This window comes from Monomorium pharaonis, chromosome 4 (genome assembly GCF_013373865.1).
Source record: "Monomorium pharaonis isolate MP-MQ-018 chromosome 4, ASM1337386v2, whole genome shotgun sequence".
Taxonomy (NCBI): Eukaryota; Metazoa; Arthropoda; class Insecta; order Hymenoptera; family Formicidae; genus Monomorium; species Monomorium pharaonis.
The window spans coordinates 17,012,601-17,084,689 of NC_050470.1; the positions used below are offsets into that span (position 1 = coordinate 17,012,601).

Genomic DNA, 72,089 nt, shown 5'->3' on the forward strand with positions numbered 1-72,089 from the left:
GGTATATCTTCAGCAGCAACAGGAACTTGATAATAAGCCTTGACCAAGTCAATTTTAGAAAATATATTCTTACCATGTAATCCCATTGTTAAATCTTGAATATGTGGGAGAGGGTAACGGTCAGGAACAGTAATAGCATTAAGAGCACGATAATCTCCACAAAGTCTCCAGGAATTATCATTTTTAGGGACCATGTGCAGTGGAGAAGACCAACAGCTACTAGAAGGCCTACAAATACCTTGCTCAATCATAAGGTTAAATTCTTCACGAGCAAATTTAAGCTTCTCAGGAGAAAGTCTTCGTGGAGTAACAGAAATAGGAGGTCCTCTTGTAACAATATGATGTTCAACTTGATGTAACTTGTTGGAAGTCAAAGGTGCAAAATGCGTTAATTCAGGAAATCTTGCAAGGATTTTATGGTAAGGTGAGTCAGGAGAAGTAGTGCAAATCGACAAGTGATTAACATTAGACAGTTTCCCTTTAAATGACAATCCAGTAACACTGTCTAAAAGTTTTTTATTCTTGATGTCGATTAAAATCCCGTAATGACTCAAAAAGTCAGCTCCTAAAATAGGACGTTGAATATCCGCGACACAAAATTTCCATTTAAAATTTCTGCGCAGTCCAAGATTTAAAACTAAGGTTTTAACTCCATAGGTATTAATCCTGGATCCATTAGCAGCAAACAGTTTAAAAGATGAAGAAGATTGAGAAAACTGAGCTAATCTTTTAGGAATCAATGAAATGTCAGCTCCGGTATCGACAAGAAAATTGAGTAATGAAGTTTTATCAGTAACAATGAGGCGACTACAAGGTAAACCGTCACAATCTGCCTCATGACTCAACGGCAAAATCAGTTTTCCGGATTTGCAGTAAAAGCTTTAGACATAGCACAAGGTATTGTACATTTTTGAGCTTTATCACCAAATTTCTTATGATAAAAACAAGTAGGCACTTTATCAGATTTATCAGATTTATCAGATTTGTCAGATTTATCATTCTTGAAATACTTATTCCGAGAATTTGATCTAAATCTCTTGTTATAATTAAATCTAGATCTCGATCTGCTTCTATAGCGTTTAACTTCTAAAGCGGAAATTCTACGCTCCAAATCAGCTAAACTAGAGGAACCAGATTCAGGTGTAGAAGTTACAGCGGCAATTTGTAAGCCCGAATCTCTCTCCAAAATTTTATCAGCTAATTCAGCAAGCTTGATTAAAGGAGCTTCATCAACAACAGCTAAAGTAGCTTGAACTCTAAGAGGTAATCTTTGAAGCCAGATCGAATGGAGAATATTCTCAGAAATAGCATTTCCAGCTAATTGTTTAAGTTCTCGAAGCAATTCCGTCGGCTTTTTATCATTTAATTCAATTCCAGCTAATAATTGACGTAACCTTTTCTCCTCAGAATCAGAAAATCGATTTATAAGTACATTTTTTAAATAAAGATATTTATCTCGCTCTGGAGGATTTTCAACGATCTCAGCAACAGCTACTAAAGCTTGTTCATCAAGGTGACGTATAACCGAATTATATTTAACATCATCAGAACGAATTCTATATATTAAAAATTCACTTTCCAATTGAGCAAACCAAAGTTTCGGTTGTTTATGCCAAAAAGATGGCAATTTCAAAAGACGGAATTCATTCGAGTGAATTTCTTGGGTGTCACCTCGTATAGCTGATGAATGTTGATCAGAAAAGAGAGTCCGGTTAACATCATGTTGATCCTTCGTTTCCAGAAGCAGATGTTCTTGAGGTTGTTCAGTCGATGTCCCAGGAGAAGACACAGGAGAACGTTCAACAGGCATCTCGAAGAAAGATTTCAAATTTCGTGCACGACAATCGTCAGGAGAGCCAAAACGTAAACACGATTCTTTGACAGGCTTGTCTTTTCTATCACGTCGGGGTCACCAGTTATGGGAATGATTTCCCTAATTTATCTTATACTTATGAAATAAATAGACTTTGTAAAGTTATACGTGTTTACTAATATCAAGCTTACAAAAGAATAAATAATTTCTTTTTTTAATAAACAACATTCCTTTTTTTAGTATCTAAGAAACATAAATTGCTTGAAATTAGTTTGATAACAAATAAATAAAGAAACTAGAAAATAACTAAAAATGGGGAATAAATCGCAAGGGCTGCCACACAACTACAAAACGAAGCGACATCCGTCAGCTGACGAGGGAAATCGATATATTGATTTTTCTGAATAAAGCTCGCGTTCACACACACGAGCTCGCACATAACAGTATTATTATCATTATTTCTACTCGTTTCCTGACGTCGTTTTAGGAGTCAATTTTAGATGCTTGTTGGCGGGTTGTTGGATCTAAATCAATTTTCATTTTATTGTGCATTTAGGAATTTGCGAACTATTGTAGCTTGATTATTACTATTTTTGTAAGTTGATGTAATCATCTAGATGTAGTTGCAGTAATTCTATGTTTCTGTTCGTGTTATGCGGGATAACTTTTGTTGCAGATATGAAGATTGATAGCAACCTGAGGTAGAATAATCATTGAACTGTGAGAATAACTTCTCTAGAGGCATAATAACTCTTATGGCGTAAAATTGATATTTTTTTATAGATATTCTGCCATGTCATCAAATGTTTTACAATCATTACTATTAGATGTTTCTTTTTGCATGCTATTATCAGTTATCATATTATTTTTAGTTGAAAGTTGATATAAATTATTAAACGCTGCGGTTTCAGCGATTGAGTTCCAATTCTTTACATAATTTATTTAAAATTTATAATTATATCTGTACTATAATTATATCTATGTTTTTGGGCATAATGAATGATTAGTTTACGGGACATTATGAATGCGTTATAGTGGATGCTGTGGCCGATCTCTCTTCGCGAGAATGAAAAAACGTACGTTCTTTTCAAATGCTTCTTGATTACACATTAACGTCTTTAGTTCTGTCGGGCTCCCTTTTTGTCGCTAAGCACGACCTCTATTTCTCTTTTTTCCTAGCCACGCTTACTAAATGGCGGCCGGGAAATGGCAATTTTAAATGAAACTGCGTTAATTGCGGATCAGGATATGACGATTCGACTAGCCTTGATATTAGTTTGTCACAAATTAATAAACAAACAATACTCTTACAAAATACTTTAGTGGAATGTCCTTAAACTTTGACTGCGGAAAAATTTAATACAGAGTAAACTCAACGGGTATTTCTTCTTTAATATATCCAAAATATTAAAAAAAATTGTTTATCTCTTTAAATAGTAATCTTCTTTCTTTATTTAACAAAATAAATGCAAAATTAATGTGTTTGGCAAATAACTTTTTAATTAAACTTTTTTTTTTAAATTAATGCCGCCAATCGAAAGAGCAAAAAATTTCACATAAAAAATGTTTATAAAGTATTTTTTTTAACCATAATTAAAAGAGTTAGAATTTTTTTAAAGTCTTACTATTTTGTTAGTAACTTAGGCCGGTATTCAGAGTTGGGTCTTATACCTAAGATTATCTTAAGGACTGTCTTAAGATGCCATCAGCCAATCACAAAACCGTATTAGCATCTTAAGACATTACTTGAGATCTTAAAATAAGATTTGACTATTGCTGCTTTTCATTTACATCAAAACTCAGATAATTCTCACTTGTGATGTCATAACTCAGTTAAATGCACGTTTCTTTTGCATTCTCACAAGTGAGATTCAACTGAGTTTTTTCCTATAATCTGAGCAATTTCAAGACCATGTGCTTTACTGAGTCTCGCATCCTTACTTTAGAAGTGAGGTTATATATTGAGATAATTTTGTCATTAAAATAAGCGTGATCACTTGCATGTTTCTTTAAATCACAAGGAAACCTTGCGAACTTGAAAATTCAGATTTTAATGAAACTTGGCATAAATGTAGAGGGGATAAATACATAAATTAAAAAATTTTTAGTTGCGGCCCAAAAACGGTTTAAAAGGGTAAAATTACCCTTCAAAAATTGAGACATTTTTATGTTTTCTCGATATATCATTAAACAAAATATAAAAAAATGTTTTATACAAAAATTTTACAATAAAAGTACTTCTATCTAACTACAGTAATAACATTAAAAAAAAAAAAATGAAAAAAAAAACTTTTTTATTTTTGAAAAATTTTTTTCGAAATTTTATTAATGTAGTTAGATAGAAACATTTTTGCCATAAAACTTTTGTATAATGTCAAAGTAGTGGACATTTGTGCATCCCTTGAATATCCCTTGGATATCTCAGATGATCCACGAACATCCAACGATATTGCGATATCCCAAAATGACATCCCAGGGACATCCCTAGGATAAAGTATGCTGTGTGGAAACACAATGTAAGGATGGCTGGTAGCCCACACAGCACACTTTATTCTGAGGATCCCCAAATTGTCCCAGACAGACGAAGACGATCCCAATGAATAGCACCCGGGATATCCCTGGAATATCTTAGGATTGGTAAAATATTTTAAGATATCATATGATATTGTATTAATATATTTCGATATCCCAAGAGTATATCTTGAAATATTATAAGATATCATAAGATATTCTATTAATATCTTACGATATCCTATATCCAAATAATATCCCATCATATCCTTTAGTTCTACTATGAAGCGTAAAAAGAAAGTGAATGTAATGTATGAATAATATAATGTAATGAAAGAGTGGCAAATTAAATCTCTAACAAGCATAGATTCAAACATTAGACTATAAAGAAGGTACACTTATCGAAACAATGTGGCATATTAACAATGTTAAAAAATTATAAAATATGGCAATAAAAAATTTTTTTATTCTATACGAACAGAGCAAACACAAATTTTTAATAAGTTATTCCACATGCTATTTCGGGCGCATATGTAAAAATGAGTAAAAAATTGTAAAACTATTTTTTGTAAAAATATAAGTTAACTATATATGTTTCATTCTTCTGACAACTATTGTAATGATCTATAACAAATATGTATGCGTAAACAAGAAGTTTTCATCGATCATCACAAAGTTAGGATGCGTACGGTCTTTGAAGTCAAGCAACGTCGGCGATGGTTGACACTTGGATGGGTAACCATTTTTTCGGGTCCAGAGATTAAACATGCTTTAAGGTACAACTGTGGCTTGGCTGAAACATGTATAGCCTTTTTCCTCTTACAAAATTACCGTAGAAATAATTAGAATTGGCGTGTGTTTCTTGTGAATAAAATGCACTTTTTAGGTAAATAAAAGGAGCTCGTCAAGAGCGCAGAAGAAATTTCGCCATCGACATATAGTACAAGACTGATGAACTATATCAGTCTGTAAAAAAGATTGATAAAAATGAAAAGGACAAAATACAAACTTTTATTTAAGAAAAATGATATGTTTAAAAAAATATTTATAAAAAACATAATAGTACATTTAATCAAAAAATATTCACACTCAACGCTATTTTAAGTATAAGATATTTTTGAATAAAGGTACTTTTGCATTTTGTTAAGAATATATTTTTTTGTACGTAATGATCCACGAAACATCCGTCAGACTCCATCGAGGCTCCATGTAGCTCCCATCAACGATCCACACAACATCTTTGACATCCAATGGAGGTCCAATGGATGTACGCAATGCGGAACTATGGATTTTCAATGGTTCTGTATTGGATGTCCAATGGACGTCCACTGGAAGTTTCAAACTTCCATGACAGACGTCCAATGGATGTTCATTGGAGGTTTCTATGTGGAGATCGTTCAAGATATCGTTTGAGATATCTACAGGATGTTAAATCGGTGGACATTTGTACATCTCTTGGATATTCTTTGGATATTTGAAATGGTTCACGTATAGCCAAAGGATATTGCAATATTCCGAAATGATATTCCAGGGACATCTCTAAGATAAAGTGTGCTGTGTGGTAGGGAGGTTTTTGAGAATCCTGTTGTCCCGTATAAAATATGGATTTATTGCAATTCGATACAAACTTTCGCGCGAGCGCTTAATACTTGCTGAAGATTGCGCACGCTTACCGCAGTGTAAAATGCTTCTCACTTCAGATGACGTGTTCTACGGGAGCAATGCACTTGCACACGATTCAAATGGCCACGGTGCATTTGCATACTGTGTATTTGGACACAAAAGAAATTTTATTAAAAATGTACACCAGTTGCACACATAAAATTTGGCTACCGGATATTTGTACATGAAAAAATGCCCACCGTTCACTTGGACACGTAAAAGTTGCACACCATTTATTTGTACACTGCGTATTTTCCCACAGTTCATTTGCTCAACGTTCGTTTGGACATGAAAAGAAGCCCACCAATCATTTGGATACGAAAAAATGCGCACCGCTCACTTGCGCACTATTCACTTGCACACCGTTCACTTGCCCATCACTCATTTGCACACAGAAAGATGCGCACTGATCATTTGCACATGGAAAGATGCACATTGCTCGTTTGCCCACTCGTTTGATCACATTGTATTGAAAATCTGCAAACACATGTGAACTTAACTTTGTTTGCAATGTACATGGGTTAGCGACTTGGACGGGAGTGCGGAAGGGGGCCTTTGTTGCACTTCTCTCTCTCTCTCTCTCTCTCTCTCTCTCTCTCTCTCTCTCTCTCTCTCTCTCTCTCTCTCTCTCTCTCTCTCTCTCTCTCCTCCCTCTCTCCCTCCCTCCCTCCCTCCCTCCCTCCCTCCCTCCCTCCCTCCCTCCCTCCCTCCCTCTTTCCCTCCCTCCCCTCCCTCCCTCCCCTCCCTCCCTCCCTCCCTCCCTCCCTCCCTTTGATAGCGCAATTTTTGTGTTTGTTTTATGTTCACATTATCATTCAGGTACATATAAGTATTACTTTCTAAAGGTTTTATCCATGGCTTCATACGGTCGGTTGACAGTATTGGATTGTACGGTTTTTGCGTTATATTAAATCCTGGAATATCTTGAATGACATACCCAGATAGCACAAGGACATCCATTGTATGTCCAATGGATATCCGCTTCTGGACATTTGGACATCCATTAAGGCCGGTATTCATAGTCAAATCTTATTTCAAGATCGTCTCAAGCAATGTCTTAAGATGCTAATACGGCTCTGTGATTGGTTGATGGCATCTTAAGACAGTACTTAAGATAATCTTAAATATAAGACCCGACTATGAATACCGGCCTAAGAGTCCAAATAAGGTCCGTCGGACATTCGATGGACGTCCATAGGATATACGTTTGGCACAACTTTGTACGTTCATAGAAAGTCCTTTAATGGACGTCCATGGGATATACGTTTGTTACAATTTCGGACATTCATAGAAAGTCCGAAATAAACCAAATTTTGGACCTATTATGATTTGATTATTTCTTTTGGGCCTTTTTCAATTAAAGGGCTTGCTGCAATAGTGGGTTAATCCACATTTTGTAAAAATCATCGACATAAAGTATGGACTGCGCATTTCCTGCAAAAAGCTCTTGAAAAATGTCCGGCAGAAAGACAAAGAGGAGACATGGTCCGGATCAATTTCTTTGTCTAGCGCCCATTATGCTACTGATTAGACAGAGACAGCTTGACCCAGACCAATTGCTGTATCCCTCTTTTGGTCAAAAAAAGAAACGAAAAAAAAAAACGAAAAAGAAAAAGAAACGATAATAAAAAAGAAAAAGAAAAAGAAACGAAAATAAAAAAACAAAACGATAAAAAACGAAGAAGAAACAATAATGTATTATAACAAACATTAAAAAAAATATTAATAATTAATAGTGTTAATAATAAATAAAAAATAATACGTATTATTTCATATTATTTCATATGAAATTTATATTATATCTAAAAGTAGAACAATTAAAATAAACCTTTTGAAAATTAAAAATAATATAATTTATTATTTAATTTATAAATTAATGTTAATTAGAACTATTGTAAATAATATATATATAATTTACAATATTTCTTTTAAATTATATAATAAAAATAAAGATAAATTATATAAAAGTAAGATCCAAGTGCGGACATAAATCAGATATCCAGCATAAGATGTTCTGAATAGAACATCCGTTTTAATTCAAATAATGGTGTAACGGACCGTATCCTACGCGGACTTAACTTGTCGGGATCGGGTGTAGGAAGATCCCTGAGACAATAGACTCGGCTTTTCCGAAATCAAAGAATATATATTTAATAAGATCGTGGATATGTACAAGCTATTTACAATTGTGTAAGTGTGTCGGTGTGTGTATCGTGAGTCGTCGGTGGAATGAGTATTTACAGATGCGGTGTGTGTATGTGTGTCTGTGTAAGTCGCGCGTCGCGGGTCGAAACAGCTGTTCGCTGCCGAGCGTGTAGCTAGCTCGGTGATGGTCGCGGACCGGCGAGCAATGCCCTGGCGCGTGAAGCGGTGTTTCGTGGCGCGGTGAGACGCGCGGTGTGGTGGGCGGTAATCGCCGGAGTCTCGAGCTCGGAGGCGCGCGGTACGCGGCGTGAAGCGCGGGGTGTTGTGTCGTGCGGTGATCTTTCGTTTTCGAGTCTGATGATCTAGGAAAACGCCGATCGATCTCGAGATCTCTCGAGGGAGATGGAGCACTCTCCACCCCCGTTGTGCTCGAGCCGGGTGAGCGGGCGATTTAGGATAATCCGTAGCCGAGAACTCTCGGCGAAGGCGGAGTACGCTCTATCCTCTGCTACGGAGACAAACTAGGAGTTAGAATGCGAGCGGTACCGAGAGCTCTCGGTTAAGGCAGAGAACACTCTACCCTAATTACTGATCGCAGGAAGCTTCTCAGGAGCGTACTCGGGATCGGAATCCAGCGTACGGTCGGAGCGAGAAGTGTCGCAGCCTCCACCGGAGCGGCTTTTTATACCCGCTCGAGTGGAGGATTGGGGATCCTCGTGGATCTTCGGGTTTCCCCGCACTCGCTCCCTTCCTGTGGAGGTTGGGAGCGTGCGGGGAAATACGCGGAGCGGAGACGATGTCTCGTCTCGACGCTTTTTATTTCGGGCGATTAGGACGGGCCGGTGCCCGTTTGTGCGGTCCGGCGGATGTTCGGCCGGACCGCGCGCGGTCGGTGATGCCAGCGGACGGGAGGTTCGTTATATTGGAAATCCTATGAATGTCCATTTTATGTCCATGGACATGTGAACCTGAATTAGACTTAAAATGGACGTTCTTGGAACATCCAGTGCTATTTGTAGTGATTCTTATTAAGTATCATAGCAACTACATATGGTCCTTTGTATCTAGATTTAAAAGTGTTGTCTTCTCCAGGCCTAAGAACAAAGTCTCCAATAAGAACAAAATCACAGGGTTTGTATATTGTCAGTTTCTTATGTCTTACGTCATAATACTGCTTATTATATCCTTTAATTTTATTTGTTGCTTCTAAAGCAATTTCACAGACTTTTTCTCTTTCTGAGTCTATGTTTAACTCGTCATTAACAATTTTACGGAGATACTGAATTAATTTTGAATCGGCATGATTTCTCTAGTCATAGTCTAGTAAAAGTTTTGCCGGAGTTGATTTTAAGGCCGTGTGATACGTATTATTCAGTACATATTGTATTTTGTCAATACAATTATTCCATGGTCTTCTACAACTTTTTTAAGAGAAGATTTTAGAAATCTATTGATTCTTTTTCTAAGCCCATGGAGCTGCAACAGCAATTAAATGATGTTTAATTCATGATTTTTCAAATTCTACACAGGTAAAGGCTGTCCCTTTATCGGACACTACTAAAGAGGAATTTCCTCTGTCATTAAAAGTACAAGACAGTTTTGTTATTGTCTCTTTGGAGCTAATTAACAAGGAAGAAGTTAGTAAATCTTGGAAAAGCATCTACTAAAATAAGAATGTGTTTTAATCCATCCGTAGATTCTTTAAATAGACCGCGATGATCTGCATGAATTATTTCGTAGGCCGTCGTAGAGGAAGGACGGAGACTCCGTAACTTGCAAATTGTCTTCTCTAGTGTTAGATGATGAATTATTTATTAAACAACCTACGCAATTATTGATGTAGTTTCTGACTTTTTTTTAAGCGAGGGAAACCAGTAATGAGCTGAAACACCGTGAACGGTTTTATCGTACTCTCAATGGGCCATATCATCGTGGTAACATCTAATTAAGCTATGAATCATTTGGTCTGGTACTACAAAAGAGTGGGCATGCTTTTTCCGTAGACAAGCCCATTAAACAGTTGGAAATTTTCATTATTGTTTTGTATAAAATCTTCCGCAAGACTTTTAATCCTTGGATCTTGTAGTTGTGCGCATTGTAATTGTTCTTCTATAGGTAATAATTCTATATACGCGACTAACCTACTTCCCAGGTAGCAAAGACAAGTCATTTTGACGTCAAATTTTGGTTATATTGGTACGAATGACGTCCTATGATCAAAATGCGACTGTTAGCAAATATAATAATTTGAATTTTATGCGTTTATTTTTTATTAATTTGTATGAACATAATCCAACATACAAACATATTAGTCTAGTAGAATTAGACTTTTTGGGGGAAAAAATTGGTAACTCAGGTTTGACTGTGCGTAAAGCACAATTAATATGCGTAGATTAAGATAGGTATGTTTGCCACTCGAAAAAAGCTGGGGGTTATTACAAAATTACGGGTTGAAGTAAGGAAAAAGTGGTTTTTTGCTTGCGCCTCGTAAACTAAAAGCGAAATCAAAAAAAGTTTCAAATAAAAGTTGTAGGTATTAAGTAAAGCTACAATAATAAATTTGGTACATTAAGATCGGTCGATTAGTTTGGTTGTAAAATAGAAAAAACCATGAAAAATGGCCATTTCTTAAATTGTTTATAACTTTCTTAAAAATTAACTCAAGCATTTGAAATTTTAGAAAAATATAGCTTTTATGACGATAAAAAAGTGTACTAAATTTCATCAAAAAATATTAACAACTTTTCGAGTACTGTCAATTGTTTATCCAAAACGCGTTCCACTAAAATTTAATTTCTACATTTTTGAGACCATGCACAAACCCGAACCAAAGTTTTTTCTTTTCTTAAAAAGTTGCACTATTATATATCGGTATTGCGAAATGTGTGCAATGCAATTAAGTGCCTCAAATAAACGTGTAAAAAATAAGCCTTATTAACAATTATATAACTTTTAAAATATTAACGCTATCAACATGGGGTGAAATGCATTTGAAAGGTGCGATTTTTCTTTAAATTTCAAAAAAAAAAACTTTGTCCTAGGTTGCTCAGAAGCCGAGATAATTTTTTTTCTTTGAAAAATCACTGTTGCTACAGTTATAAATATTAAGAGCTGAAATTTTAACAGCGTCTTATTAAATAGTTAAAGTATCCTTTCCAAAAAGTTCGAAGCGATTCATGAAGATTAACCACTGTAAACGTGTTAACAAAAGCAGTATCACTCGAGAGCGGCGGCCGGCGGCATGCGCGCGCGCGCTCGTCGGCTGCTAGCGCGTGGCCAGGCGAGCGCGTACAAAATTGATCTGGCGCGTTCAAATTACTTGAATCGGCAATATCTCGGGAACTAAGCGTCCTAGAAAGACGATTTTTTTTTTAAACTGGGCTATCTCGACGAGACAAGACTAATGAGCTAAACCATTTTCTTATATCTCCTAAAATAAACGTTCTAATTAATTTTTTTCTTTTTTTAATTAATTATTTCACGCGTTAAATACGTATAAATAATTTATATATCTATGCGACGTATGCATATGCCCTACGCATATTAATTGTGCTTTACGCACAGTCAAACCTGAGTTACCAATTTTTTCCCAAAACGGCCCTTTTTAAAGCTAATTCTACTAGACTATATATAAACAAACACAAACCCAGGTAGCAAGGTGTCGTCTAATTGACGTCATTTTTTGGTCATTTTACGACGAAGCAGACGTCACTAATTGACGTCTTAATGACATTAAAATGACAGTTTAATGTCACAGACCGTTGACGTCACAATAAAGACGACATTTTAACGTCATTTTTATGACTATTCCAGGTAGTAAAAGTCGCCATTATTTTGACGTTTTAGAAAATATTTCGGGTATATGTTCTACATATGCAGTACTTGCATTGTGAAAATATTGAAATAACATAATTATAATCTAAAAAAAAAATTTACGTTGTTTCTCAACAAGCATCGTTACCCACCACACCATGGTCACATCTGGGATTGCCTAACTTCCGCGGTCACCTATCCAATTCTGAACCGCCGTCGACGTTGCTTGACTTCGAAGATCGTACGCAACCTAGCACTTCGTGATGATCCCTAAACACTTGATGCTCATGAATACATATATATTTGTTATAGATCAGTTCAATAGATGTTAGAAACATGAAACTTGTAGTTAACTAATATTTTTATAAATAAATATAAATTTACAGTTTTTTTCCTGATTTTTACATATGCGAAATAACACGTGGAATAACTTATAAAAATTTTTGCTCTGTTCTTTTAATAAAGCTAAATTATACTCTAGACAGCACGCAATATTTATAAAATATTTATAAAATATCAATTAACTGATGTTATTAATTAGTCAAGCATATGACGTCGGAAATACGTTGTAGGATGGATAAATGACTGACGTAATTAATAGGTCAAAAAATGACGTTACTATTACGTCTTAATTTGGTAACATGACGTCCGCGACCTTAAATGACGAATTATTGACGTCACCTTGCTGCCTGGGAAAAAAACTATTGATTCCAAAGACTATATATATTAATCACTGTCAATCTCTATATTTAGAATTGTCCCAGACAGCACACAATATTTATGATCAATATTCATAAATATTTATAAATATTTTTTAATATTTATTTTTTAAAAATATTATATAAATATTTTATACATATTTTATATATAGTACATGAAGAAAAAAATCTTCATTCAACATATTATTAAAATATAGACTAAATATTTTATACAATATTTATAAATAAAAAATAAAGATTTGTACAAGTAATATCTTGTAAATATTTATAAATAATTCATAAATATTTTTATAATATTTATGATAAACCTTTATGATCTGTCAAATCTAAAACCACAAAAATATTTATAAAATATTTGGACAAATATTTATAAAATATTCAAATAAATATTATAAATATTTTGTAAATATTTCATGAATATTGTGTGCTCTCTGGAATATAATTTAGCTTTATCAAAAAAAAACAGAACAAAAATATATTTTTATAAGTTAGTCCATATGTTATTTCGCATATGTAAAAATCAGTAAAAAAACTGTAATTTATATTTATTTATAAATATTATTTAACTATACGTTTCATGTTTCTGACATCTATTGAACTGATCTATAACAAATATGTATTCATGAGCATCAAGTGTTCATGGATCATTTCGAAGTGCTAGGTTGCGTACGATCTTCGAAGTCAAGCAATGTCGACGGCGGTTCAGAGTTGGGTGACCGCAGAAGTTAGGTAATGCCAGATGTGAAATATTTCGGATACATGTCCTATAAATGCAATACTTGCATTGTGACAACATTGAAACAACATAATCATAATGTAAAAAAAAAATAAATCTACGTTGTTTCTCGACAAGCATCGTTATCCTCACCACACCATGGTACAGTCAGCTGATGCGTCGAACAGCTGATCCAAAGTAAACACGCCGCCAACCGAAGCGCATGGAATTTCTTCCCGCGCCGCTCTCCTCAAGCGCAGCGACCGTCTCCTGGAATCGCGCCGTCATCCAGCGTTTAAAAGCGTCCGCGGCGACGGGATCATGAGCCCTGATGTCCTGATATCTTTCCTCGAGATCACTCCAATCCTTCATCACCTGAAAGCGTTGTAGCACAAAGATTTCGACACCAATGTCCCGCGCCATAATACTTGTCTTCCAAAAGCTCCATTTCTCTCTCAAATACATATTTCATTATATCTCGACTCGACATAAATACAATCATACCTTTGTTTCCTCCTAAATGGGTGAGAATATGTGATATGCTAAATAGGTAAAGATATACGGTGCGATATGCGCTAATGCTATCTTGCTACGTTTCCCTTTCAACTACGATTAATCGAACTTACTTTCGTAACTTTCTCCTTGTGCACCTCCTCAAGTCGCATCTGAGCCTGCTTGTAACTCTGATGCTCGGACCGTGGATCGAAATGCGTCAGATAAGGATCGGGTGTAAGCTTTGCTGGGTGCCGCCAGCAGGCTGGCCACCGCACCACGAACACCGCGTACCGCAACGTCACCATCGGGCCCTAAAGCCACCGCACCGCGCCCAATCCTAGCGCCGCGCTTACCGCGACCGACCACTACCGAGCGTCGCTCGACTGGCACACATACCATGCACACCGCCGCGGCCAACCGAGCATTACACCGCCACCGGCGATATGCACATTACGCCAACATACGATTCTCGCCTCGCAGCACGAGAAGCATTGTACATTTTAGCATAGGGTACTGTATGATATTAATTTAGGGGCGAACACCTGTACTTATCAATAATTCCTATATAGTAAACTAGAATTAAGCTTATATACCTGTCTCGTCAGTCGACCAGCCCGCCGCCCGAACTCTGAATGTCGTAACTATCCGTAGCCTATGATGTTCAAAATTCCAGTATTATTCCAGTTTGCCTCCAGTATTTGGTACAGGTCTAATGTTATATTTTTGTAATTCCTTTTGTAGCTGAGGGAGGATTTTACCTCTTCTAGTTTTTGTCTTGACAGTTTTTTGTGTTATGTAAACACTTTTTTAGGAAGATATGTTAATTTTTACTCCAGCCGTTTAAATACAAAATAAACACGATCAATAGTTTAGTAGACCGTGCTTTTTTACTAGCCGACAAAAGATTCCACAACCAGAATATAGAAATAGTCAAGAAATAGTGAAGAAGATTTTACAAAACAATAGCTTCCTTGCCAAGGTAATTAACAAATTTGTATGCAAAAGATTGAAAACCTTAAAGAATCGTGTGGATGATTTTGATAATATACAAAACGCAAATTTCGATATTAGAAAGTGCATCGCATTACCTTATGTAAAAGGATGTAATAAAATTGTCGGCAACTATCTTGATAAAAGTGGTTTCAATACTTAAGAACTGTATTTTCACTTCTTAAGAAATTTGACAGATTAAATAGGTTTGTTCGCGTTTCTTGAACTTTCTGAACTTTTGTACTAAGTGTACACTAACTCATTTTTGTTGACGGACATGACATATAAATCGCTGTTCGTTTTACCAGTACAATTGCACTTTTGGCAACACTTTTTGTACTTGGTTTTGAGGAAGAGTAAAAAGTGCAATAATGGTCAAAGACTAAAAAAGTGGGAAAGAAGGTAAATATAAAATAATACATAACCTCCTAATTTGAGATTTTTATATAATACGTGTTAATAATAACAATTTTTGTTTTCATATACTTGAAGAAGTACTATCAATTACAAAATGGCAAAAGTCTTGCGTGGTTTTTTTATGTTGAATTTATTAGGAAATATCAATGTTGATATAGATTGATGTGCATTGTGCATGACTGAAGGTATAAAATATTACTTTTTTATTTAAAGAACATCTTTATTTTTGACAAAATTTTTGCTTTATAACATAAATTGAGAGAAAATATTTTAAAAATATTCATATCTTTTAACCTCTTTTATTTAGATGGAAGACAATTCAAAATTTCAAAAAATGAAATTGATTTTTCTCGTGATACATTAGATCTTATTCTTGATGATGAAATCCAAGTGTGTATCAACCTTCCTAAAAGAAAAGTATATAATGAAAACATTACAAAATGATCAAAATGATCAAAATGACCAAAATGATCCAATAAATGAGCAAAATAATGAAAGTAATCAAAATGATGAAAATGAAACTAATGCAACTTTACTTTTTTTGTGGAATGATGCATCAACAAAATTGTTGTTGGATATATATAAATCCAAGAAAAATCTTGTAAGTAAAAGAAAAATAAAAACGTATAAACTATTATGGAAACGAATTGCAGAAACCATGGAGCATAATGGTAACTCTGTAACTTCATTACAAATTGAAAATAAAATAAAATCATTAGAACGTTCGTACAAAAATATGATTAGCAATAACAAAATGACAGGCAGAGCAAGAAAAACTTGTAAATATGAAGCGTAAGTATTTGTAAATATTTTTGATTATATATGTATATGTTTACAAGGTTTGACTCAACATTATTAATAATAATTTGTTTTAATTTATTACAGTGAGTTAACAGATTTATTAGGAGAGAAACATAGTATACAACCACTTGCTTTATCGGGAAGAAACGGATTAATACCTAAAGAACAGAATTCCAATAAAAAAAATAATGATGTGTAAGTGTAATATAAATTATATATGAACAAACGACACATATATCTAATTTATTTATGATATTAATTTATTTTTTATAGAGTTCACAATGTAATTGACGTTTCTGAAAAATTTGAAGATGATCCTGATCCATCAAACAACAAAGTATCTGTTGAAAATATACAAAACTTGAGAAAAGATGAACAACAAAATTATACTAATAAGATACGGCAAAATACAACTACTGCATATCTGAGTAAATGTCAAGCCGCTCTAGATACGTATATTTTTGAAAGAAATAATGATGAAAAAATGAAAATATGCAAATGCAAATTCTGGAAGAATTTAAAAATATTAGAAAAATTCAAGAATATTTTGTAAACTCTTCAAAAAAACAGTGGGCTTTAGTAAATGTTAAAAGAGATGAAAGAAATAGAATTCTTAAAGAAATTGCAAAAAGTATGGAACAAATTGCATTTTCCTTTAATACGAAACATTAAATTACAAGTTCAATGTAAACTTTAAATATATGTGTTTAATCTGAAAATATATGTTTAGTTTTGTTGTTTTCGAATAATAAAATGTCTGAAAATTCTTTCTACGTGATACTTATAATATTTAATACTTTCAAATTCTTTTTACGTCATACTTATCATTTTTTAATTTTTCCTACATTATATTTATTTCTTAATACTGTAATTTTTATTATTAAAAATACTTAATATTGTTCTTAATAGTAAAGTATTTAATATTTTTTATTAAAAATGTTTAAGTTTGTTACTTACAGAAAAGTTAAATTTTTATTTAAAAGTTTGTTACGTTCGATGAAAATTTTTCAATGATTTCATCTCACGTTCGCGCACCGCGCTCTCGCGTGCTCCGCCGGAGCACCCGTCTCACCGAGCGCTCCCCTCCCCACGAAATCAGACGCGCGGAGTATCAGCGCGTACACCCTACGCTTATACTCTTTATTAATTTTATTGTTATCACGTGCGTAATTATTACCTCAATTGTTAAAGCTCAAACCCATCGAATCATGCCGCGTATAGTTAAAAATTTCATTAAAAGAGCAACATTCTTTCGTCGCCTTTCTATTACTATTAACGACAGGGTGCAACCGCCACCCCTCAACTCTCTTGTTAATTGATAATACTGCAATCCGTCGCAGTCATGCTATAGGTCTTTCACATTATTAGTAACCTGGAATAATGTGAATAGTTGAAAACCATGCGGTTCACGCGTGACACCCTTGCGCTACCGAAGAGTCGGTCCAGCCGCGGAGCGCGTGTACCAAGTGGGATAGCAATAGCTCGAGCATTATTCCAATCGGGAAGTATGAGTAAGATAGAATAAGTAAAGTAATTACAAAGGTATGCGGTTTAATTGCTCCGCTCACAGAGGTGATAGGGGGAAGGCGAAGGAAGCATTCGAACGCTAATCACCCTGGCTACCTCTTGACCGAAGTTTATATTGATCCGAATAAAAATTAGAAACTATGAAAATTCAAAAGTAATGGTTATTTGTCGCGGAATTTTCCATGGATTTGAGCTTCCCTACACCCGCGTACCCCTAGGACCCCCTAGTTTTCGGATATATAAGGAGCGCGAGAGCCTCAGGAAGCAGCATTTTCGCTCCCATAACGAGTCGCGCTGCCAGTAGACGTTACTCTGAAGAAAGTACTATCCACGCGATAATTATTAGCCTTCGTGCTCTTACTACTACAAGGTATACGACATCGAGACTATTAAATTCTTGATAGAATTTAAACAAGAAACCGAGCAGTGCGTAAGTAATATCTCTCGTACATACAAGCGCCGTAAAATCATTGTCAAGTGTAGACTCACGCAACTTTGTTTAAAATAAAGTTTTTGTTTTCTCTCTCTTAAAAAGAAAAATCTGTTCAATATAACTGTTTTTTTTTTTCTATATACCTAGTGGCTAAAAAAATCTATTAGTCCGCGAAAAATTATTAAGTGGGGCAAAATACGGGGCGAAACCATCCTCGGTGCTCCCAAAAATATTCTGAAGCGATATAGCGACTTCCCTGAATCCTCATCCTGGAAGCTGGGCGCTACGATTCAGGCGCCTGCTTCCTCCCTGAACTTCAAGCCAGGGGCGCCTACCGGGGCGCTTAAGCTAGAAGGTGTCCAGGGGACAACGGGCGCCTATTAAGGCGCTTCTCATCCCCTACGTCGTCCCTCCATCTAAACTGTGCACCATAGGGCAGCCCATAGGGCGCTCTCCGTCACAAACGCCCCATCTTTCCTTTGGCGTGGGATTTGTTGCGCCCTCCCTGGGCGCTCCCCCCTCACGCAGTCTACGCCTTGTCGCAATTAGTACGCTCTTCCTCCCAATAATATCCGAGAAAGTACCCACAAAAGAAAAGAGGTACTCTCCTTTTTTTTTATTATCACTTTTGGCCTAAAAATCAATTCCTAAAAAGCACCACTAAAAACCGCGTCATTCACGTGACAGGCAGTAACAACGCGAATAATAATAAGAATAACTATCATTGATCTCTCTCTCTTTCTCTCTCTCTCTGTGTTGACGTACTCTCGGTCCGCGTCCGTGTGGAACGGAACAAGACGGGTAAGAACAGAACCCGAGTCAATCTCTCACATACCTTCCGTGGGATGGTACGGGCTGCCCGCTAGGGCGCTTATCCCCTGCACTCCCCTCCTTATTCCGTAAGGCAATGGGCTCGCCTATTTGGGCGCTTTACCCCCACGGACTTATACAATCACAAACTTAATAGATTGACTCGATTTCTCATCTAACCCAGCAAAATTACACCGATTAAACATTTCTATAAAAATTAAAAGAAAGGAAAATAAATATTAACAGAGAGAAAGAGAAGAACATTACACAAATTACACAACTCTCGCAACACTCGCTTATCCAAATTTACCTGCCTGACACGTGTCTTTTCTATATAATCATGGGTTCGTTTAATAAATTTGGTTCACTACCAAACAGTGCGACATCATGCCACGGTCTCGCCGAGGAGGACGGAAGCGGCAAATCAAACGATTAAAATGGCGTCTTATCGAGGCTGGAACGTTCGACCCGACCGTCTTCGATCAACCTCCGCCCCCCGACACCTCCCCGAGACGCCACGGATCACCGGGCCCGTTTGGGCTGCCGCCTCCACAGCCTACCCCCTGCACCCGCCCAGTTCCCCCGGCACCACCCTGCCATAGCGCACCAAACTTCGCTCCCTTTAGGCGCCCGCCGCCCCGGTTACCCCCAGGGACCGACATAGCCCCTATACGCGCCCCCACGCGTCCCGCTAGAGTGGACCGTCAGGCCCGTCCACCCCAGCGACAAGGCCCCCGCGTCACTAGCGACGAGGCCTTCGTCGGGTCGCTCCCCAAACTCGCCTTATCCGGCAAAGCGACCCCTCGGTCCGTAGAAACTTATAGAAGGCTTCTCAAGCCCTTCGAAGGAGCACCACCTCTCAAAAGAGCAAAACAAGCAGGAGAACAATAAAACAGTTACGCTCCTGGGGAACTACGGGTTACGCTCGGCCCCGGTACTTCCTGCCTCCCCCAGGACGTAACAAATTGGTGACAGCGGTGGGATAGTTTCAGATAAAGGTCTGAAACACCCCCAGTTATCGTCAGATAATCTCTGAGGAAGATTCCTCAAGTAGACTCTTCTTTTCCCGCCCCGCGCCGTTGGGATCTGTTCACTTCCTTTTGCCTCTACGCATTTAAGCGCACTCATGTGCCCCATTCATCCGTGTACCTTGAAGGCCCCCTTCTTTTTCGCACCTCATGTGCCTACCACATATGAAAGATGGATTGCCACCGCTCTCTGTGTAGGGTCAATCTTCTATCAACATCGTACTGATAAAAATTTCTTGCTATGTGACAACTGCTACCTTCAAACCTCCGAGGAGACCCGTAGTGTGCATTACGTTCTTAAACTTCGTCATTACATTCATATAGGGTTTAATAAACACGTCGAAAGGTGTGCCTTGTGTCGCGTATCACTAGCCACCCCCAGCGCCTTGCGAAATTGTCGCGATTGTCCCCGAATCCTTTCACTCTTTACTCACCACGTGGAGAGTCACGGAGAAGCACCACACGAAGACTCTGACGCCACGATAATAACAATCTCTGAGAAAACTCTGTAAAATATCACCTTCTATTCCGCGTTTTATTAACGTTGAGCCCACAAAGCTTACGATAGTATACTACGCGCTCCAGAACGCAGATATATTAATTACATAATAAAATTAACAATAAATCGGTTATTCTAAGTCCACTTAAAACTTGGGGTACGTTTTTACCCCACTCTGCCGTTTGACCTTTTCAAACACTCTACACGCGCAAATCCAGAGCGTAATGTTCAAGAAGGGAAGCTCTTAATATTAATTCCTTTCCTATTAACGAAACCTTTACGTGTGGCGGCAAAATCGTACCATCGAAAAGAAGTAACAATTAATCTCTCCCTTTGGTTTACTCCCCCATCCTGGTCGTACAAAATAAAACCCGATAATACAGATAAATCCACGCATGTACATTTACTCGTACTCACTACAACAAAAATAAAACAGCGGATTGCGAAGATAAATATTTTATTTAATCTCGCACATAAATTTAAGCAATTCTGCTGCTCTAAATTTTCCTCTCGGGCTTCATTATCAAATAGTACCATATGATGAGCCATAAAATGCCGTACAATTTCGTGTGCATAATTGCCCGACGGTAGTAATACCATTATCATTGGTATTACAAATACTATTATCATTTACTATCCTCATAATTTATCAATTGTCAATTCGATATATATATATATATTAACTCGCATAACCCTCAGCATATCCATTATTATAAAAAGCTGAAAAGATTATCAGATAGCATCCGCGTTTTAAATTACACGTACGATTACTATCAATAAAAATGAATCCCGACGACCTAATTGACGAGAAAGAAACTCTCGATTATAAAGAAATGATAAAGGAGCTGAAGCAAAGAGAGAGCGAATTAAAATATCGCACCGAAGCGATCGAAGGTATGATGAGAACGCTTACTAACGCCTTATCCGGCCTCCACCTGCCACAACCTTCTACCTCCACGCCAAATGAGCAACCTAATGAAAATCCCGCATCACCGTTTTTGCCACCCCAAACTTCTTACGCCACTTTGAATATGACACCTGCGTCGTACTCTATAAATTCACCATACCCGAAATCATATGTCAGGGACGCTCTCGATCTCGTGCCAAAATATGATGGGCATAACATTCCTGTATGGCAGTTCGCCCGCGCCTGTAAACGAGCGAGAGACTCCATACCGTCAGTAGACGAGGCACATTTTGTTAGACTACTCCGCAATAAATTAAATCACCATGCCTATTTAGCAGTAGAAGATGAAACCCACCTCACCGTTGACAAGTTCTTAGATACACTCAAACGAACCTTCGGGCCAGGAAGAAGCTCGAATTACTACCGCGGCCAATTAAGCATTGTTTATAAAAAACCCTCGGAACATATACTAGATTATATAGGGCGCATTAAAGATCTCCGGACGGCAATAATAGAGGGAGATCAAACAAATCTCAATCGTTCTCTGACAGAACCTGAAACATCTTCTATAGATTCATTCACGCTAGAAGCTTTCTACGAAGGATTACCCAGAGAATATCGCGTCGAGCTTAAGGCAGAGGGATACCATAATCTCACTGACGCTTGCTCGAAGGTAATTACCATAAGTAAAAGGTTAGAGAGGGAAGAAGCGCGAGAAAGGAATTCACGACCCGCGCGCAGCGACGCCGCACCTACACGCACCCTGCCTCCCACTAGAATTCTCCAACGCGATGATTCATCAACGAATAACGCAGGTAGCCCTTATAATAATCGCGAACAGAAGATTTGCGGATATTGCAAAAATTTTGGCCATCTGGTACATGAATGTCGTAAGCGACAGTACCACGAGAGTACTTCCGGTAACAATAATAATAATAACAGAAATAATTACAACAATTATAATGGAAATTATAACAACAATAACAATCGGCCACGAAATAGTAATAGCAACAATAATACTACTCCTAATGGAGTAGTTAAAATTTCGGAAAACCAGCCAGAGGCCTCGGCCAATGGGACGCACCGAGGTCTTGGAAAGGCTCGTCCCGTTCTTCCCTTGGACTACTCCCAAAACCCGTCTACATCCTACGAGCCGCCAGCGGAAGCGTACCCTCCGTCGAGCTCGAATCACCGTCCTTCTATGGACCAACCGCTTTCATGCTCGATACAGGAGCACAGCCAAACATAATTAAACAAGGATGCTTGCAAAGGAAAATTGAAGTAAACAATCAAGAAATTTTACAACTCACAGGCATTACGGAGGACGCCGTTAACACCTTGGGCTCAATTCAAGTTCAAATCTTCAACATACTAGTAACTTTCCACGTCGTACCGGACGACTTCCCTATCATACAACAAGGTATACTAGGTACCTCTTTCTTTACGGAACACAATGCCTGTATAGATTACAGCAATAGTACGGTCACTTGGCATAACTGTGCCATCCCATTTAAAGAACAAGAAACGGTGGTAATTCCACCACGAACCAATACCGGATTTGTTATCCGAGTATCAAATCCCGAAATTAAAACCGGCTATCTACCCAGATTGCATATTTGCGACGGAGTCTTCGCAGGAGATTCATTAGTGACCTGCATAAATAACAAGGCTTATATCCGTATCATAAATACGCCCGCAAAATAGAAGTTATAATACCTACAATAAAACTCAGAGAAGTTACCGAAATTTCTAACGAGCCGAAAAACGCCTCTAAAACCAACTCACTTAACTCTGATCAAGCAGATCTACACAGTTCTCAACTCCTCGAATCCTCTGCATCAATTAAATCTACATCATTCGAAGCTAAACAAAACAAGATCACTAATCGTCAAGAATCGCTTTTTCTCACATCCAACTACGGCATTTCCCCTGCCCCTTCGTCTTCTAATTCTAACTTTAATAATACTACCACTTCTTTTACTAATTCTAATACTCCTTCTAGTGCCGCGCGCACTTGCTCTCTCATGGGATCCTTCAGCCGTGCAGAATGCATGCGCCCCCATGAGAAACCTTTTTCTAGTGCCAAATGCACTCACTCCCATTCGGGATCTTCCAATTTAACTAGTTCTCATTTCCCCTCCCCTCTCGTGCCGTACAAACCCGAAAAAGAAAAAGTTATGATCAACAACATAAAAGAAAACGATACTGATTACAATAAGAAAGAAACCGTCATTAATAAAATTGCATCAGTTAAGGAGAACATGGAGAAAGAGGATTCAAAGAGAGTTACTTGGACTATGGCCGAGAGGATATCGGCCGTTCTAAAATTATTAAGGCTTGATCACCTTGTTCCATTCGAAAAGGAAAACGTTATTACATTAGTTACCAATTATTGCGATCGATTCTATATACCTAACGAATATCTGGATAAAACGCAATTGCTAACACATAAAATTATAACTACCGACGATGCACCGGTGCATACTAAACAATACAGATTTCCACCGATACATCGCACCGAAATAACGCAACAAGTTAATCAGCTTATAGATAGAGACGTTATTATACCCTCAACTTCCCCTTATAATTCGCCTATTTGGATAGTGCCAAAGAAGCCAGATTCATCAGGCAACAAACGATGGCGAATGGTGATAGACTATCGTAAGCTCAATGAAAAAACAATTGGGGACGCGTACCCCCTCCCTAACATTTGTGATATTCTCGATCAATTAGGCGGTTCCAAGTACTTCTCCGTATTAGATCTTGCTAGCGGGTTCCACCAAATTCCAATGGACCCCATGGATGCACATAAGACTGCATTTTCCACTCCTCACGGGCATTATCAATTCGCACGCATGCCGTTCGGATTGAAAAACGCTCCCGCCACGTTCCAACGATTAATGGATCAGGTTCTGAGCGGGCTACAAGGAATTGAATTGTTCGTTTATATGGATGACATAGTAATATACGCGAGTTCATTAAGAGAGCACGATATAAAAATAGATAAACTGATGTCGCGGTTACGATCTGCTAATTTGACCTTACAACCGGATAAATGCGAATTCCTTCGGCGTGAAGTGTCATATCTAGGGCATATAATTGGAGAAGACGGGGTCCGTCCTGACCCACAGAAGATATCAGCCGTCGAAAAGTTCCCAGCGCCTCGCAACATTAAAAATATCCGTCAGTTTCTCGGTCTAGCCGGCTATTACCGCCGATTCATACCGCAATTTTCTAGTATTGCTTCTCCATTATCTAACTTGCTAAAAAAGGATGTTCAATTCATTTGGAATGATAAAACACAGCACGCGTTTGACACACTTCGCAAACTATTATGTAACGAGCCGATACTACAATTTCCGGATTTTGAACGCGAGTTTATACTTACCACTGATGCCTCCAACTTGGCAATTGGCGGTGTATTGAGTCAAGGGGAAATAAACCATGATCTACCAATCGCTTACGCGTCTCGAGTACTAAATTCAGCCGAGAAAAATTATTCAACTATCGAAAAAGAATTGTTAGCCATCACATACTGCGTTAATCATTTTCGACCTTATCTTTACGGACGTACGTTTACATTAATCACCGATCACCAACCATTGACGTGGCTACACCGTGTAAAAGACCCGACGTCTCGCCTTATGCGTTGGCGTTTAAAACTCGAAGAATTCGATTATAAAATTGTGTATAAGAAGGGAATTAGTAATAGTAACGCTGACGCTCTGTCTAGAAACCCCGTAGCAATTAATCTGATTCATTACTCAATAATGCCTATCCGAAAAAAACCCCGCCTTGATTCCGCCATCCTCTCATCATCCGAATCTGACGACACCTCTGAATCCGATGATGAGCGATCCAGGAAACAGCCTGCTGGGGCAAGGGTTGACGTCAGAGACATGACAACGCCCGTGGCACCTACATCCTGCGGAAATTCTGAGGATTCTCCTATACCAAAGCTCATAATCCGCCTCCGCAGGAACGAGTCTCCGGTAGTTTTACCCGCCCCCACCGAACCAATCAGTTCGCAATACGAGTTAAGGACCGGGCGAAAAACTAATTTTGAGGAATTCTTCCATGAAGAAGAAAGCGATAGAGATTCGCTACCTGACCTGGAGTCTCCAGCAGACTCTCCTGCCAAATCTCCCAACACTTCTAATAACGAAACCCCCGACCAACTTCTAGATTCCACGCCGACAATTTCGCCAGACATCTCATTATCTAGTAATTGTAAAATACAAGAAAGTCCCCTACCTTTATTAAGTAGAACTGATAACCTCATCATATTAATTACTGGTAACGGTCACCCCCTGTGCGACGGAGCGCAGGAACTACTCCAAGCCAACAACCTGCCTCCCCCTGATGATCTTGCTCTCGGAAGAGCCCGTGTTCACTTTTCATGGCACCGCGACCGCCATGTCATCATGTTACCAGTAAAGGAAAGACGAACGACGCCCCTAGACGAACAAATACTTGATGAATGCCTCACTTCATTATTAGATGTAGTTTCAGAACTAGACTTACGCACCCTTAGCATACGGCTAACCGCTCAATTGGATTCAGTTTCATGGTCAACTATGGTCCAAAAGTTACAATCAACAATGATAGATCGACCTATAACTATCACTATTTGCAAAGGAATTACTTCCATCCCACTGGAAAAAGATAGAATTAAAATAATTAACGAACACCACGAGTCTGCTGTCGGCGGACACAAGGGCGTTACCAAGACATATCGGCTCATTAAAAAACGATACAGTTGGCCTAATATGAAAACACAAATTCAAGATGTGATTAGACGGTGCCACACTTGTCAGTTGCGGAAACTTGTTAGAAAGAAAACAAGACAGCCCATGATCTTGACCGATACGCCAGATCACGCATTCGATAAAATTGCGTTAGATATCGTCGGGCCCCTTAAAACTACAAACGACGGTAACACATACATTCTCACTATGCAAGATTTGCTAACAAAATACTCGGTCTACGCGCCGCTATCTAATATTAGCGCCGAATCAACTGCGACTGCATTCGTCAATTATTTTATATGTCGATTTGGTTGTCCACGTAGCATCCTCACGGACCAAGGGCGGAATTTCATGAGTCAATTAATGAAGAGTATCACAAAAAAATTTCGCATTCAGCAACTTCGCACTACAGCTTACTACCCGCAGTCTAACGGATCACTTGAAAGATCACATATGGTCCTAATGGAATACCTAAGATGTTTCGTGCGTAAAGAGAACGATTGGGATAAATTTATCGAAAGAGCAAGCTTTTCTTACAATACTTCCGTTCATGAGGGTACCGGGTTTACGCCTCACGAACTAATCTTCGGTTCACCCGCACGAATTCCATCTGAATTCAACTCCGACCCTGAACCAGAAACCTATGGAAATCGACTAATGAAGGTATTTTCTGAGATACGAGACCTCCAGCGCAACGCTAAGGAAAATCTAGATAAGGCTAAACAAAAATCGAAAACTTATTACGACAAACGCGTCAACGCAATAATTATTAATCCTGGGGATAGCGTCTTCCTAATTAATAATCTCAAAACTAATAAATTCGTCACTGAATACTTAGGGCCATACAAAGTAGTCGAAGTGATGGATCACGAAAATGTTAGGCTCGAAATAAACGGGACTACCCGCGTAGTGCACACTAATAAGTTAAAAAGGGCTTACCCCCGCAATGCGGGATGACCCTACACCCCCCCCCCATTTTTCCTTTGCAATAACATTAATCTGTTGTTAACACTACAACCCCTAAACACCAAGCATTCCCATTCAAGGTTCTTCAATTATCTCTTCCAGTGACTCCGACATATTTCGTCATAATGGAATCTTGAAGAACATCTAGCCGCGGTGTCCCACCCAATCCACGAAACGTCACATTTGGCACGTGGAACACTGAAATTTCAAGTGGCATATCCCAAGGGCCACCCTTCTTGTTCCGAATGGATATTAAGATCCTGACGGTAACTATCTTGATCCGCTGCACTCACGCCCTTATAGGCTACGATTGCAGCGGGTCACATACAAATAGCACACTCATCTCGCTTCTCGAGATCGAAGAATGCAGAATCCCTGAAGGGAAAGTTATAACTGAAACAGTACCAATACGGTTACTTGAGCTACCGGAGACCACGCATGTCAGCGTACTCTCCTGTAGGTTTGAAATAGAAAATATAATACGGAATAATGAGAAAATTAAGCGCAACCGATTCTATTTGTCATGCAACCTTGCCGATTGCGCCTATCTGCATGCTCACAAAAGATTTCGCGTTGGAAATATAACCTTTGACAAATTGAAAACAAATGTTGTGAATAGTAGATTGCTACCTCCTAGCAATCATGCTCATTTTTTCTTACCTACGTCTCCAAAGACTGGTATTAAGAATGTTGAAAGCTATATACATATAGCATTTAACCAAAATAAAATTAAAGTAAATACGTTGAAAAATAAAATTACCCTCCCCCACGGGATTTGCGAGTATTCGACACTACACTGCGTAGACGAAGAAGGGTACCACAATTATTGGTCACCCATATTCCACGACGGTTGCCACACTTCGCCAAATATTGTTGTACACCGCGGAAACGCGACAAAAATTTATTCCGACGCGCGCCCCATCGCATATTTAGTGCCGTTCGCTGACAAGAATCTCCTCGTATTTGTGCGTGAACGACAAGACATCTGTAATACCACTGTGCTACAAACTGAATACCCACGACTGATCATCACCATGGAGAACATCACCACACCAACCAATCCCGTGCCATATGACCAACCGCACCCTGTTACGGATCCCACGACGTCGTACCACATCACCAGCTGCATTTCGGAAACCCCTAAATCGGCCTACATCAAAGTCCTACTAGATAAGTGCGAGAAGGAAAGGATTGCGCTACAAATAGCCGCACACACCGCTCTATGGGATCCTGATCAATTTGCCTACACTATAACCGGCAGACCAGGACATTCAGCCCACATCCAAGGCGAGGCTGCACTAGTGTATCGATGCACACCCGTGCCAGTACAAATAAGAACCACAGATACATGCTACAAACAATTGCCAATTATTGCCAACGGTGCTCCCGGATACCTGGCACCAAGGACACGAGTGATCTCCGCGTTTGGTACCGAGGTCGAGTGCAATTCAGAGGAAGCCATCATCTTCCGCCTCGGAAATATCTGGACGCAGTTTCAGCCTCACCGGCGAAACGTTACCACCTCCACCTTGCCGGGACTAAACTACCTGCCTTGGGGATCACCTCCTCTAAAAACTGAATACAAAGTAGCAGGAAAAGTCACCTTGGACAATGCCCAACAGAGCACTCCATTAGAACAAGATACTTCCTATATCCAGCGCCAGCTTTATAAAATTTGTTGGATAACCATCTCTTTAATCAGTCTTGCACTGATAGTAAGGCAGAGATGCTATAGGCGAAAGAAATCGCTTGTTAATTTGCCAGGAACTTGGTCTCACCGCTACATCGAAACTGTCGTGCATCCAAAGCGCATAGCAGAATCAAGGGAACGAAGTAGAGAGCCATACTCTATTTTAAATCACCGTGCTCAGCTTCTCCAAAGGCCAGACAGTCCTAGGACCCGACTACCATTACCTACACCTCGCCAAATTCAGCCTGAGATATTCAAGGAAATGACGGCGGTTTCTCGATCCCTCGACCGTTTGGAGAACCGGATAAACGAATGGATCCCCACGCCTATCGCCACAACAGCAGAAGTGGAAAATCACAGTGAACAAAACAGACAACGAATGTGCATGAATGCCCCGCGAAGGGGAACGTGAAGTGAACTACATTACAACTAAAAGAAAATACACCTTGTTAGGTAATTTCCTATGTAAAGAGGAAAAGAGTAGAATTCTCTTCTGTCATAATAAAAGGGTAAAGTAGAAATAGTGAAGTAACAGAAGATTTTCATTATACAAAAAAAAAATATATATATATATATATATTAATTAATGATAATAATAATAGATTTCTTTTTATTGGAAGAAAGAAAAAAAAAATTTTCTTTTTCTTTTTTTTTTCTCTTTTTATATATATATATAATCACTCTCGTATCTTCTCTTTTCCCCTCACATTGTACGCCTATGTGCTATACATTTGTTTTTTTTCTTTTCTTTTTTTTTTTTTTTCATTTTGTTTATTAGCGGGAGCAACTTTCACTTTTTCTTTTTCTTTTCGTCTTTTCTTTTAAGTATGCGCGCCACGAATTTTTGTTACCAAAATTTTTCTTTATTTTTTTTTTTTATATATCGCAGTTACCCCTTTTTCCCTCAACGTATTTACTTTATTATTTTGGCAGGGAAACAACAGTTTTCCACAAATCTTCCGGGACTTAGAGGGAGTCGCTCTCTTTAAAAATCCAAGCAACTTCCTCTAACTCCCTTTGCGTACAATAGATCACAAGATCTCTTTCTTTCTTTAATTATAAGCCAGTAGTTATATATATAATAAATAAAGATATAAAAACTGATCACTATGATGTTAAAAATAGTGATCTGTAGAAAAATTCGCGTTACTATTAAAATGAGTAATCACAGTGATACTCAGGGATATTATATGTCGTCAGTATTATTAATGTATTATTAGAATGCTGTAGCAATGTCAAGAATGAATTATTTGGTCAATCAAGTGTTAATGTCTCCAAGAACAAAGAAAAAGATATATATGTATATGTGTATAAGCAGGCATGTACGTACTGTGATACTTGATAACAATATATACATGTATCCTCAGCATTAATAACACTACAAGTACTCAGTTGCTGAAATCATTAAATTTTAAATATATTACAAAAACTCGTTGTCATGGTATAACACTACATGCCAGTAAAATAATAGAAAAATATTAAGGTCTCATTAATTCATTAATAACAAGTTTTGACAATTTTCAAGGAATAAAATCAAGTACCATTAACTCAATCAAGTATTAATGCACTTAAAAAAATCTTCCTGTAATTAAGAAATACGGTATTTCCAGTATCACTAAATCAAATAAGAATTATATACATATATTAGGGACAATAGCCTATCGTTGATTTAAAAATCAACCTTTCACTCTTGGAGAGATTACTACTATTATTACTTAGGGATAATATACACATAGTTAAGTCTTAACTGACACAATTAAAAATTATTAAATGTTAAAAGGACTGATTGAAGATACTAATATAGGATATATTAAAAATCAAGTTGTGATATATAATGTAACATAAGTAGCATAAGTATAATTAAAATATATAATATAGCATAAAATAATTTATGTACGTGGTAGTATAGTATAGCATATTAATTTACTATTAGGTAAGACATTAGGTATATTGCCAAGCGTTATTGAAAATTCATATATACTATTGAACGTCATCACCAAGTATATTGTCAAAATTACGTATTAAGCAACACGCAGTATATAATTGTAATTCGTGATACGTCATTGTCAATTAATTCAGTATTAACAAGTAACCTTACAGTGATACCGATAAACACTGTATTCCTAATATCATTAGACTAGATGTATGTATATATATATATATATATACATACAAGACTACAGTTTACCATTGATCCAATGATCAAGCCCCTTCGGGAATCTATTACCATACTAAGAAATAATATATATATATTTTCAACATTAATAAACATTGTTAAGGACTATTAAACAAAAGTATTATTTTAAGATATATTGAATATCACAGATTAAGTCATTAGTGTAATATATAATATATATAGCCTAGAGAGAAATTATATTTGAAACCGTCACTATTATCAAAGATTATCAAACGTTAAGAACTCCACCAAATATGTTATTAAAATTATAGACTAAATATTATACGTTATACAGCCGTAATTCTAGTTGCGTCGTTATGAATCGAATAGAATAGTAACCGAGCGCGCAATATTATAAGCGTGAGTTATTTGGTGAGTGCGTTGTATTTCGTTTCCTTTGAGTCGAGCGATATCGCAACGTTTTCATTCTGTCTCTCTCTCGCGACATCGTCTTTCCTTCGAGAGCCAGCAACCTTTTCTTTTCTTTCTTTCTTTATTTTTCGTGACCATAATTATGCTCAAATAAATTAATTTAATCTATTGATTTAATCTAGTTGAGTCGCGACATCTCCGATATCGCTCTACCATAAGGAGGGGGGTGTTACGTTCGATGAAAATTTTTCAATGATTTCATCTCACGTTCGCGCACCGCGCTCTCGCGTGCTCCGCCGGAGCACCCGTCTCACCGAGCGCTCCCCTCCCCACGAAATCAGACGCGCGGAGTATCAGCGCGTACACCCTACGCTTATACTCTTTATTAATTTTATTGTTATCACGTGCGTAATTATTACCTCAATTGTTAAAGCTCAAACCCATCGAATCATGCCGCGTATAGTTAAAAATTTCATTAAAAGAGCAACATTCTTTCGTCGCCTTTCTATTACTATTAACGACAGGGTGCAACCGCCACCCCTCAACTCTCTTGTTAATTGATAATACTGCAATCCGTCGCAGTCATGCTATAGGTCTTTCACATTATTAGTAACCTGGAATAATGTGAATAGTTGAAAACCATGCGGTTCACGCGTGACACCCTTGCGCTACCGAAGAGTCGGTCCAGCCGCGGAGCGCGTGTACCAAGTGGGATAGCAATAGCTCGAGCATTATTCCAATCGGGAAGTATGAGTAAGATAGAATAAGTAAAGTAATTACAAAGGTATGCGGTTTAATTGCTCCGCTCACAGAGGTGATAGGGGGAAGGCGAAGGAAGCATTCGAACGCTAATCACCCTGGCTACCTCTTGACCGAAGTTTATATTGATCCGAATAAAAATTAGAAACTATGAAAATTCAAAAGTAATGGTTATTTGTCGCGGAATTTTCCATGGATTTGAGCTTCCCTACACCCGCGTACCCCTAGGACCCCCTAGTTTTCGGATATATAAGGAGCGCGAGAGCCTCAGGAAGCAGCATTTTCGCTCCCATAACGAGTCGCGCTGCCAGTAGACGTTACTCTGAAGAAAGTACTATCCACGCGATAATTATTAGCCTTCGTGCTCTTACTACTACAAGGTATACGACATCGAGACTATTAAATTCTTGATAGAATTTAAACAAGAAACCGAGCAGTGCGTAAGTAATATCTCTCGTACATACAAGCGCCGTAAAATCATTGTCAAGTGTAGACTCACGCAACTTTGTTTAAAATAAAGTTTTTGTTTTCTCTCTCTTAAAAAGAAAAATCTGTTCAATATAACTGTTTTTTTTTTCTATATACCTAGTGGCTAAAAAAATCTATTAGTCCGCGAAAAATTATTAAGTGGGGCAAAATACGGGGCGAAACCATCCTCGGTGCTCCCAAAAATATTCTGAAGCGATATAGCGACTTCCCTGAATCCTCATCCTGGAAGCTGGGCGCTACGATTCAGGCGCCTGCTTCCTCCCTGAACTTCAAGCCAGGGGCGCCTACCGGGGCGCTTAAGCTAGAAGGTGTCCAGGGGACAACGGGCGCCTATTAAGGCGCTTCTCATCCCCTACGTCGTCCCTCCATCTAAACTGTGCACCATAGGGCAGCCCATAGGGCGCTCTCCGTCACAAACGCCCCATCTTTCCTTTGGCGTGGGATTTGTTGCGCCCTCCCTGGGCGCTCCCCCCTCACGCAGTCTACGCCTTGTCGCAATTAGTACGCTCTTCCTCCCAATAATATCCGAGAAAGTACCCACAAAAGAAAAGAGGTACTCTCCTTTTTTTTTATTATCACTTTTGGCCTAAAAATCAATTCCTAAAAAGCACCACTAAAAACCGCGTCATTCACGTGACAGGCAGTAACAACGCGAATAATAATAAGAATAACTATCATTGATCTCTCTCTCTTTCTCTCTCTCTCTGTGTTGACGTACTCTCGGTCCGCGTCCGTGTGGAACGGAACAAGACGGGTAAGAACAGAACCCGAGTCAATCTCTCACATACCTTCCGTGGGATGGTACGGGCTGCCCGCTAGGGCGCTTATCCCCTGCACTCCCCTCCTTATTCCGTAAGGCAATGGGCTCGCCTATTTGGGCGCTTTACCCCCACGGACTTATACAATCACAAACTTAATAGATTGACTCGATTTCTCATCTAACCCAGCAAAATTACACCGATTAAACATTTCTATAAAAATTAAAAGAAAGGAAAATAAATATTAACAGAGAGAAAGAGAAGAACATTACACAAATTACACAACTCTCGCAACACTCGCTTATCCAAATTTACCTGCCTGACACGTGTCTTTTCTATATAATCATGGGTTCGTTTAATAAATTTGGTTCACTACCAAACAGTGCGACATCATGCCACGGTCTCGCCGAGGAGGACGGAAGCGGCAAATCAAACGATTAAAATGGCGTCTTATCGAGGCTGGAACGTTCGACCCGACCGTCTTCGATCAACCTCCGCCCCCCGACACCTCCCCGAGACGCCACGGATCACCGGGCCCGTTTGGGCTGCCGCCTCCACAGCCTACCCCCTGCACCCGCCCAGTTCCCCCGGCACCACCCTGCCATAGCGCACCAAACTTCGCTCCCTTTAGGCGCCCGCCGCCCCGGTTACCCCCAGGGACCGACATAGCCCCTATACGCGCCCCCACGCGTCCCGCTAGAGTGGACCGTCAGGCCCGTCCACCCCAGCGACAAGGCCCCCGCGTCACTAGCGACGAGGCCTTCGTCGGGTCGCTCCCCAAACTCGCCTTATCCGGCAAAGCGACCCCTCGGTCCGTAGAAACTTATAGAAGGCTTCTCAAGCCCTTCGAAGGAGCACCACCTCTCAAAAGAGCAAAACAAGCAGGAGAACAATAAAACAGTTACGCTCCTGGGGAACTACGGGTTACGCTCGGCCCCGGTACTTCCTGCCTCCCCCAGGACGTAACAAGTTTAAAAAATGTCAAAATCTATGATAGTTGTTATAGTTTCTAAGTAAACATTTATGTAAGTTTTAGTGACAACAAACACAAGATGCAATACTTATAAATTAATATAATTAAAACTTTACATGTAACATTTTTTCTGAGAAAAAATTTATATAATAAAAAGATATTTGTTAAATTTAATCAATAATAAAGTATGTTAAGCTTTTCAACACTTTTGTTATCAAAATAAAAAAAATAACTTTTATGTAATATTCAACAAAATATACTTACAAAAAAATAGAAATGCGTTTATTATAAAAATCTTATTTTATCTATTACAAAAATTTACATATGTATTTATCTTATATATTAAGTAATATGTTATTTTATTGATTAAACAGTTATTGTGCAATTAACTGGCGACACATCTTGCAAAATGCGGCCACGTTCATTTCCAGGAATAATTTCATCATTATTTATATTTCTCATATTTGCTTCTGAATCGGGATATTCATCGTCACGTGGAGGTTCCAACAATTCTAAATCGTTAATGCTTATCAAATTGTGTAAAACGCAACAAGCATGTATTATTTGTACCATACGTACAATATTTCGAAGTTTGAAGTGATATAATTGTCTGAATCTTTGTTTTAAGCAACCAAATGCGTTTTCAATCACTACACGACACGAACTTAATTTACTATTAAAATGCCTCTGAACTCGTGTCAGATGTCCGTTATCTCTATATGGAACAATTAGGCATTCTAAACAAGGATATGCACTATCTCCAAGTATATAAGATCGAACCATCTAAAAAATAATTTGTTTTATTAATTGTAATATAAAATAAATTAAAAGGAGTTTTCCAGCAAGTAACACAAATTGACACAGCAATATTTCTGTCTTTGTTTGATATTTAGTGAGAGACAAGGACAAAATTACTGCTGTGTCAATTTGTGTCTCTTGCTGGAAAGCTCCCAATATGTATATATATATAAAACAATCACTAACTTGGACATATTTTCTGAAGACATTCATACAAACGAGATTCCCGCAACACCCTTGCATCATGCACTGATCCGGGATATCCAACAAACACATCTAGAATGGACGTCCATTCAACCTCCATAGATCCATGGGACGTCTATGTCCATGGTGGAAGTCAGATGGACGTCCATTAGAGATCTAGTAAACTTCCTTAGCTCCATTGGAGGTTTACCTCCATGGCGGAAGTTAGATAGACGTCCATTAGGGATCCAGTAAACTTCCATGGCTCCATTGAAGGTTTACCTCCATGGCGGAAGTTAGATAAACGTCCATTAAAGATCCAGTAAACGTCCATGGCTCCATTGGAGGTTTACCTCCATGGTGGAAGTTAGATAGACGTCCATTAAGGATCCATTGAACTTCCACAACTCTATGGAACATTTATTTTCATGGTAGAAGTTACCCAGACAACACGCTTGTCAGAATGAAAACTTTAAGAGAACTTCTTTAAGAAAACATTTAGATATCGTGGAAATAATGTCCAAATGTTAACATTTGTCAGAGATGTCTACTAAGAAAGGTCTTTGAGATATCTCATGGAAGAGTTTTATTTAAGTTTCTTGAAAATGTTATCTTTATGATATCACAGCTAAATGATATCAGCTTAATGTCTTATAAAAGATATCACAATGCTGTCCGATTTTTGAGCCGTCCATGCGCGTTGTAGTTGACTCAGAAATCAGACAACACTATAACATCCTGAATGAGAGATCCATTTGATATTTAAAAAAATTATCATAAAGATAATGTTTGATCCAAAAATAACGGTTTGTCTACAATTACTGCGTCTATCATGTACTGAACAAAAATAGAATAATAAATGTATTATTCAATTTTTCTTAGAATTGATCTATATAGTTAAAACCATCTAATTAACCATTTAAACGCTTCAAAGTATTAATGCTAAATAGATCGCAATTTCCATCAAATTATTAAGGTTATGGAAAAAGATAAATTTAACAATAAAATTAATAAGTAAATAAAATAAAGCTATTTATTTTTAATATGTTTTGCAAAATTTAATTGCTTTTATAAAAAATAATATAATGGCGTCAGTTTATAACATATAAGTATATGTAGACAATAACAAGTACTCATATCGATGAGTCAAATTGGCATAGCAGATAGAGTACAAAGTTTGTAATCCTAAGGTCCCGGGTTCAAAACCTACCAGAGGCAAGTAAGAATAAAATAAAATAATATTGTTCGGGATTTGATTTTCCCTTTCAAATTTACCGTCCCTTGAATTCGTCGCGCTTGCCGATGGCATGATCATAGCATATCAATAAGATTTAGCAGCGGACGAGCGGGGACACAATAATATCACGCCGGCCGTCTCGAACCGCAGTTTCTGAGCTTTATGCTCCTCGGTGGAGGACCGCGTGATCCTCTCGATGGAGGATTGCGTGGTCCTCCGCAGATCAGCTACGTGGTGAGTGATCGCCACGCACTGTAAGCGTTTTGATCGGATGGTGTGGAGGCGCCCGACTTCCCGGAGCAATTCTCCGCAGCCAGTCTTGCGCCTGCTACCGCCCGCCAAGATCATTCTTCGCGCTTCGCGCAATTCGTTCAAGTTCCAAGCATTTACGATCGATCCCGCGCTGTTTCTCTTTATATCGGGATTGCGAGTGACTATTTGCTGTGCGTCGAAATACATCGAAGTTCGCTTTTTCGATTAATCACTCATATGTTGTTATATTTTGCGCTTAATCGCGGGCTGAGAGATCAAGCCGAGATATCGCCAGTACGACCATCCCATTAACCGGCTGACGACATCGCGTTCGTGATTGCACAGCTGCCGCGCGACAAGATATCCGTCGATCGCGATCTCAAGATTTCCGTCGCGAAAGCGTGCATCTCCACGCTAAACAAGATTTCCGACGCGCCTTTCTCTTCGACAGCCTATCATCGTGCAAGGAAGATTTCCGATCGCTCACATCTCGTCGTCTTCGCGTATGTCCGGATCTCACTCTCAGTTCCGCGCGCGCGAGCACTCTTTGTATTTGTCAAAGTGAGAAGTGAAACATACAATAAAGTTCTGTAAAGTTTTGACATGTAAGTGCGTCTTTTCAGATCCACCTCATCTAATCTCATCCTCTAGTGAATTTCCGAAGTCACACGACACGCACTCCGCGCTCAGCGCTGAGCGGTTCCGGCCTTCGCGCCGACATTCTCATATCACGGCGCTATCGCGTTCAAATATAATTTAAATTTAATTAATTAATAAAAATTTGTCCTAAATTTAGTATGTACTGTTGATACAAATAATTTAAAAGAAATAAAATTTTTATTTTAAATTTTTCTTTTGTCAATCATCTATCGAGGCTCTATGAAGCCTCTATTAATGATCCACGAAACATCCGTCAGTCATCCATCGAGGCTCCGTGAAACCTCTATTAATGATCCACACAACGTCTAATAGACCTCTTTGACGACCTCTTATGGAGGTCTAATGGACGTCCACTGGAAGTTTAAACTTCCATGGCAGACGTCCATTAGACGTCTACTGGAGGTTTTATTTCTATGTGGGTATTAATATAAGAGTCGTGATCTTGTGATGGTTTATCAATCCGGATGTGAGTGCCATCCACAGCACCTACAAATAAATTTTTAATTTTATATTTATAAACAAATTATTTATAAACAAATACATTTATACACATAATTATACATACCAATGATTCCAGGAAACTGTTTATTTTCGAAAAAATATCTCTTTATTTTTTCTTTTTCCTGTACTGTAGGAAATCTTATAATATGTGGAGCAAGCAGCATTACAAAGTTTTGTTACTCTTGTTAAAATTACATATAATGTACTAATTGTAATTCCAAACCGATCGGCGACGTCGCGATATCCTGCACTCTCATGACCAAGAAACCACAAATATGTCAAAATATGTTTTTCTGTTGAAATTGGCACATATCCTGCGTGTTCTGCAATATTAAATAAGTTAAAGAGCTATATTTAACAATTAAAATACAAGTGTTATAAATTACAATCTGTTAAATATACAACTAATAAATATACAACTAATTTCTATTACGTATGTATACTTTTAAAATAAGTAATAAATATACAATAAATAAAAACATAATGTATAATAAATAATATGTAATATCTTGCAAAGATGTAAAAATTTCAGATCTTGTAAAACGTTCAATTAAATTATATGCAACTGGGCATGACAAACGAAAATGCATTATAAAATCTTTATTAATATAATTTTGAACAACGTTTTCTATGTAATTATTAATTTTAATGTGATGGATACGCTGTATACCTCTTATTTATATAAATTCTAGTTGTAATAAATATAACATTCCATCGTTATCTAAAATAAAAAAAAATATTAAATAATTAATAATATTAGTAATATTAGTAAATTAGTATTAATATTATTAGTATTAGTACTAATACACATTATATTTTATTACATAAAATATAATCATAACCTTTACATACTAGCATAAACTTACATACTAGTATAAAGCGTCTGGATATACTGGAACTGGAGGTAGTAATTCATCATCGTCAGAGTCGTCAGACGTATTTACTAAATCTCCAATATTATTTAATACTTCATTAATGATTTTATGTGCGATTTTATTAACTAATTATGCACTTTGGCTTTCGAGCTGTTTTGTGTAAAAATCACTAAATAAATCTAGACATTTATTAAATTACTAGAGAACTCACTAGAATTGAAGTGTAAAAAGTGCAAGCAACGCGAACAAACCTATTGTTAGAGGAAAGGAATAAAACTGGAAAAAATGACTGTAACTACCTGCTTGTGGCTGCGGAGTAGCTCACGAGCGGTTCGAGCGAGGGGGAAAAAGGAATAAATTAGTCTTACGTGTTTCGTAGATATTTGACGTAGCAAGCCTTTATTGTAACTGAGACGAACGGAACAACGATTACATGTAGATAGGACGCGTACAATATTATAAAAACGATAATTATAATTGGGATATAATGTGTTATGTACAAGTGTAATAATGAGGCGCGGAGCCTGTGTAAGCGTATAGGCTTGTGTTGCGAATCGGTGTCGCGATGGTGAGTCTTAAAGCGGTTCGCGGCGCTAGCTGTTGGGTGAATCTTTTATGTGTCTTTCCAAACGGGCGCGGCTTCGTAAATGTGGACGCGGGTCCTGGGGCGGAGTGCGGGAGCTAGGCCGGTGGGGGTATACGCGAGTCGGGCTGTGGGTCTGCCTTGGCGGTTCGGTTCTTTTCGGGAATATCGGAATGACCGATCGAGTACGCTCGATCGGGGGCGAGACTCTCGTCCCCGTGACGGCCGGTCGAAGGGGGGAAGTAGGCATCCGTAAGATTTTCAAGCTGCCAAGTACTCTTGGCGGGGGCAAAGACACTTTACCCCACGTGCTTTATCCATGCGGTAGACCTGGTGGTAGGAGGTGCCCCGATCGTTCGGTTGCCGTAGTTACCACTTCTGTTTGGTATGATGGCTCGAATGATCGGATAGCGGTAAGGTTTGAAATGGTGATGACCAAGAAAGCTTGGTCGAGGCGAAGACGCTTCACCCCGTGGAATCGGTTTCTCGCCGAAGAGGTACTCTGTCGGATGCCAGGTATGGACGGTATCGTGACGGATGACAGAATGTGACACTTGTCGTGATTTCCCTCGGTTTTTATACCCATGGAGGCGCGTATTCGGGTACGGTCGTCGCGCTCTCAGTCGTTCCCGTCCTCCGCTTTCCCTATTCCTGTGGAGGAGATAGACGCGTGCGCGGGGAAATGTCGTTGACGCGGCCGTTCGTTCGGCCTTCGGTCGCGGCTGTTGCGAAGAGTTTAGGTGAGAGCTGGCGCTTCGCGCTTTTTTGCCTCCGGATTTAGGACGATCGGCGGCTCTCACGCCGAAGGACGATGTATTTCAGGGTGCATCGTCACATGACTAATATAGCATATTGCCTTAAATGTAAAGATTGCCCTCAGTATACATTGAACAAACTATCTTGCGACACGCATTAAAAAACATAATATAAAAAAACTTAAATGCTACTAATCTGTCGTCAGCGCACACAGAGTTAAAGGAAATCATAATTTCAATTGGTCTAGACCTCTTGTTTTACATAGTGAAAAACATAGAAAGAAAAGAGAGTTGGCAGAAATATTTTTTATCAAAAAGTATATCAACATCATTAACTTTCAGAAAGACACTGAAGATTTAAACCACATTTATAACAATATTATTGAATCTGTATGACTTCGATTGGTAACATTTGTTTCAATCTTACAATTCACTTTATACGACTAGCGTAATATAATATGTATATTTGTATTTACTTAATGAAATATGCCAATACATGAGACACGTGTTTCTTACTTGCGGGGTGTCGAGAGACTGTCGTCCTGCCTACGGCTCGCTCTGAGCGTTATCTCTGGTTAGAGGTGGGGGATTTTCCCCCAAATCCCGCATGTGTTGCTTTAGTATATGTATAATATATCTCTGTGAATACATCACAACTTCCTCCCGTTTAACTCTTAGCTGCACCTTTTGCCCGTTCTGAACGTCGCAGTATTGTGGTCGGTTTTTTGTTACATTGGTTTGCATCGCCGGCTACGTTGTTGTCAGGATTCGAAAATCTTATGATCTGATCAATATGTCGCTTCCAGATTTTTCCATGTGCAATTTCGACTTTGAATATTGATGATAGTTTCTGTATTATTTTTCCATTTATACGGTTGTCATTGCGCGTGCCGAAGTTATCTACCATAACTGAGTTATTTTGAATGGGCATCTATTATTAACATAAACATTTGATTATGAAGGGGCCCAGGAAATCGGCATGAATCCGGCTCCAACATTTATGGCTAATGGGTCAGGAGAACATTCGGAGGTTTCTTTCTTTCTCGCACACATACCGTACACACCGCTGCTACTTCCTTTATTTCCCTATTAATGTTTGTCCATCACACGTGCGACCTTGCGATCATTTTCATTTTCACCACTCCTAAATGTGATGCATGTAATTCTCGTAGTATGCTTCTTCTCAATTTTTTTGGTATCACCGCCCTGTATCCCTATAATAGACATTCTTTTTCTATCGTTAATTTGTCCCGCTTTGCGTGAAATATTTTTTCATATGCGCTTAATCCGCTTACTGCTGGCTACATGTCGCGTTACTCAGCTCTTTATTCTGTTTCGTCTCTTTCGCCAACTTGCTCGCACTTAATATCTTTAATGACTCATCGATATAATTAATAGCAGTAAATTTGTTGTCAAAAATTGGTGTCGCGTCATTGATCGGTAGCCTGGACAGTGCGTTTCGCAATTTCCGTTTTGTTTGAATTTAACGTATTCGATGTTAATTTGGATAATAAATATGCCCAACGTTGCAACCGGCTCGCAATTGTCAGGGAAATCTCTTGCCTGGAGCCAAAAATGTGAATTAAAGGTTTATGATCGGGCTGCAATGTTGTTTGTTTGCTGTAAATATAATTGTAAAATCTCGTGAATCCGAAAACGATTGCACTGGCCTCCTTATTGATTATTGCCTTGTTTAACTCCGTATTTGACATAATTTTGGCGCATAAGTTATCGGTCTCTTGCTTTTATCTGAATACCGATGTGATAGTATTGTTGACAGTCCATATGCGGACGCATTGCATGCTAATACAATTTCTGTCCTCGGATCGTAGTGTGCTAGGATCACTCAAGATGATGTTAATTCTCTTTTTACTCATTCAAACACGTTCGTACATTCTGGTGATTATGTAAAATTGTCTCGTTGTACGCATTCGTACAACGGTTTCAGTTTTTCGGCCCTATTTGATAGAAATCTAGCATAATATGTGATTAATCCTATAAATGATTCTAACTGTTTTTTATCTTTCGATGTGGGCGCATGCATCATAGCTTTTATTTTTGCTTCTGACTTGTGTAACCCATTTTTATCGATCACGAATCTTAATATTTCTAACCGATCTTTGAAAAAATCGCACTTCGCTATATTTACTTTCAATCCGTAGTCCTCTAGACGCTTATATACCGTGTACAGGACTTGTAGATGTTCTTTGTCGTTCGCGCCGGTACAATATATCTAGGTACGGCATCGCGCCTTGGATGCCTACAAGGCATTCCTCATTTTTTCTTTGGAAATCGCCCGGTCCCGAAGCTATACCTTTAGTCAGTTTAGTGTATCTGTATAATTCTTTATGCGTAGTTATAGTTAAATATTGTTGATCCTCTTTATCGACGGATATTTGCATATACGCGTGTTGCAAATCAATCTGTGAGAACTTATCGCCATTTCTCAATGCTAAGAAAATTTCGTCGATTAAGGGCAGGGGATGTCAGTTCACTACTAAGCATCGATTTAGCGTTAATTTAAAGTTTTCGCATATCCTTACTGTACAATCCACTTTGATCACTGGTACGGTGGGTGTCGCTTAGTCGCTTACATCAACCTTTACTAAATGTCCTAATGATTTTAATCGATTTAGCTCTTTCTCTACTCTTTCTGTCAGTGCAAACGGCAAATGTTTAGCCTTGAAAGCTCGCGGCTTTGAGTTTCATTTTAAAATTAATTTAAAGGTACTCTTATTGTACAATCCTACTCCGTCCGCAAAAAGCTTAGGAAATTTATTTGAAAATTCCTTTATAACGCTTGCTAACTCGATTTTATTACAACCTTTATTCTCACTGTTTGTTTCACGCAACTTAAGGGTAACGGCCATAAGCCGAATGCTTTTAGCCATTGCCTGTCAATTAGGGTTGAACCATGACGTCTTATTATTACCATTTTTAATACTGCTTCTTGGTTGCTTAATCGAACTTTTAAATTTGTCAAAATATCTTCGTGCTCCAAAGGTACCTTTCCATATGTTTTCAGGGGACTGTACATTGGCTTGATTTTTAAATACGGAAGTAATTCATCTTTAATTTTTTTGACATGACTGTCGCATATGTTCTTGTATCTACCTCCGTGTTAACCTTGATACCATTAATTAATACTGTTAAATACATTGGTTTGGTTGTAATATTTCTATTTATAATTTCTATATTCCTGACTGCTGAGCCGCCGTAGTTGTCTTCCTCCTCTATGTTGAAGAAATCGTCTGATTCCTCTTTCTTCGATGACTCGTCCTTCGTCAGCCTGGGTTCTACTACATCCGCTTGTATACGTTATCAGCTTTTTCATTCTGCATACTCCCGCTAAATGGCACTTCCGTTTAAATGAGGTGCATGTTTGGAATCAATAAAAACAATGGCGCACGAGATGATTCTTTTTTCTGCAACAATAACAAGTTGTGATTTTATATCTGTATTTGTTGTAACCATTCTTTTTGTTATAGCTGTGTTATTATATTGTTGTCCTCTTGCGTTGTATTGGTACTACTGTCCTTGTTGCGCCGTTCCCCGTATCGAATTTATGGCTGCGTTTGACGCTGCCGCATTCAGTGGGAGCGCCCCGTTTGCCCAGGTCAAAATTGGCCACGGTCCCGATTGGCCACATCAATATTGGTCACGTAAATATTGAACACGTCAATATTGGCCACGATCCCGATTGATCACGAGGTGGAATGGTCACGTTAATATTGTTCACGTCAATATTGGCCACGCGTCAATATTGGCTACGTCAAAATTGCCCATGTCAATAATGGCAATGTTAATATTGGCCACGCGTCATTATTGGCTACGTCATTATTGGCCACGCGTCAATATTGCCCACGTTAATATTAATCAATTTTTTTGTTTAACGTGGAAAGTCGCAAACCACGTGGTGCAGAGGATGCTTCGCGCGAACGCACGCACGCACGCACGCACGCACGCACGCACGCACGCACGCACGCGCGCACGCGCGCGCGCGCACACACACACACACACACACGCACACACACAAACCAAATACAAAACACAAAATCTCGTTTGTAGCCAGATAAAGAATAATTGAGTTGAAAAATGTTAATTTATCACTTTATTTATTTAAATATTTTTGCATAAACAAAGAAATTAAAAAATCGGCTCTTACAGTTTTCTTTAGAATTTATTTCCGAGTATTTCTGTCCAAGGATCATGCAAATCGGTTAAAAAATACGACCTGTAACCTATTTTGAACAGTATATTGTTCGTTTGGACCACTGTGCGTCGTACTGTTATACGAGAGACAGATATGGTCTTTGTAACAAAAAGCAGACTCGTGGCGAGTAACGCAAAGAGTGACTCGTCCGTCTTCTCGCGCTCCTTATAATGCCTGGGAGTCGTCATCTTACTCCTGAGATAAGATGGCCTCTGGTGGCGTCCGCGCGCACTTCTCTTTCCTTACTGTTATAATTCTTACAGTGTTCGCCGGGCTGCGCGGTTGCTAGGCGCTCGTCTTTTCTTACAGTGTCCGCCGGGTTGCGCGGCTGTTAAGCGCTAGCTTTTTCTTACAGTATCGCCCGGGTTGCGCGTCTGTTAGGCGCTTGGTGTGGCGATTAATGGTTTTGTGTCGCCACAAATATTTTAAAATTTTTTAGTTTTAAATTTTAATTTTTAATAAAAAAAATAAAAATAAAAAAAGCCCCCTCCCCTCCGAGAATACTCGCGGTGTCTCCCGCGCTCTCCGGTACGGGAAGTGTGGCGCCGTTTCTCGCACTGGGCTTCTCGCTTTCCCGCCATATATTACGACCGTCAGGGATTCGGATTCGTTCGGCTCTTCCCATGCGGCACGTCAGCCTCGGTCGTGTTAAAAGTGGTCTCTACCTCCTCGATCGTGAGGCCACTAATTAATGATTTAGTCGCGATCTTCTCAAACGAGTAACTCCGCTCCAAATCGTTCGCGAAACCTCTAATATTCTGCGTAAAATTTATTATAATACCAAACGTCGATAAAAAATCCATTCCCAGGATTCAAGGCAACGCTAATGTAGGTAACGCATACACGTCCAAGGGTAACGCTCTTTTTCGTATCGTAATCGGAATTTTGACCTTCCCCTTCACGCGCGTCGTTTGATTGGTCGCGGTGGTCACTCTACTTCTTCTCGCGGACTGGAAGAGATATCCCGCGCCGCGTATTAAGTCGATCGTCTCCGTATTCGCGAAAGTCCGGCTCAAACCGGAATCTAAGCAAAAATCGAAGAGACGCCGCGCCGTCTCCCTCCCACTAAAAACACTGTACGCGAAATTACGACCACCCCAGATTAATGAAATAGCGGGAGCGGGTTGTGGTAGAGTCGCGTCGTTCCCCCTCGGCAATGTCTTCTGCCACAGCGGAGCCCTGCGCGCGAGCCTTCGACTTCTTTCCCTTCGCGGTCCCCTTCGAATCTTTTGTTTCTCCAACTGCTAATGCGACGACCGAATCGTTCATCCTTGGTCGCCCCGCATTTTTCGGCGGGCAATATGCTAAGTCCGAGAACAAGGAGCTTTCTGGTAGTAGCGGGGCTTGATAGCTTTGCACGGCGCGACAACAACTCTCTGCCCTTGACGCGAGAATTTCCAACGTGTCTAAATCGTGCACGATGTGCCGAGGCACCATGGTCTGCAAGCGCGGTAACATAAGCCGATGCGCGTAGCTAACCTTTTCTATCTCACTCTATGGCGGTGACAAGCGACCGAACAGAAAATTCATACACGTGAGGTAGTCTCCCATCGACTCGTGTTCCCCTTGCGTCCTCCATGATTTCATCGCGCAGGGCGAACTAGAAATCGGGGGTCTCCGAATCGCGCACGCCACGCGGCCTTGAAATCGGCCCATCCTGTAAATCGTGATCTCTTAGCGCAAAACCCATGCAAGGCTATGCCGATCAAGAAAAACAGTAAGCATCTCAAAATATCTTCATCCTTGGCGGGAATAATTTCGCGTCCCTCCTCGATATGGAAGAGAAATGTCTTCGTGTCCTCCCTCTGCGCGCCCGAGAGTTTTAAATTCCACTTGCGCATTATATTATACGCGGCGGACGCGGACCCGCTATCGGAATTTTGTGACGCGCGACGCCCCTCGCTTGGCGAGCGCTCCCCGAATCTCTAGGGCCCCCGCGTCTCGTCATTTCAAACGAGCTATCCGGGCGGACGGCCTCCCGACAGACCGAGATTTCCTGGTTCCGTCATCGTGGCGCCTCCCGGGTATCCGTCACGTTTCATGGGCGCGTGTCACTCTCTCACGCGACGCAGCCAACAAAGAGCGAGCACCGAATATGGTCCATCCGTGGACAAATTTTGCCCCCTTAACTCGGCACGCAATTGCTCTCTCTCTAACGTAAAGACCCACTTACTATTAAGTGCGGGCTCACTCATGCGATTGATATTCTCTTCGATCGCTGACACGAAACGTAAATAATCTCAACATCAAAAGCATGAAAACACAATAAACACGACTTTCCTTTCTGCAAGATGCTGTCGTCGTTTACAAAGCATCGACTAATACAGCGTTCCGCGCCATATGTTACTCGCGTTTACCAAGGTCATTTACTGTATTCACATCCGTGAAAACAAGCAACAATTCTCTAAGTCAATATCACACGAAAACAAGAATTAATATCTCGGATTTTACCAATCACAAATATAACGAACGTTCTCTGTTTGGCGCGAGAGAAAGTAACGAAAAATGCTTAAGATCAGAGTATAACTCAAATACTTGAAACCAGAAAATTACGCGAAAGTAACAGAATTAACTAGAAAGTGTGAACGAAATTCGATACAATAGAAGAAGGCGCGAAGGAAACAGCAAGCTAGACGAAAACGTAAACTAAGGGAAAGATAAGACGCGAGATTGCAATTCACGCTAGAACGAGACACGACGGCAACATCGCTACGCAGAAGTAACACTAAGAATCTGACGCGACACGGACGAAATGGTATTGACAGAACTCGCAATAACGCGAAGATATTGGAAGAGCCGGAGTCTCATGCATGATTCTACAAACCGCGGCGCGAACACTCGACGCATGCAACACGATTCGGTGAGCACGCACTTCGTGCGTACAACGGTATGGCGGCTGTGCTACCGGCCTTCTCCCACGAACAGATGCTCTTCTCGCTACTACCGGGGACCACGATCCTTGGCGAGCGTGTTTCACGCACGCAACTCTACGATACGAGAATCTTAGCTTCCACGAGTTCTTGGCGGCCCATTGCGCATGGGAGTCGATCGCTCGTTCTAACACTAATTAGTACGTCCTTGTGTACTGTACTACACTAAAGAGCTCGATCCCAGAACGTTAGCGCAATCCGCCAACTCGCGACTGGCTTTACAGTTTTTCGTCAATTTACTCGGGCAACCTCACCGGCTTTCTCGTTCCACCGTACTGGCCAAAATCTTTGCTCAGCACGTTTGCTCAAACGTTCGTCCTTTCCTCGCCACGACAAAATCCCCGAGGACGGCCGGGTCGCTGAAACGTCAAATAAAACGGCTAGTGCGGAAGCGCGCAATCGAGACGCGAGGTGCTCGATCACAAGTCGATGTGTTCTCCACGCAGGGGATGCACTACTTGGTTGTGCGTGACATCACCCAATAAGGGGTACGCGTTACGCGCTTCGCGACAGCTCGCTCTCAACGACATACGCGACCCAATTTCGCGAGGTGTCCTTCGATCGCGGGGCCCTTGATTCTTGGTAGATGGCCTTCCGATTAGTTTAGTTTCTCCGGGGCTGATACGGGAGGCTGGTTATAACTGAAGAGTCCTCCATTGCTGCTGGTCTTGTCGGCTCTTCCGCTGTGACGCCTCGTCGAGCTTTTCGTCGTGCCGCTTTTTCCGCTGCCTTCGCCGGGGCCTCCAGTCCCCGCGGTACTATCCTCGTACCTCGGCCCTGTCCTAAACTTTCCTCTGCCACGCCAAGGCTGACTTCCTACGTGATATTCCTCGGTGCTCCCGATGAGTGAGGCGCCCGATACATAAAATACAAAAACAAATATAATTAGAAATCGCAAATAATACCGCTAATGTGACCCGCCGAGGATCGCGATATGCTCCCCGCACCACCCGGTCGTTCTTGCTAGCGCGAGCTCGGGCCTTGTAACGGCGGAGAGACCTTGTGACGCCGCAGCGAAACTGCAACGTCACAACTCCCCCATACCAGAGGGACCGTACTGGCTGCAGTTGCTCCTTCTAGCCTCTCGCTTTCGGGATACATGCCATTTTCATACTGTCGGCGCGTGACTACTCACTTGAGCTGATCACGCACAGAACATATGACACCGGAACCGCCCAGCGCTGAGCGTCGCAAGAAAGAAATGCGGGAGGGTGGTGAACATGGAAATCACACAAATTGATCAAACAGATATACACTGACAAGGGAACGGACAAAACTGTCCCTCACTGATTTTAATGAGCTTTAGATATGTTGTGTGAGCACGTTCTATGGGACACACGTTAATCACGTGTTAAGGACATGTAGCGCTGAGGCATAGCAGTTAACCCGGCCGGGAAGATTCGGCACTCGAGAAAGAAGTCCCGGCCGAGCAGCACGTGTTCTCACGACTCTTCCGATGTATTCCTAATAACGCATTATCATTTACGCCTCTTTTTCACGATAACACAACATGATGGCAGCGGTGAACGCGAAATAGTAAAAATAAGTACCACGCGTGTGCGCTACGAGCTCCTCGCGAACGGTACAGAGAATCATACGTCATAGATTCTCTCCGTGGTGCCGGGCAAATACGGGCTCTAGTGTTAGAAAAATATTCTAGCACTGGTTATCCGAGTCAGGAACGAAAATGACCGAAACTGCTTCGAGTGCACTTCCGAGCGTCCATCCCCAGAGCGAATTCGACTTCAGCAAGCCAGAAGCATGGCCCACGTGGCTCAAAAGGTTCGAAAGATACATACTAGTAACGGGTTTCTCACGCAAACCCGAGAAGGAGAAAGTGGATCTGTTATGTTATACAATGGGCGAAAAGGCGGAAGAAATATTGAAACAAGTCTTGCCAGAGGCTAGCGCACAAACAACTCTGGAAACGGTAAAAAAAACATTCAGCACGTATTTTTCACAGAAGAAGAATACAATCTTCGAGAGATTCAAATTCAATTCGAGAACGCAACAGCCAAACGAGAGTGTAGATTCGTTCATTACGGCGTTGCACATACTAGCGGAGTCGTGTGAATACGGGACATTGAAATAGGATTTGCTACGCGACAGAATCGTTATCGAAATACGCGATGCCCGTACGTCGGAGCGTATGCAACTTACGGCTGACCTGATCCTAGAAAAAGCCATCACAATCGCGCGCAAAGCGGAGACACAGGCCAGGGAATACGACACGGACAAATAACTTTAATATCAGTGTTGATAGAGGGACCGGTTGTTTTCGCGCAAGTGCATCACGTGAGGCTTCAAAAAAATATCCATTAGTAATAGGAAGGAGATCTTTGATCGTACATCTTGCACACGACAACGTATAAATATAGTAACAGTGATAGACGGATCGGTTGTTCTCGCGCAGGCGTGAGGCTTCAATAAAGCATCATCTCCTTCCTATTACTAATAGATACTTTATTGAAGCCTCTCGCCTGCGCGAGAACAACCGATCCGTCTATCACTGTTACTATATTTATACGTCGTGTGCAAGATGTACGATCAAAGATCTCCTTCCTATTACTAATAGATATTTTATTGAAGCCTCACGTGATGTGCTTGCGCGAAAACAACCGGTCCCTCTATCAACACTGATATTAAAGTTATTTGTCCGTGTCGTATGCAAAATGTATATATACATCCGTATAAATGTATTTTCAAACTTCAAATTAAATTAAATTATATACTTATATACTTACATTATCTTTATTCTCAGAGCGTGCTACGTGCATATAGTGTAAATAATATAATTATGCAAATAGTTATTGCAGTTTATGTTTTATATTTTTCTCTTGATATTATATATTTTGTTATATTGTATTTGCAGTTTTAAATGTTAAAAAATATTTTGCTTCATATTAATTTATATTCGCATTTGTAACAATGAAAATGTACGTAGGCACATACGTATATATATGCTACTTTTGTTATATATATGCATTTATGCTTTATATCGTGTAATACGTTGCGTATTATATAATTAAGATTAATCCATTTTTATGTTTTAATATAAAAATATACGCAGAAGAGGCAGTTATTGAGTGTGACGCGACTAAAGAAATAACGCGACACTACTTCTAGCGCAGCACCTATAGCGCGAGATTACTATCTCGTTTTGCTAATAATTGAGAATGATGGAACCCATATGTTATTATATATGGGTGGATTCGGCTTTTAATGCTCTTTAATTTTTGTCCTTACAAAATTTTTAAAATGTTGAAAAAAAGGGATGGGGGGTGGGTTAAATTAAAAAATTTGACATTTTTAAAAAATATAAATATACTGTTGTAAAGAGTATAAAATGCCATAAAACTTTCGTATAGAACATTTTTTCATAAACCTTATATTTTCAAAGATATTCGCAAAAAACGAAAAAATGCGTTATTTTCGAGGGGTGGTTTCAACCCCTAAATGTCGAGATACGCAGATTAAAAAAAATATGGGTCTAATATTTTCTTATGTTCTATAACATATCCGAAGCTCATTAAAATCGGTGAGGGACAGTTCTGTCCGTTCCCTTGTTAGTAATAGTAGATTACTATTCAAGATATTTTGAAATTTGTCTGTTAAAATTCATGACGGAAAAAGAAATCATAGAACATTGTAAAGCGGTATTTGCTAGATCTCCGAAATCGTGCGAAGTGATTGCAGTACGCAGTTCTCATCCGGTTTCAGGCGGTTTGCCGAAGAGTTCGATTTTGCGCACGTCGCCAAAGTTTTCGCAGAGCAATGGCGCTGCTGAAGCCGCGGTGAAGATAGCGAAGCGCATTATAAAAAAATGCGAAGATATCAATGTAGGATTGCTCGCGTATCGGACAACGCCGCTTGAGAACGGTTTTTCCCCATCGGAAATGTTGTTTTCGAGGAGAATACGGTCTCGTTTGCCGAAATGTATGAGGGATTTACATACTTTCGCGAATCATAAAGAAGTAGCAAGTAAAGAGAACCAGAGAAAAGAAAAGTGTGGGTAAGTTCGGTATTGAGTGTACTTTACTCCCCACTCGAGATGTTCCACCGCGTGGAGCTTTTGGTCGCCCTGAAAAGGGCGGTTTATCTTGCGTCCTTATAAGGACGGTTGTCCCTCGTTGATTGAAGCGACGAATTCTGCGTAGAGGTCCTGTGGCTTCAGCGGGACCCTAGCGCTAAGGCTCGGCGTCTGCTTCTTAGGAGCCCGTGGAGTCCTGGGCTTTCCTGAAGGGGTGCTAGGCCAGGAGTCGTCGGAACCACCAGAGACCTTAGCTTGAACGCTAGCGTCGACCTTTGGTCGGGTCGGTGTAGTCTGCGTCCAGGTTGCGTGCTGTAGATAACGTGGAGTCCGGCTGGTTCGCTGAATCGGTGGAAGGTCCCAGGGAATTAGCCTCCAGTGCAACTTTGTTTCCCCCGGGTCGAGTCTCGATGTCCTCACGTCCTGGATCCGGAATGCTGGTCGTTCCTCCGGCCGGGCCGGCCGGTTGCTCTTCCGTCTTCGCGGCAGGATGCTGCCGTTGAGCTCACTCCTAGAAGGAGGCCCTGGGGAGAGCACACTCCCCGAAGGAGGCCCCGACAAGAGCACACTCCACGAAGGAGGCCCTGACAGCAGCACACTCCACGAAGGAGGCCCGGGTGAGCACACTCCACGAAGGAGGCCCAAGGTTATCTCGGACGAGCACACTCCGAGAGGGAGGCCCGTCACTATACAAAAGAGAGCGTACAGAGAATATCTTTAGAAAATATCCTCTCTGCGAATCTAAGATTAGATTAAATTTCAGCGCTGCGGGTGGTCTTTATATAGCCGGGCTGCTGCACCTTACTACGGAGTGCCGCGGCCGCTCTATCGGCTGCGCCGCGCACTGCTCCGCTGGCGACTCGCGGCGTGGGCGGTGAGCGTGCGTCGGTCGACGCACCGGTGTACGCCGTGAGCGCATTAGCTCAGGCGCGCTGCTAGAGTGGCGTGACCGCCACAAAAAGCAAGAGCAAATGTATAATAAACGACACCGTGCTAGGAAGCTTTGCGACTTGAAAGTAGACGATAAGGTATAGATTGTAGACATGCCTCGGTACGGAGAGGTGACTGTCGAGATTTATAGTTTCGCTCGGTTAGAGATTATCGATATTTAGGATAACAGAGTATTTTTATATGCCAAGAGAGAGCATAGTCGGCGTGCAAAAATCGCGCGGAATCGGTAGGACCGGTAGGAGAGTTAGTAGGAAAAAAAGATGGCCGTGTTAAGACTCCGTGTATCCATTCTCTGTATATTATCTGTGAAGTAAAGATTACGGTAGTTACATTAATTCAAGTGCGAATATTCATTCATGGACCTTTTCTCAGTATTTAGCACATAACATTTTGGTTCTTCGAGCCGGATACGTGACATTGCAAGTAATCGAGAGGTATAGACGCAAGCCACGCGCCACATGCGTGAGCCAGGTAGTTCTCGAAATTCAGCGAACGATAGTACACAATCCAAGGGACTAATAATCGGAGAGCACGGGCGGATCAGTGCAGAAAAAAAAAACGGAATAGTTTGGACGAGTCAAGGCGTACAATCAGGACAAATATACGAAGTCCACGGCGTGATCGAAGTTTCGAGAGAGGCGATCCTGCGAGGAAGCGAGAGCGGCGATTGCACGAGGGAGCGAGAGCGGCGACTGCACGAGCGAGCGAGAGAGGCGATCCTGCAAGGGAGCGAGAGCGGCGACTGCACGAGCGAGCGAGAGAGGTGATCCTGCGAGGAAACGAGAGCGGCGATTGCACGAGGGAGCGAGAGCGGCGACTGCACAAGCGAGCGAGAGAGGCGATCCTGCGAGGGAGCGAAAGCGGCGACTGCACGAGCGAGCGAGAGAGGCGATCCTGCGAGGGAGCGAGAGCGGCGACTGCACGAGCGAGCGAGAGCGGCGACTGCACGAGCGAGCAAGAGAGGTGATCCTGCGAGGAAACGAGAGCGGCGATTGCACGAGGGAGCGAGAGCGGCGACTGCACAAGCGAGCGAGAGAGGCGATCCTGCGAGGGAGCGAAAGCGGCGACTGCACGAGCGAGCGAGAGAGGCGATCCTGCGAGGGAGCGAGAGCGGCGACTGCACGAGCGAGCGAGAGCGGCGACTGCACGAGCGAGCGAGAGAGGTGATCCTGCGAGGAAACGAGAGCGGCGATTGCACGAGGGAGCGAGAGCGGCGACTGCACAAGCGAGCGAGAGAGGCGATCCTGCGAGGGAGCGAAAGCGGCGACTGCACGAGCGAGCAAGGGAGGCGATCCTGCGAGGAAACGAGAGCGGCGATTGCACGAGGGAGCGAGAGCAGCGACTGCACGAGCGAGCAAGAGAGGCGATCCTGCGAGGGAGCGAGAGCGACGATTGCACGAGCGAGCGAGAGAAGGCGACGTTGCAAGCGAGAACGAGAGGACGACGGTTAGGTTAACGAGCTGACAAGGATCCGAGGACGAGACCAACCATTGTGACAACGACTAGTCAACACTTCTTAGCGGGAAGTATCCATATCCATTTCTATCTTGTGTCAGCATTGTATCAAAATGACTGAATTAAAGCAATATATCTTTGAGCGAGGCCAGATGAAGGCTAGGTTAACACGGTTTAAGACTGCGTTAGATCAAATGACACCCGGGGAAGATAAGATTGGTTTAGCTGTAAAATTAGAAAAAGTAGAAGCGTTGTTCGATAGATTTATTCAATTAAAGATAGAGGAAGCTGCGGAAGGTACGGACCAAGCTCCGATTCAGGAATTAGAGAGAGCGCGGTTTGAAGATGTCTTTTATGAATTAGTCACGCGTGCGCGAAGGTTTATAGAAGCGGATAAAGAAAAGAAATTGCGTGCGCAGAAAGAGGCTCGGTTAACGATTACAACGGCCCAACGATATCTGCCTGCAACCATGACGGATGATGGTCAGGCGAGGATAAAGGTGGGTTCAAAGTTGCCGATAATTAAACTGAAAGAATTTGATGGATCCTATGATCAGTGGGTTAAATTTAGGGACACATTTAAGTCCATGATTCATGACATACCCAAAATTACCAAATTTTATGATTTAGATTCCGCTCTCCAAAAGGATGCAAGACGCGCAATTGAATCATTAGGGGTTTCAGAAGCTATCTACGATAGTGCATGGCAGAGATTGTTGGACCGTTTTGAAGATACTACTGTGTTAATAGATAATCATGTAAAGGCGTTATTCGAATTAACCCCCATGAGTAAGGGCTCGAGTAGTGCTTTACAGCAATTAATTGATGATGTACAAAATAATTTTCAATCACTAAAAATACTGGATGAGCCCACCGATCAGTCGGACACGTTGATAATATTTTTAATGTCTACTAAATTAGATGTTTATACGAGGCGAGAGTGGGAAAAACACGCTTAACTCAAAAACCCACCTTGCGAATTATGACAGTTTCTCACAAAACAGCGCAAATACTTGGAGAAGAGTATGGATCAAGGGTCGACTAGCAAACCAAACTCAAGACCTTCCACGACAACAAAAAGTGGTAAGTTAGGATCGCAGACCAGAGGGACGGCAAGCGCAACATACGTATCTGCTGAGATACCCGGCTGCCCAATGTGTGGGTCATCTCATTACTTGTACAATTGTGAGGAATTTGCAAAATTGTCCGTCAAAGACAGGATTTTTAAGGTGCAACAAAAACGACTATGTTTTAATTTTTTAAGAGGCAAGCATCGAAATGTGGACTGTACGCTGGGCCCATGCAAGAAGTGCCCTTTAAAACACAACACCTTACTTCATATCGAGCAGAATAATCAACCGAAACATTAAGCGGATGTCACTCCGACGGAAGAGTCTAAGATAGCAACGAATAGTACCACCATGATGGTAAGGGCCGCGGAGCAGGAGCCCAAGGTAGTACTTGGTACAGCGAGAGTAAATATTTGAAATACGAAGGGACAACCACGGAACTGTAGAGGATTATTGGATAATTGTTCTCAGTCTCACTTTAGCAGCTTACAATAAGATTGTGTAAGCTGCTGGGTATCTCTTTAACTCCAGTTTGTGGTGGATTGGAAGCATGGAACCGGCGTATTAAACATAAGGCTCAAGTGCAAATAGGTTCGCAGCATAATGATTATAAGGTCACCATCACGTGTCTGGTGATCTCTACAATTTCGGAAGATATGCCGAATATGATGATAGATGCCGCAGCGCTGCGCATTCCTGCAAACATAATGATGGCGGATCCAGATTTTTATAAATCAGGCAGCGTGAACTTGTTGATAGGTGGTGAAATTTTCTGGGACTTGCTATTTGTGGGCCAGATCAAGTTACCTGCCACCCAGTCAGTATTACAAAAAACCAAACTCGGATGGATTTTAGTCGGTCTCTTAGCGGTGCCGATTTCTGCCGCAGCACAGGATCAGGCGAGTGTGCCACTTGAGCACAATGCAACTATTGTCCGAACAAGTAGCCCAATTTTGGGAATTTGAGTAGTGTTCTACGCAAAAGACGATTGTCCAGAGAGCAATTTTGTGAATCACATTTCAAGGAGACGACTACCAGAAATGAAGAAGGTCGGCACTCAATACTTAAGGGATCAATATATCAATTTCATGAGAGAATACCGAGATTTGGGTCAGATGTCGGAGATTCCACCGGATCAGGACAACTTACCGCCAGCATATTACTTGCCACATCACGCCGCGCCGTGACAAAGAAGGGCAGTACTACTACCAAGATTCATGTAGTGTTTGACGGATCATGTAAGACTTCCACTGGGCTAAGTATCAACGATGTGTAGTATGTTGGACCTATCATCCAGGATGAGCTGTTCTACCATCTATTAAGATTCAGACAGAGCCCCAGACTAGCGACGGTTTCAGCAAATACTCTGGCGGGAAAATGAAGGGGAAGAAGTAAGAACCTTCCAATTGAATACTGTAACGTATGGTATGGCGGCCGCACCATATCTGGCTACCCGATGCTTGAAGCAAATTGCCGAAGATTGTCGACAGACGAATCCACTAGTTAGTCAAGTAATTGAACACAATTTTTATATGGATGACCTTTTGACAGGGGTTGAAGGTTTAAATGAGACAAGGAAGTTGAAGGCGGATTTAACGCAAATATTCAAGATGTATGGACTCGAATTAAGAAAGTGGGCTAGCAATGAGTGTTGAATTTTATGAGTTTGAAAATAAATCGGAAGATCATGGGCCAAGGCATTTCCAGGATTTAAAGAATCCCAAAACACTGGGATTGCTGTGGGATCCAGAATTGGATACTGCAGTTTACCACCTTGATTAACTTCTCAACGAAGGTGACAAAACGGACGATATTATCCGCTGTCTCGCAGATCTTTGATCCTTTAGAAGGCTAATTGGCCCAGTCACAGTTTGTGCAAAATTATTGCTACAAAAATTGTGGAAGTTAAGGATAACCTGGGATGAGGCGGTGCCACAAGATATTTACACCAAGTGGTTGCACTATCAGATTCAATGGAAGGATTTGAAGGACATAGTAGTAGCCAGACGAGTGCGTAAAGCAGATACTCTTCAAGTTCATGGATTTTGCGATGCTTCTGAGAGGGCAATCGGAGCATGCGTTTCCATAAGAACAACGGACGAACAAGGTAATCCATACATCTATTAGCAGCTAAATCGAAAATAGCACCTTTACACCCAGTGACGCTGCCACGTCTGGAGTTAACTGGCGCTGTGTTATTGGCGAGATTGTCATCTGAAATTGGCAACGCTTTGAACGTACATCGAAGCAGATTTTATTAGCGACTCGGAGCGATTCGGAAATAGCACTTCACTGGATTGCAGGATCTCCCGGACGATGGAATACCTTCGTCGCCAACCGGGTTGGTGAGATACAAGAACTCACAACGGAAAATTGGCATCACGTATCTACTCATCATAATCCTGCGGACATCATTTCAAGAGGTATCACGGCCCAAGAATTAACTCATTCTACGCTATGGTGGCATGGTCCATCATGGTTAGCAGAAGATGAACAGCGTTGGCCTACACAACCTAAGGGAATACCTGCAGTGATACCAGAAATTCGACAAAGCAAGTCTCAATTTTTAATGAGTTCCACCAAGTCGGACCTTGATCTATGCTATCTCTTGACTCGGTTTTCATTGTTATCAAGACTTACTCGAGTAGTTACCTACTGTCTTTGATTTGTCAAAAATGCTCGTAGTACGCTTGCTCAGAGATCGGTGGGAGCACTCAATGTAGAGGAACTAAATAAGGGCATAAAGGTTCTGGTTTGTATTGCTCAACGCCAGGATTTTTCTCGCGAAATTGCGGAATTAAGAAAGAACAAGCCGTTACCTAAACATAGTCAAATTCTTAAGTTGCGACCGTTCCTTGACAAAAAGGGTTTACTCAGAGTCGGAGGTAGATTAATTAATGCGCCAATACCATATGATCAAAGACATCCTATGATACTATCTCATCAAAGTTCACTCGCGGTATTAATCATGCGACATCAGCGACACTTTCGTGTGCTCCATGCGGGGCCTCAATTACTGTTAGCTGCATTACGAACACAGTATTGGATAACTTTAGGAAAAACATTAACCAAACGAATAATAATGTCTTGTAGCCGATGTTTTCGCATAAACCCACCCCCATCACAATATGTTATGGGCGACCTTCCGGTTAATAGAGTTACACCAAATAGAGCATTTTATTGTTGTGGTCTAGATTACGCAGGACCTTTTTTTATAAAACCACGGGTGCGCGGTCCTGCTAATATTAAGACATACATGTGCGTTTTCGTCTGTACCGTGACTAAGGCCGTGCACTTGGAGCTTGCTACGGATATGAGCCTTTTTGAATTGTTTGCGACGATTTATTGCTAGACAAGGGAAGTGTAAACATATCCATTGCGATAACGGTGCGAACTTTGTTGGAGCAAAAACTGAATTGTCAGAATTGTACGCTAAATTGTCGACGAATTTCAGAATAGTGTAACAGAATTTTTAGGGGAGGATAGAATACTTTGGCATTTTATTCCCCCTTTTGCGCCAAACTTTGGAGGGTTGTGGGAGAGGGTTGTTAAGTCTGCGAAGCGGCATCTAAATAGGGTTCTGTTTAATACTTCTTTGACGTACGAAGAATTGTACACCGTGCTGACACAGGTAGAATCCTGTCTGAATTCCCGTCCATTGTTTCTTTTATCCGATAATCCTTCTGATCTTATTCCTTTAACACTTGCACATTTTTTAATACCTTAGCGGCGCTACCCCAGGAAGATCTCACTGATGTCAACAGAAATCGATTGGATTGTTACCAACACCTACAGCAATTGGTACAGCACTTTTGGAACCGATGGAAGATAGAATACTTACATCAGCTACAAATGCGAAACAAATGGAATGATCCGACTGTGAACCTTTTGAAACCGGGAACCTTGGTTATTGTTCGTGAGGATCATTTGCCTCCGTTAAAATGGCCAATGGCCCTTATAACTGAGATATACCCTGGATAGGATGGAGTTACTCGGGTTGTGACGTTGAAGGGCTCAAATAATCGTTCCTTTAAGCGACCGGTTACAAAACTCTGCGTTGTTCCCCTCCATGACGACGAGCCGGTGTCTGGAGCTCCAACAAGCTAGTCCGAGGAGGCTGTACCCTTCATTCAAATTTAATTAAGCGACTTTATAATACATATATTTTTACTGGAATGTCTTCCAGGGGGGGAGGGGGGTATGTCGAGATTTATAGTTTCGCTCGGTTAAAGATTATCGATATTTAGGATAACAGTATTTTTATATGCCAAGAGAGGGCATAGTCGGCGTGCAAGAATCGCGCGGAATCGGTAGGACCGGTAGGAGAGTTAGTAGGAAAAAAAGATGGCCGTGTTAAGACCCCGTGTATCCATTCTCTGTATGTTGTCTGTGAAGTAAAGATTACGGTTACATTAAACGGTAGTTACATTAATTCAAGTGCGAACATTCATTCATGGATCTTTTCCCAGTATTTAGCACAATGACAAGAGTAGACGACAAACTCAACTCATATATTGTCCAAACCGAAAAGGATAACGTAATACGTCGTAATCGTTGGCATCTTGTCCCTGCCCCGTATAAACGCTTGCGTACAAATAGTTGCGACGCGCCGGTTATGGTCGACGAAGACGCGACGGACATCCAAGCGACTGAATTACAAGCTAATGTAACGCCGCCGGAAAGAACAAGCGAGGGAATGGTCGTAGACCACGGAGAGGAAAATATAGACGGCCAGCAGGAGAACCTGGTTATAAACCCCGAGGTAGAAGAGTCCCTGCGTAGATCGGCCCGGAAAAAAAAGCAACCCGAACGATTAGGAGTAGAGTTAATGTAGAACATATATTCTGCGTTATCATATCCAACACTCGTGTATTGTAACACTTTATGTAAATACCACATACAAGTTTTTCAATAAAAGGGAAAAGATGTTGTGTGAGCACGTCCTACGGGACACACGTTAATCACGTGTTAAGGACATGTAGCGCTGAGGCATAGCAGTTAACCCAGCCGGGAAGATTCGGCACTCGAGCAAGAAGTCCCGGCCAAGCAGCACGTGTTCTCACGGTATATTCCTAATAACGCATTATCATTTACGCCTCTTTTCCACGATAACACAACAAGATATGTTGTAGAACATGAAAAAATATTAGACTCATATTTTTTTTAGCGGCGTATCTTGACGTTTAGGAGTTGAAACCACCTCTTGAAAATAACGCGTTTTTTCGTTTTTGGCGAATATCTTTGAAAATATAAGGTTTATGAAAAAATGATTTATACAAAAGTTTCATGGTATTTTATACTCTTTACAATAGTATATTTAGATTTTCCAAAATTCCAAATTTTTAAATTTTCTCCACCCCCTACCCCTTTTTCCAAAATTTTGAAAATTTTGTAGGGACAAAAATTAAAGAGCATTAAAAGCCAAATCCATCCAAATATAATAATATATGGGTTCCATTATTCTCAATTATTGGCAAAACGAAATAATAATTTATAGGCGCCGCGCTAGAAGTTGCGTTATTTCTTTAGTCGTGTCACATTCAATAACTGCCTCTCTTGCGTATATTTTTATATTAGAACACAAAAACGGATTAATCTTAATTACATAATACTCAACGTATTACACGGTATAAAGCATAAATGCATATATAACAAAAGTAGCATCCCACACAGCATGTAACATTGGTGAAATATTGTAACGATCGAAAATAGTATAGAAATATTTCATTAACATTTTAATTATAACTTTTCATCCTAAATATTTCAGAAATGTATTTGCTTCATGTTTTTATAAAATTGCAAATGCAATATTTTCGAAATCCTTTAGAAACATAAAAGTTTGCTTTCATATTTGACTGTTTCTTAATATTACAAAAAAAGTGGCAAATATAATACACACGCGCGCGCGCGCGCGCGCGCGTGTGTGTGTGTGTGTATACGTTAGTGCGTACGTAAATTTTCATTAAAAAAAAGATCTTTTGAATAGGAAGGAGATCTTTAGTCCCCATACAATTTTTTTGTAAATTTATAAAAACGTTAACACCTTTTATATATTAACCCAGGTAGCAAGCTCACGTCATTTTGACATCCCAAAATGGTCATTTACTGACTATTCTTGACGTCACGAAATGACGTTAAAATGACGAATGTCACAAATTCCTGACGTCATGAAATGTACCGTATTTTGACGTCATAGAATGACGTGAACAATATGTTGTCAAAAAGATCTCTAAAAGATATCCTGTTTCTGAAAATGATAACATAAAGAGACTTCTAAAAGATAACATATAATGTCAAAATGTTAACCAATGCGTCGTTTTTTGAGAACAAAAAGATATCATGAAACTAATATCTAAAAGATTTCTTAAATCGGATATCTTTAAACTGCAAATAGAGATAAAAAAATAAAATAAAAATTTCATTTTTTTTATTATTCTTATCAACAGTACATACTAAATTTGGGACATATTTTTTATAATTAATTAAATTTAAATTATATTATTTTATTTTATCCTTACTTGCCGTTGGTAGGTTTGAACCCGGGACCTTAGGATTACGAACCTTGTACTCTAGCTGCTACGCCAATTTGACTCATCGATATGGGTACTTGTTATTGTCTACATATACCTATATGTTATAAACTGTCGCAATTATATTATTTTTTATAAAAGCAATTAAATTTTGCAAAACATATTAAAAATAAATAGCATTAACTTATTTACTTATTAATTTCATTGTTAAATTTAACTTTTTCCATAACCTTTATAATTTGATGGAAATTGCGATCTATTTAGCACTAAGACTTTGAAGCGTTCAAATGGTTTGACCATTTTGAAATTATTTCCAAGATATCTAAATGTTTTCTTAAAAAAGTTTTCTTAAAGTTGAATATAATATGCTTATATAATATATGCTTATGCCTTACGCCTTAAATCTCATTGTATAGACACCGCTTTAGACCGTGTCTAAAATACGTCTTAATGACGTCTTTATGTCCCGATTTTGGATGTGTGCTGTCTGGGAAAATAATCGTCAGATCATGACTGAAATATGACTTCAAAATGACGTCATTATGACGTTAATTTTAGGTCATGTAAAAAAATGGTCATTTTGACGACATATGACCAAAAAAGACCATTTTGGGACGTCAAAATGACGTGGGCTTGCTACCTGGGAAACATGCATGTATATTTTCTTGTATTAAATAGAATAATTTATAAATAACGTATTTGATGAATACTGATAAGATTTTTTGGCGGTTTTCCCTTAGTCTTGTGACCAGTGTCGGTATTCTGTATGAGTTCCGCCAAATAAAATATTTTATTTCAATTTAAATATATGTTTCATTCCAAAAATTTACCTTTTTTTCGTTTTTAAGTTGATTTTTATTATTAAATGCAAATTATTTTTAATTCCTTAATTTATGTTAAATATATATACACAAATATACATGCAAACGATATGCAAATATATGCGTGCGTGTTACATATATAAAAAGTGTTAACGTTTTTATAAATTTGCAAAAAAATTGTATGGGGACCAAAGATCGCCTTCTTATTACTAATGGATATTTTACTGAAGCCTCATATGATGCGCCTACGCGAGAACAACCGGCCCGTCCATCAACACTGATATTAAACTTATTCGCCCGTGTCATCTGCAAAATGTATATATATATCCGTTTAAAGGTATTTTCAAACTCATTAAATTAAATTATATAATTGTATTATCTTTATTATCAGAGTGTGCTATGTGCATATAGTGTAAATAATATAATTATGCAAATAGTTATTGCAGTTTATATTTTATACTTCTCTCTTAATATTACATATTTTGTTATATTTGCAGTTTTAAATATTAAAAAAATATTTTACTTTATATTAATCTATATTCGCATTTGTAACAATGAAAATGTACGTACCCATATACGTATACTATATATATGCTACTTTTGTTATATATATGCATTTATACTTTATATCGTGTAATACGTTGACTATTATGTAATTAAGGTTTTTATGTTCTAATATAAAAATATACGCAGGAAAGACAGTTATTGAATGTGACGCGACTAAAGAAATAACGCAACTTCTAGCGCGGCGTCTATACAGGGTCATTCAGAACAACATTCGGTCCGTAAAATGACGCATTCCTGACGCAATTCTAAGACAATTTTTTCTTTACCAAAATTTTATTTAAAGCGTAGTTTTTGAGTTATAAGCCAAAATAGTTAACGAATTACGCGTCGAGTACAGAAGGCAGGCAGGGGCGGCGCGCCACGAGCGTAACGCGGGCGCGGCTGACTATCCGCGTCAGCTGACGGGTGATTACCATCGCGTAAGTCGCTAACTATTTTATCTTATAACATAAAATTATGCTTTAAATAAAATTTTAGTAAAGAATTAAAAGATTGTCTTGGAATTATGTTAGGAATACGCGTTTCTTAAAATCACTGTAACAACCAAAAGTTGTTCCGGATCGCTGGCCGTCGGACGCTGCAACCAGCTGATTGAGGAGGGAAGACGTTTATACACACGCACGTATACACTCTCTCTCTCTCTCTCTCTCTCTCTCTCTCTCTCTCTTTCTTTTACACAAACACGGCATACACACGTCGCGTGTAGCAATCAGCTGGTTGCAGCGTCCGACGGCCGGCGATCCGGAACAACTTTTGGTTGTTACAGTGATTTTAAGAAACGCGTATTCCTAACATAATTCCAAGACAATCTTTTCTTTACCAAAATTTTATTTAAAGCATAAATTTATGTTATAAGATAAAATAGTTAGCGACTTACGCGGTGATAATCACCCGTCAGCTAACGCGGATAGTCAGCCGCGCCCGCGTTACGCTCGTGGCGCGCCGCCCCTGCCTGCCTGCCTGCTGTACTCGACGCGTAATTTGTTAACTATTTTGGCTTATAACTCAAAAACTACGCTTCAAATAAAATTTTGGTAAAGGAAAAATCGTCTTAGAATTGCGTTAGGAATGCGTCATTTTACGGACCGAATGTTGTTCTGAATGACCCTGTATAGCACGAGATTATCATCTCGTTTTGCCAATAATTGAGAATAATGGAACCCATATATTATTATATTTGGATGGATTTAACTTTTAATGCTCTTTAATTTTTGTCCTTACAAAATTTTCAAAATTTTGAAAAAAGGGGTGGAGGTGGGGTAAATTCAAAAGTTTAAAATTTTTGGAAAATCTAAGTATACTATTGTAAAGAGTATAAAAGAGTATAAAAAGATTATAAAACTTTTGTATTAATCATTTTTTCATAAACCCTATATTTTCAAAGATATTCGCCAAAAACGAAAAAACGCGTTATTTTCGAGGGGTGGTTTCAACCCCTAAACGTCGAGATACGCCGCTAAAAAAAATATAGGTCTAATATTTTTTTATGTTCTACAACATATCCAAAGCTCATTAAAATTGGTGAGGGACAGTTCTGTCCGTTCCCTTGTAAGTGAATGACAATAATTTTGAAAAGACGTCGCATTACTTTTTACATAACTAATGCAATTTTGTTCATTCCCTGACAGTACACGACATTTATAAAATATTTACAAAATATTTATAATATTTATTTAAATCTTTTACCAATATTTATATAAATATTTTATAAATATTTTTGTGCTCTTAGATTTGACAGATTTATCATAAAGATTTATCATAAATATTATAAAAATATTTATAAAATATTATAAAAATATTTATAAAATATTTATAAATATTTATACAAAATATTACTACAAATCTTTATTTTTTATTTACCATAAACGTTATATAAAATATTTAGTCCATATTTTAATAATATGTCGAATAAAAATTTTTCTTCATTTATATAAAAGAGAGCGTCCCAGATGTGCACAGATCGAAACAGACACCACCAATCAGATTACTGAGTTCGTTAGAGTCGGGATAAATTTATAAAATTTGATTGGTGGTGTCCGTTTTGATCTGTGCGTATCTGGGATTCACTCAATATTGTGTGCTGTCTGGGTTACGCATTACTTTTTAAATAATCAATGCGTTTTTTTTTATTACGCATTTATTTCTAAATAATTAATCTGATTTTTTCCATTTCAGATTACTTTTTAAAATAATTAATTAGTAAAGAAATAATTACTTTTTAAAAATTAATAAGCAAAATGCATTATTTTTTAATTTAAATTTTTAGTATTCTGCAGGGGAGTAATTTATTTTCTACTTAATTTCATTTAATTATTAAAAATAAAGTAATTCTATTGACACTAATTAAAATTAATTAGAAAATAAATTACTCCTATGTAAAAAATTATATCTATTAATTACACAGGCACACAAAAAAAAAAGTGGTTGGTCCGGCGGACTAGACTAGTCAATCCTTATGTATTTCGACCCGCTGAATCCGAATCTAAGATCAGAATTGCAAAATTAGCTTGCATTTTCTAACCTCAAAAAAAATTTTTTTTTAAATATTGGTCCGGTGAGCCAGACTAGTCAATTCTTATGTATTTTGACCTGCTGAATCCGAATCCAAGGTCAGAATTGCAAAGTTAGCTCGCATTTCCTAACCTAAAAAAAATTTTTTTTGAGATTAGGAAAAAATGAGCTAATTCAGCAATTTTGACCTTGGATTTGGATTCAGCGGGTCAAAATACATAAGGATAGACTAGTCTGGTCCGCCGGACCAACATTAAAAAAAAATTTTTTTTGAGGTTAGAAAAAAAGGGGCCAATTCAGCAATTCTGACCTTGGATTTGGATTCAGCGGGTCAAAATACATAAGAATAAACTAGTCTGGTTTGCCAGACCAACATTTAAAAAAATTTTTTTTTTTTTTAGGTTAAGAAATGCGAGCTAACTTTGCAATTCTGACCTTGGATTCGGATTCAACGGGTCAAAATACATAAGGATTGACTAGTCTGGCCCACCGGACCAATATTTAAAAAAAAAATTTTTTTGAGGTTAGAAAATGCGAGCTAACTTTGCAATTCTGACCTTAGATTCGGATTCAGCGGGTCAAAATACATAAGGATTGACTAGTCTAGTCCGCCGGACCAACCACTTTTTTTTTGTGTGCCTGTGTTATTTAATTCCTGCGCAAAAGTGCTGCGCATACGTTTGACGCTTTCGACGCTCGACGCGTTTGTATACTGATTCGTGTCGCTCATGGGACTCGCGTCTTCCCGTTTTTCGGCGTTTTGGCGCTGGGTTTTTATCATCGAGTGTACGTGTGACCGATCGCTTGCGTTCTTTTATCGTGTCTGATTAGTCTTTTTCCGCGATCGTTGTGCGTCGAGATCTGTGTATGTGATCGAGCTCAATCGTGAACATAATGATATTTGCACTACAAATCAGCCAACGGGACACATTCCCGCTAGCTCGAGCGGCCGGCATCTTGATTCTTGATCGAATTTTGATTCAGCGTATATGATCGGTCGCCTGCGCATTCTCTTGTCGTGACTGCCCAACCTTTTTGCGGTCGGGAGTGCGTTCGTCCAGGCGTTCTCGTGCGTCGGCGAGGATTTTCACGAGCCCATATATATGATATATCTGTATGATATATAGGCTCGTGAAAATATTTGCGCGTGTTCTCTTGTTGTGTCCCCTAACTTTTTTTTGCGGTCGGAAGTTTGCAATGTTTTATGTTTGCTGAGAATTTTCTCTTAGAATTTACCTTCAAAATTATGGTAATCATGGAACAACATGGACTTCGAAGAATTTTACTATGGCTTTAATGAAATTTAGTAAAATTTTAGTAATAAACTATTCTGCAATGTAAAATGTTTTGGTTAAATTTTAGTAAAATTTTATCAAATTTTACTAAAAGTAGTAAAAAATTCTTCGAAATCTGCGTTGTCCTACGACTACCACTGATTTTGAGAGTAAATTCTAAGAGAAAATTCTCTCCGCGTAGAGGTAGATCTATTATACATCTACTCACACAGCACAAAGATCCGATTAAGCTCCCAGGGAGTTTATTTTGCTGAACTCCCAAGGAGCTTACAAAATTTGACAAAACAAGCTCCTACACTGAACCAAAACTGTATGTAAATTCGAATGAAATATTCATTCTACTAATGAAAAATTTATTAAAATTTGTCCAATGAAATATTTTATTATCATGATGTTTTATTTATTGTAACAAAAAATATTTCGTTATATTATTAAATTTATTCTTGGAGGGACGGCAATTCAAAAAACAAAGAAAAAGAAGACTGTCGAACTTATAGCGGAGCGGAACTTTAGATAAAAAGAGTACGTAATTTTAATTTATCTTACATTCTAATATACAAACATCCTGCCTTAAATACTCTATAAATACTCTATTCGTCCTGAGATCTGTTTTTCTCTTAAATATACTCTTAAATTTACATATTGCCATGCTATCTTTTACAGAAGACAGACTAATCTTGAGAAATGAGAAACGACTATGAATACGGGTTTATTGTGATCCATAATCGCTGTTTCCAGGGAGCTTGCAATTAGTAGACATACGAGCTCCCGGTGAGCTTCTTATATGCAAGCTTTCCGGGAACTACTTTAAAGCTCTTAAAACATGATTTCTGAACTCCCTGCGCGCTTAAATGAAGCTCTCAGGGAGCTCCCAAAAGCGGACACAAGAGCTCCCGAAAAGCTTATATGGAAATTTCTCGAGAATTATTTTGAAGCTTGCAGGGAGCTTTTAAAACATAATTTCTGAACTCCTTGCGAGCTTAGATGAAGCTCTCAGGGAGCTTAAATAAGAGCTTCCCGGGAATTACTTTGAAGCTCGCAGGGAGCTCTTAAAACATAATTTCTAAACTCCCTGCGAGCTTAAATGAAGCTCTCAGGGAGCTCCCAAAAGCGGACATAGGAGCTCCCGGTGAGCACCGTGCGAGTTCTTTTGAAGCTCAAATGAAGCTTATGAAAAATTTTCTTAGCTTCTCGAGAGCTCCCCGGGAGCCCCCCGTGCTGTGTGGGTATAATACAGTTACGCAGAACGTCTATTAGACGTCTATAATAAGGTTGCACAGGACGTCTATTAGACGTCTATTATACGCGTCTAAAAAAGTCTACTTCGACGTCTATGCATCTATCGATCTAGCTTAGATGCGTCTAATAGATGTTTGCTCAATGTCTATCCGATCTCGCATTTCTCCCTGGGTCGAGTAAACACATTCTGTCGGCCACACTGTTAATTCCAAGTTTTGAAGTTAATTATAATATATAATATTCAGGGGAGAGAATCACTTATCAAAGAGAGAGAAAGAGAGATATAAAATATACATGCATATACATGTACATACATACATGCACATACATATGGTACATGAATAGACGTTACAACACAGTGCTATTTTCTTCCCTCCGTCACACTCTCTCTCTCTCTCTCTCTCTCTCTCTCTCTCTCTCTCTCTCTCTCTCGCTCTCGCTCTCGCTCTCGCTCTCGCTCTCGCTCTCGCTCTCGCTCTCGCTCTCGCTCTCGCTCTCGCTCTCGCTCTCGCTCTCGCTCTCGCTCTCGCTCTCGCTCTCGCTCTCGCTCTCGCTCTCGCTCTCGCTCTCGCTCTCGCTCTCTCTCGCTCTCGCTCTCGCTCTCTCTCTCTCTCTCTCTAAAAATTTCCTGGATGAAGAAACATATAGTGAACACAAACTATATTGAAAGGATATCTCGTCGCGGGATATGTGTGTCACCCTGCGCAAAAATAAGTCCGCTGCGGTTGGTAGCGACGGACTCTCGCATAATATGTTAATGAGGGCATTACCTTGCATTCTACCAGAATTGACGCATATCTTTAATTTCAGTCTAGCAAATGGAGTCTTTTTTCAACTCTGGAAGTCGGTACTCATATATCCGCTGCCGAAGATAAAGTGCCCCTCTGAACTCGGACATTATAGACCTATTTCCATTTTGTACTTTATTTCTAAGGCTATCGAGCGCATTGTGGCCGAGCAGATCAACAACTTCTTGGATGGACATGATCTGCTTGACCTTTATCAATCTGCATATAAAAAGTTGTTCTACGCAGACGGTATTAATCAGGGTCATGGATAATATCAGGAGCGCTACTGATAATAGAAAGGTTACTATATCAGTATTTTTCGACTTTACCAAGGCCTTTGATAATGTAGATTATCAATTACTCATAAAAAAGCTCAGAAATCTGAACTTCTCATGTTCAGCTCTAAAATGGATATGCACGTATCTAACCTTTAGAACTCAATCCGTTCGTGATCCAATCTCTAGTGTAACTTCGTCTGAAATATTAATGAGAAAGGATGTTCCTCAGGGTTCTGTCCTGGGCCCACTGCTGTTCGCACTGTATTTTAACGACTTCAAGAATACGTTGACGATCTGCAGATATAGCTACTACGCAGACGACCTACTTATATATACACACGTTGAGACGAGGCACTTGAACGAGGGTATTACGGAGATAAATCTTGACATAGACAGAGTCAGTCGCCAACAAACTGGTTATCAACCTAAAGAAGACATCGTTCATGATCATCGGCACAGCAAGATTCGTTAACAACATCAAGCTAGACGAGATTCAAAGCATTGTAGTTGATGACTCAATCATACCATACTGTGACTTTGTTGTCTACCTAGGCCTTACTCTCACGAAGACCCTTTCATGGAACACCACGTCATGAGGGTCTCTTCTAAGGTTCACTCATCCTTCCATCAATTGAAGTTCTAAAAGCAGCTCATTCCACAATCCATCAAGATCATTCTCATTCAGCTTTTCCTTGACTATTGCTGCGCGTTGTTGACAGACGCCACTGGGGAGCAGGACCTCATGTTATATAGGGCACTAAATGCCTGCATCAGGTACATATTTCTCATGAAGTGGGACGAGCACGTCTCGCAATATTATGGTAAATTGCGTTAGCTCAGGGTCAAGAAGAGAAGCATGTACTTCGTCGGCTGCCTCACTTTCAGTATCCTGAGAAATGAAAAACCAACTCTATCACGATTTTAAACGAACGGACACCTCAAGAGTCACTAGATCAGAGAATAATGCACTGGCAATCCCACAATGTCGCACTGAATGTTACAAGCGTTCGTTTTGCTGTACTACATCTGCGTTCTGGAATAGTATTCCATCTCACGTTCGCAATGTCTCTTCTTTTGAGATTTTCAAAATCAAACTGTATAACCACTTGCTAACCCTCCACCGTTAGTTTCGCTGTTGACCCGGACTTACTTAAATGCAATACTGTATTCAATAGATTATATACAGGATGAGTTTTAATGGCTGTCCCAACTTTTTACCATGAGAGATGGAATTACCGACTGCAATCTTAGTACACACATGTACGACATATGCATGCGCAAATGCCGTACATGTGTGTACTAAGATTGCAGTCGGTAATTCTATTTCTCATGGTAAAAAGTTGAGATAGCCATTAAAACTCACCCTGTATATCTATATGTAAATTTTTCTACCTCTACATCTATTTCCTAATTTTATTTATAATACTTTATCATTAACTTGTATATATTTTTACATAATTATTGTTGGTTCAATGCTAAAAACGCTGTAAAAATATGTAAGATGTTTTAGCGCTTGAGAGGCCTAACAATCCTAGAGCGCTCAATAAATAAAGATTTATCTATCTATCTATCTATCTCTCTCTCAATTTAACAATAACACTCTTTCTAGCACAATAATTATAATTTATTTCCATGAGTAAATAACTTACTTTATGTTACTTTTCTTTTTTTTCTTATTATTTCTTAACTACTCTTAACTAATTCTCTCTCTCTCTCTCTTTCTCTCTCTCTCTTTTTCTCTTTTTCTTTCTTCTTTCAAATTTATTTACATGTTTAAAGAACTTACTTTATTTAACTTTTTTTTTCTTTTTATTATTTCTTAACTACTTCTAATTCTCTCCCTCTTTCTTTCTCTTTTTCTTTTCTTACATGTCCACTCATTTTTTTTCTATCCTTCTACTTTAGGTTCAAATAAAGTGTTTCTTCTTCTTTTTCTTTCAAGATAATAACTAAAAATAAACCAAAGTATTAACTTATCTCAGAATACATATTTCCTTTACTGCTACTTTATTAGGCACAGCCGTTTTTTCTTTCACGATGTAATCCACGATGTAATAGCATATTATGAAAATTAATTAAAATATAATCAGAAAAGAAAACAAAACCAATATAACTTTGTTTTGTCATTTTAATTTAATATCAGTCTCGACCTTTAATTTAATATGATATGGACTTCAAAATTGTATTATGAATCTTTTGTATATTATTAAAAAAAATGAGATACTTGTCACTACAAAATGAGTGAAACACAACAAAATTGTTTTTAAAAAAAGTATAAAAAAGCGCCAAGTATACTTACGCAAGAAACGCCTGTAAAAATCTATTCTTGTACAAAATAATTCTAATTTAGCACTACAAATGTATGAAATTTTAATAAAATAATCTTTTTCCCCCCCAAAAAACAAAAAAATTAATTTTTTCTACAAAAGTAATGATATAAAAATAGTGCGCCAACTATAAAAATGGATGTTCATACTAGAACATCTACTTTTATTGTACAAATATTACAAATAAATATTTTACTACAAAAACTTCACACCGCTAAACCGAATAATTAACTTTACTACAAAATCGCTTTCTTACAATTTAACTTACATACTAAAATAATAATTACTTAGTAACAAATAATAATTACTAAAATTATAATTTTTTTACAATCGAAATCATAATGGCATTATATAATATTATACACGCACGTATAAGAGAAAGAGGAAGAGAGACATTCGAACGTACGCACGCATAAAAACTGAGATATACTAATATACACGCATGTACGCGCGCACTCACACTCACACACATACACACACCCGACGCACGCACGCAGGCATTCAGATGCACACACAAAAAAAAGAAAGAGAGCTAGCAAATTATTCGGTTTAGCGGCGCCAAGTTATTATAGTTTTTATAGTAAAATATTTATTTAAAATATTTGTACAAATAATTATTTGTAAAAGTAGATGTTCTAATCTAGTTCGTGTGAACCTCCATTTTCATAATTGGCGCATCTTCTTTATATCATTATTTTTATAAAAAATAGTTTTTTTTTGTTTTTTAGAGAGAAAAAGATTATTTTATTAAAATTTTATACATTTGTAGTGCTAAATTAAAATTATTTTATTATACAACAATAATGCTACAAGAATAGATTTTTGAGGGCGTTTTTTGCGCGCTTATACGTTGTAACTTGAAATGTTGCAACGTTTCTGAAAACTTTTGTGCTGCATGGATTGCTACAAATTCTTTTTCTACAATTATTATTTCTATGGATAATCAAACCTGAATAATAACATTAAAATTATAATTTTAAATTAAATAAAAATCAGATCTTATTGAGTTTTAAACACCCAATAT

The 72,089-nt window shown here is 39.3% G+C and overlaps 4 protein-coding genes across 5 annotated transcripts; 2 read left to right on the forward strand and 2 right to left on the reverse strand.

Moving 5' to 3' along the window:
* Positions 1-13,531: 13,531 nt before the first annotated feature.
* On the reverse strand, positions 13,532-14,193 carry LOC118645223 (amyloid-beta-like protein). 2 transcript variants are annotated; one of them, XM_036285874.1, is made up of 2 exons: positions 14,005-14,193; positions 13,532-13,744 (listed from the first exon to the last, which is right to left on the reverse strand). In XM_036285874.1, exons 1-2 carry the CDS (start codon positions 14,176-14,178, stop codon positions 13,547-13,549), a joined length of 372 nt encoding a protein of 123 aa, XP_036141767.1. In that variant the 5' UTR covers positions 14,179-14,193; the 3' UTR covers positions 13,532-13,546. The 2 variants fall into 2 exon arrangements, with proteins under 2 accessions (XP_036141767.1, XP_036141766.1); XM_036285873.1 differs by having other exon boundaries at positions 13,532-13,753.
* A 6,967-nt stretch (positions 14,194-21,160) lies between these two features.
* Positions 21,161-27,020, forward strand: LOC118645358. Its single transcript, XM_036286233.1, has 3 exons — positions 21,161-22,205; positions 22,343-22,963; positions 23,089-27,020. The coding sequence occupies exons 1-3, from the start codon at positions 21,161-21,163 to the stop codon at positions 26,988-26,990; spliced, it is 5,568 nt and encodes a 1,855-aa protein (XP_036142126.1). The 3' UTR covers positions 26,991-27,020.
* A 7,562-nt stretch (positions 27,021-34,582) lies between these two features.
* Positions 34,583-35,318, reverse strand: LOC105828177 (protein ALP1-like). Its single transcript, XM_012666398.3, has 2 exons — positions 35,200-35,318; positions 34,583-34,994 (listed from the first exon to the last, which is right to left on the reverse strand). The coding sequence occupies exons 1-2, from the start codon at positions 35,316-35,318 to the stop codon at positions 34,583-34,585; spliced, it is 531 nt and encodes a 176-aa protein (XP_012521852.3).
* Positions 35,319-53,752: 18,434 nt separating this feature from the next.
* Positions 53,753-55,009, forward strand: LOC118645359. The gene is made up of 2 exons (XM_036286234.1): positions 53,753-54,469; positions 54,629-55,009. The coding sequence occupies exons 1-2, from the start codon at positions 53,753-53,755 to the stop codon at positions 55,007-55,009; spliced, it is 1,098 nt and encodes a 365-aa protein (XP_036142127.1).
* Positions 55,010-72,089: the final 17,080 nt, after the last annotated feature.

Bases quoted from the DNA above. Each gene is read 5' to 3' on its own strand.
- LOC118645223 (XM_036285873.1), bottom strand. From the start codon at position 14,178: ATGGTGACGTTGCGGTACGCGGTGTTCGTGGTGCGGTGGCCAGCCTGC. The intron at 13,754-14,004 runs GTAAGTTCGATT...CAACGCTTTCAG, and splicing joins ACAAGGAGAAAGTTACGAAA to GTGATGAAGGATTGGAGTGA.
- LOC118645358 (XM_036286233.1), top strand. From the start codon at position 21,161: ATGAATCCCGACGACCTAATTGACGAGAAAGAAACTCTCGATTATAAA. The intron at 22,206-22,342 runs GTAACAATAATA...TCGGAAAACCAG, and splicing joins GTACCACGAGAGTACTTCCG to CCAGAGGCCTCGGCCAATGG. The intron at 22,964-23,088 runs GTATCATAAATA...CTGATCAAGCAG, and splicing joins AAATAACAAGGCTTATATCC to ATCTACACAGTTCTCAACTC.
- LOC105828177 (XM_012666398.3), bottom strand. From the start codon at position 35,318: ATGGAGGTTGAATGGACGTCCATTCTAGATGTGTTTGTTGGATATCCC. The intron at 34,995-35,199 runs TTAGTGATTGTT...TTTTTAGATGGT, and splicing joins CTTCAGAAAATATGTCCAAG to TCGATCTTATATACTTGGAG.
- LOC118645359 (XM_036286234.1), top strand. From the start codon at position 53,753: ATGACTGAATTAAAGCAATATATCTTTGAGCGAGGCCAGATGAAGGCT. The intron at 54,470-54,628 runs GTACAAAATAAT...GAATTATGACAG, and splicing joins TACAGCAATTAATTGATGAT to TTTCTCACAAAACAGCGCAA.